This window comes from Alexandromys fortis, unplaced genomic scaffold (assembly GCF_014885135.2).
Source record: "Alexandromys fortis isolate MF-2015 unplaced genomic scaffold, M_Fortis_MF-2015_v1.1 scaffold_423, whole genome shotgun sequence".
Lineage (NCBI taxonomy): Eukaryota > Metazoa > Chordata > Mammalia > Rodentia > Cricetidae > Alexandromys > Alexandromys fortis.
The window spans coordinates 155803-225414 of NW_026068293.1; the positions used below are offsets into that span (position 1 = coordinate 155803).

The 69612-nt window shown below is 48.6% G+C and overlaps 3 protein-coding genes across 7 annotated transcripts in view; 1 reads left to right on the plus strand and 2 right to left on the minus strand.

The window, feature by feature from the left end:
• Window positions 1-4539: 4539 nt before the first annotated feature.
• On the plus strand, window positions 4540-13924 carry Mcrs1 (microspherule protein 1). Of its 5 annotated transcripts, XM_050132424.1 has the most exons (16): window positions 4540-4690; window positions 6161-6280; window positions 6448-6631; window positions 6810-6948; window positions 7320-7458; window positions 8009-8167; window positions 8322-8431; window positions 9579-9687; window positions 9948-10086; window positions 12041-12116; window positions 12390-12418; window positions 12508-12600; window positions 12759-12841; window positions 12996-13083; window positions 13302-13429; window positions 13521-13924. In XM_050132424.1, exons 3-16 carry the CDS (start codon window positions 6583-6585, stop codon window positions 13605-13607), a joined length of 1428 nt encoding a protein of 475 aa, XP_049988381.1. In that variant the 5' UTR covers window positions 4540-4690; window positions 6161-6280; window positions 6448-6582; the 3' UTR covers window positions 13608-13924. The 5 variants fall into 5 exon arrangements, with proteins under 5 accessions (XP_049988381.1, XP_049988382.1, XP_049988384.1 ...); XM_050132425.1 differs by lacking the exon at window positions 6448-6631; XM_050132427.1 differs by lacking the exons at window positions 6161-6280; window positions 6448-6631 and having other exon boundaries at window positions 4597-4690.
• A 162-nt stretch (window positions 13925-14086) lies between these two features.
• On the minus strand, window positions 14087-30243 carry Kcnh3 (potassium voltage-gated channel subfamily H member 3). Its single transcript, XM_050132423.1, has 15 exons — window positions 29819-30243; window positions 28360-28593; window positions 27847-27981; window positions 26918-27051; window positions 26268-26511; window positions 25740-25897; window positions 25445-25652; window positions 22206-22490; window positions 21872-22071; window positions 21224-21473; window positions 17814-18031; window positions 16169-16500; window positions 15722-15828; window positions 14951-15027; window positions 14087-14863 (listed from the first exon to the last, which is right to left on the minus strand). Exons 1-15 carry the CDS (start codon window positions 29892-29894, stop codon window positions 14264-14266), a joined length of 3258 nt encoding a protein of 1085 aa, XP_049988380.1. The 5' UTR covers window positions 29895-30243; the 3' UTR covers window positions 14087-14263.
• Window positions 30244-38792: 8549 nt separating this feature from the next.
• The window catches only part of Spats2 (spermatogenesis associated serine rich 2), a 78398-nt gene continuing 47578 nt past the window's right edge, over window positions 38793-69612 (minus strand). Inside the window, exons 7-13 of the mRNA XM_050132434.1 lie at window positions 69596-69612; window positions 66037-66172; window positions 52314-52372; window positions 46959-47068; window positions 44648-44750; window positions 41896-42104; window positions 38793-39986 (exon numbers count right to left, since the gene is read on the minus strand). The exon at window positions 69596-69612 is cut by the window's right edge and continues 163 nt beyond it. Coding sequence (XP_049988391.1) covers window positions 39675-39986; window positions 41896-42104; window positions 44648-44750; window positions 46959-47068; window positions 52314-52372; window positions 66037-66172; window positions 69596-69612 — 946 coding nt within the window. The 3' untranslated portion in view covers window positions 38793-39674. The remainder of the gene's footprint in view (window positions 39987-41895; window positions 42105-44647; window positions 44751-46958; window positions 47069-52313; window positions 52373-66036; window positions 66173-69595) is intronic.

Below are 69612 nucleotides of genomic sequence, written 5' to 3' on the forward strand. Positions count from 1 at the left end.
CTCAGGCATTATACTGGCCCACCCTTGGGGTCTTCAACTGTAGCCACTAAGAGGACTCCTTGTGTACTTGTGTTGGTTAGTAATCAGGCACCTACACTGGCCAGCCCTAAGGGTCCTGACAGAATATGTCATCAAGTCACGTGCATATCTACCATACCCCCTTATAAAAAGCAGGACCCTCCCGTGTCTCCCTCTCTTTCCTGCTGCTCCCATCCCAGAGGGTTCTTCTGCCACCCTGCCCCTTCCCTTCCCCTCAATGAACCTCCCACATGAGTTGTGTTGTATAGTGTTACATTCCTTCTCACCGCTGCACCACACTGCAAAACAACAGAGATAGAATTGGCTCTGTTAGAAAACAGATTACAGGATGTACATGTAGATCACTTGATCCAAAGTTTTATTGTACTTTATTTATTTTACCTTCTACGCATAGGGATTCTTATGCAGAGAGAAGATAATATGTTAGAATGGATATTTTTAGCACACAAACAGAGTAAAAAATAGAGAAATGTAGAATAGGTTTCTGAATTGATTCTGAATGGAAAAAAATGAGACTTCACCAATTAGCAGGAACAGACAGCAGAAATTGTGGTACCATCTACTAATGCTGAAATTGCCTATTATGGGCAGAAATGAACATTGGCAAAGAGCTTGCATTAATTTTTTGGGAGAGATTAACAAATATGGCAAAAGCAAGAGACTTCCACTTATTAAAAGAATTAATTGGATTCTCCCTCATATAATAAAAGAGACACCGATTTCTGGAGCCCCTACTTTCTACAGTGATGCAAATAAATCAGGAAAGGCAGGTTGTAAGCCAGGAAAAATAAGCAAAGAGGCTCAAAGTCCTTATGATTCTGCTCAAATACTAGAGCAGTATCCCATTTTATGATATTATTAGATTTTTCTGAATCTATATTGTTACTCTCAATATACAGTAAGAGTTGTTTTACATATTGAAACTGCTGAACTTGTTTTAGATAATTCAGAGTTAACTTTGCTATTTATCCAACTACATCAAATAATCAGAAATAGAAACCATCTATTATATATAATGCATATTAGATCCCATATGTATCTACCTATGGCTATGACAAACAAAGCTGCTATGAACATAGTTGAGCACATGTCCTTGTGGCATGATTGAGCATCCTTTGGATACATACCCAAAAGTGGTATTATTGGGTCTTGAGGAAGGTTGTTTCCTGATTTTCTGAGAAATCGCCACACTGAATCCAAAGGGGGTTGTACCAGCTTGCATTCCCACCAGCAATGTAGAAGTGTTCGCTTTTTCCGCACAACCTCTCCAGCATAAGTTGTCATCAGTGTCTTTATCTTGGCCATTCTTCAGATGTAAGATGGAATCTCAGAGTTGTTTTGATTTGCATTTCTCTGATGACTAAGGATGTTGAACATTTCCTTAAGTGTCTTTCAGCCATTTTAGATTCCTCTGTTGAGAGTTCTCTGTTTAGGTCTTTACTCCATTTTTTTTTATTGGATTATGTGTAATTTTGTAATGTGTAATTGGTGTCCAATTTCTTGAGTTCTTTGTATATGTTGGAGATCAGACCTCTGTCTGATGTAAGGTTAGTGAAAATCTTTTCCCATTCTGTAGGCTGTCATTTTGTCTTGTTGACTGTATCCTTTGCTTTACAGAAGCTTTTCAGTTTCAGGAAGTCCCATTTATTAATTGTTCCTCTCAGTGTCTGTGCTGCTGGGGTTCTATTTAGGAAGTGGTTCCCTGTGCCAGTGAGTTCAAGTGTACTTCCCACTTTCTCTTCTATGAGGTTCAGTGTGGCTGGCTTTACGTTGAGGTCTTTGGACTTGAGTTTTCTGCATGGTGATAGATATGGGTCTATTTTCATTCTTCTACATGTTGATATCCATTTATGTCAGCACCACTTGTTAAATATGCTTTCTTTTTTCCATGTGATATTTTTTGCTTCCTTGTCAAAGATCAGGTGTTCAAAGATGTGTGGATTGATATCCAGGTCTTCTGTTCAGTTCCATTGGTCCTTCTGTCTGTTCTTATGCCAATACCAGGCTGTTTTCAGTACTGTAGCTCTGTAGTAGAGTTTGAAGTCAAGGATTGTGATGCCTCCAGAAGTTCTTTTATTGTACAGGATTATTTTGGCTATCCTGGATTTTTTACTTTTCCATATGAAGTTGAGTACCGTTCTTTGCAGGTCTTTGAAGAATTTTGCTGGGATTAGGATGGGCATTGCGTTGAATCTGTGGCTTTACCAAGTTTAATGCAGATGAATTTGAAGACATAATAGTTGAGAACCAGCTATTCCTAATGGTTATGGGATCAAATAACTCCCCAATTACAATCCCCTGGGCAAGTGGCAGACCATGCAGTCCTGATGACTTCCACTGTGCTCTCATATACCCACCCCCAATCACGTTCAGTAATAAATCTCACAGCCAGTAAAAAAAAAAAAAAATCATGAGACTTTAGGGAATGTTATATTATTTTTTTAATTTTTATTTATTTTTGTGTGTGGGGTGGTAATCAAAACAGGATTTTTCTGTGTAACAGATCAGGCTGTCCTAGAACTCACTCTGTAAACCAGGCTGACCTGGAACACAGATTCCCCCTGCCTCTGCATCTTGGTTTTTGTTGTTGTTGTTGTTGTTTTTTGTTTTTCGAGACAGGGTTTCTCTGTAGCTTTGGTGCCTGTCCTGGAACTAGCTCTTGTAGACTAGGCTGGCCTCGAACTCCCAGAGATCTGCCTGCCTCTGCCTCCCGAGTGCTGGGATTAAAGTGCACCACCACCGCCCAGCCTTCAACTTGTCATTTTTGCCTTATTTAGAGACACCTAGAAAACAACACTCTGGATGTGTCTGTGAGGCTGTTTTCTGGAGGTTGAACTGATATGGGAAGCCCTCCCCTAAATGCAGGAGACACCATTCTCTGGGCTAGGGCACCCATACTTCATCTCTCTGCACCTCGGAACTGTGGACACAACAGGGAGCAGACACCCCATGCATCTGCCACCGTGCCTTTCCTGCCAGGATGTTTTGAACCCTGCCCCCAAAGTGTAAGCTAAAATAACCCCTCCTGCCCTAAATTGCTTTTGTTAGGCATTTTGTCACAGCCTGGAGAAAACAACTAACAGACACTGGATCATACCAATCCAGCTCTTCGCCAGATCGATGCCTGGTTAGGGTAGGTGACATGGCTTGGTGGTACAACACTTGCCTGGCATACACCAAACGTTCAATTCCTAGTTTTTTTTTATGAGCCCCTTAGAGAAGAGCACCCAATTAATTCTCATCCAGCATAGATACTAAACTACACTCTATTTAGCACCCCCCACCAGACTGGGTCCTAGTTTACTTCCTATTGCCGAGACCAAAGCACCACTACTAAAAGCAACGTGGGAAGGAAAGGGTTTATTCCATTCCAAGTCACACTCTGTTACCAAGGAAAGCAGGGCAGGAACTGAAGCAGAAGCTCTGGAGGAAAACTCTGCACGGCTTGTGAACCATGCTTTCATTTACAAAACAGGACCCTGGCCCAGGGGCAGTACTTCCCACAGGAGGCTGAGCCCTCTCACATCTATCCCAACCAAGAAAATGTCCCACAGACCAGCCCGCTGGTCAATCTGATGGAGGCTTTTTCTCAATTGAAGTTCCCTCTCCTTAGATGACTCTAGCTAATGTCAAGATGACAAAAATCTAACCTGCATACCGTGTACCCGAAAACTTAAATGTTTCGGGGGAGATAAAGCAGGTACATACTCATTAAATAAATTCGTATTTAGAATCCCAGTAAATTAAATGGAGACTTGAAGCTAAGAGTTAATCGTAGAACTGTCAAGGTCAAGACAGGCAAGTCGTCCATTTGACTCTTGAATTCAGGACGTCAGACACGTTAGGCAAAAGCTCTTCCAAGGAGCTACGCCTGCCACAGCTCCTTTTTGTGCCCCTCAAAGGGAGCATGAAACAGACAGAACTACTAAAGTCCGGTTTCCCTAGCTTTCTCGGGCATCTCTCACAGCCCGAACTCCCAGCGTTTTCTGTTCTCTGGGAGCCAGTTCTTCCCAATATTCTCTCAGGGGACACTGAAAGTGATCCGGCTGGTTTCCCGGCACCCACGACGACCCTCAGCCAAGGCAGAGTCCACGTGATGTAACCGACTGGCACCGCTCTTTCTTAGACATGAAACTTGCTGACCATACTGTACGCCAATTCTCCCTGCCTGACCAAGTCTTGTGCTCCCCAAAGGGCCTGACAGAATACTTTATCTAAAAACACTGGCCGATAAAACAATACAAAATTCGGTCCTGGGAGACTCTCCAAGCTTAGTGCTAATCACGAAGCTCAAATTTATACTGCGGTCCCGCCCTTCCAGCGTCGCCTAGGCTGTGTCTCACACAACAAGCCCGCCCTCCCCGCTATTCTTTGAACAGGGAAACTTCTCGAGCTCTTACAATTAATGCCCGGCGCCTCCCTAGGTGCCTTTTCCAATTGGGAAAGCTTCACTTCCGGCTTCCGGCAAAATGGTTTATTCTAAGCCACCTAGCCACGCCCCTTTCACTCTCGTTTCCAGAACGAACCGGAAAAGGTCGCGCAACCCCGCGTTCACAACCCGGAAGTAGATGCTTCTCACGGAAGCCGGCTTTGGCCCTGCGGCTCCTGCAGTCGCCGCGGAGAAATTGTTGGAGCTGGCAGCCTAGGAATGGTGAGACCTCGCGGTTCGTCTCCTAGTGTTCTCAGTAGAGTTGGGGGCAAAACGGAGTTTCACAATGTGCCGCGGGGCACAACCCCCCCAAAATTCGGGGCCCCGCCCCGGTATCGGCCCGAAAAATCTGCGCATGCGTGAGTCTGATCGAGCTAGAATCGGGCCTGCGGCGTTGCACGCATGCGCAAAGGTGGCATGTTTGAGGTGGGGTGAGACCTGGCCGGGAGTTGGTCCTGGTTCGCTGTCACCAGCCGGTGGGGCTCAGAGCCAGACTGCGAGCGCATCGCGGTTTATCGGTGCAGTACTGTGTGCTGCAGCGCTGACTAAATTTCCACTTCTCCCCAGAGTCCCTGAAACAGCCCCGGACTGACCCCTCACCTCGGGTGGGCTCCCGCGGGAAGGGCGCGGAGGGACGGGAAGGAAGGGCAAAGACCGCTTCAGTTGCGTGTGGGACTGGGCACCTTCCCCCTCTCCGGCGGTGCCCGCGTTCCCCGGCCGTGACCTGCGGAGCAGGGCGAGGGGCAGAACTCGGAACTTTGCCCCGGGAGGCACCGGAGTCCGGAGGGGCGGGGCCTGCAGACAGCCCTCCGGGAAGTCTGTCTCTTGAGTTTTCCTGGGGCTAGAGGCGGGTCTGCCAAGGCAGTGGGGATTCACCCAGTTCCCAAACCAATTTTTAATCTTCAGCACCCACTTATGTAAAAGCCGCAAAAGGAAGGGGAAGAAAGGTGTAGTGAGACACCGGGATTCTGTCTATCCTCCCCGGCTGCGGCCTAGGAGAGGGGTTGGGGCTGCTGCTGTGAGCGGGCCATTGAAGAAAAAAAGCGAGCCAGGAATCCCTTGACTCTTTTTGACAGTCAAGATGTTTCATTTGGGACTTGCTGGTAAAATTAGAGGGGTCTCTGAACCGAGTGTGTCTTTTTTTTTTTTTTTCTCGAGACAGGGTTTCTCTGTGGTTTTGGAGCCTGTCCTGGAACTAGCTCTTGTAGACCAGGCTGGTCTTGGAACTCACAGAGATCCGCCTGCCTCTGCCTCCCGAGTGCTGGGATTAAAGGTGTGGCGCCACCACTACACAGCTCGCGAGTGTGTCTTTTGTCTTCAGCTTTTATCACGCTCCCCAAGGGCTCAGTGACTTCCACATAGCTACTTAGATTTTTGTTTCTGTTTTTTGAAGCAGTTTTTGAAGTTTTATATAGCTCTGGCTTGCTGGGTAGGCCAGGCTGGCCTCAAACTCGACAGGGATCCACCTGCCTCTGCTTTCTGGTACAGGGATTAAAGGCAGGAGCCAGCACACCAGGTAATAGCTACTGAGGGTTAACTGTAATCGGGAGTGGCGCTTCATGCCTCTTCCCACTACATATGCCCTCCCTACCTCATGAGACAGGAAACACGAGCAAGTTCAGGAAGTGGGAAGTAGGTAGGTTTGGCCCCTTAGAAACCTGAGCCTGAGGGAGCTTTATTTCTCCTTTGCAGACTCTCTACTCGACTTCTAAGCTCTCTTGGTCAGAATCCTTGGATGAGCGTGCGGGACCCTTCCTCCTAGCCCTGTGGTTTGGAGCCAGTGGCTTTGGGACTGTGAGAGGATGGACAAAGGTAGTATGAGGCCAGGCCAGCTCCCCAGATGCTCGGGCACCAAGCATCTGCTGATTTTAACCCCCCCCCCCCCCCCCCCCCCCCCCGGGCCTTGCACAAGTGTCTCAGTTCTGGCTGGGCCTTGCCACCTCCCCCTGGGCCAGCACCACCCATGCACCTCTTGGCAGAGCCACAATTGACTGACCTGCTGCTGAGCTGCTGCTCTTTGGCACGCTGCATTTTGATGGCAGAGGGAGCAGTTATGCCCAGAGCCCGGTGTGTCGGCATCACCAGTCTGACCTGAGCACCATGTGCTGCGCGACATGACAGGTGGCACCGGGAGAACTGCCCAGCATGGAAGGTCTGGGCCAGGTCTGAGCCCAGACGGGATCTGGATGGCCGAAAACCCTACCTTAGAAGCTTCGAGCCTCAAGGAGGCAGGGAAAGGGCTGAAGGGACTAGCAAGGGGTGGGGGTGGGGCGCTGAAAAAAGGGGTCCCATGTGCAGAGGGTGCCTGGGAAGCCTGAGTTCACCATTTCTATTTTTCTAGATCCCCAGGGGCTGCTAGATTCATCCCTGATGGCATCAGGCACTGCCAGCCGTTCAGAGGATGAAGAGTCACTGGCAGGACAGAAGCGAGCCTCCTCCCAGGCCCTGGGTACTATCCCTAAACGGAGAAGCTCCTCCAGGTAGCCGGGTTCCGAGAGACTGGGAAGGGGAGGGCTTGTGGGGTTAGCTACCACATGCTTTAACCTTTGCTGGGAATGGCCCTCTGACCCTGCCTTGGGTCCAGACAGAGCCGGTGCTTTTCCTTTCCGAATTCCCCTGCTGTTCCCTCCCGGTAGCATTCAGGACAGGCAGAGGGGTTACCAGCCTCTGTGGCGTTTGCAGTCTCTAACCTGTAGCCTCTCATCTCAGGACTCGCTTATAGCCATTCCCTATGCACTGAGCCAGGCACTGGTGGAAATGAAGGCAGCGGGGCAGTTAGCGCCCACTGGAAGCCTGCTCTTTAGAGGCTGGATGGGCTGACCAGTGGCTAACAGTGCAGGGCTTCCTACAGGTTCATCAAGAGGAAGAAATTTGATGACGAGCTGGTGGAGAGCAGCCTGGCCAAGTCTTCCACCCGGGTGAAGGGGGCCAGTGGAGGAGAGTCGGGCCGCTGCTCAGGGAGCGAGCCCTCCTCTAGTGAGAAGAAGAAGGTAAGGAACTGGTACAGCAAGGAGCCAGGTGTGCTGGAGTCTGTTTCCCCAGATAGATGAGGCTGTGAGGGGACCAAGCTGCCCCGCCCCCACTCTAGGCCCCTCCCTTCTGTCTTTCCCTACTCCCTTTCTTGCTGCACTCCTCACTCTGCCAGTGCATCCTGTATCACATTCGGTGTGGGAGGCAGGGAGCATGTATCTATTCTGGGAGCAGACAGCTTGTTCCCAGCATTGCAGGGTGTAAAAATAACCCCCAGGTGGCATTGCTCTGGCCCCAGACAGTGTACCAGCAAGAGTAGTTCCCTGGTATCCTCCCCACCCACCCTCCATTCTCAACCCAAGGGTACCACGAGCAGAAAGAAGACCCCATCTGGTAAAGAATTATGCAGAAGTAATTTGGTGGGGGTGGGTATTGGAAAGCTGAGCTCTCAGCTTGGCTCCCTGGTGTTCCCTGAGCCTGCAGCTGTCACAGTTTGTGAAGCAGTAGGTCGGAAGCCCTAGCTTTTCTGCTACCAGCTTTGAGTTTATTGTGGTCCTGCCCTGTACCCAGGTATCCAAGGCCCCCAGCACACCTGTGCCACCCAGCCCTGCCCCAACCCCTGGACTCACTAAGCGTGTGAAGAAAAGCAAACAGCCACTTCAGGTAACGAAGGATCTGGGCCGCTGGAAGCCTGCAGACGACCTCCTACTCATCAATGCTGTGCTGCAGGTAGTTCACCCCCCAACCCCACCATGGGACTGGGGCTCCCTTCCCCTACCCTCCAAATCCCGAACCCCACACTAGCTCAGTAGGACCCTATGGCTTCCAAGGGAAGGATTCTTCCCAGTGCTGAGACTGGAGCAAACCAGTCTGGGTCTTGCAGACCAATGACCTGACATCCGTCCACCTGGGTGTGAAGTTCAGCTGTCGTTTCACCCTTCGGGAAGTTCAAGAGCGTTGGTACGCGCTGCTCTACGACCCTGTCATCTCCAAGTAAGTGGGCTAGCTCCAGTAGAGGGGAGGTACTGGGGGTACCCAAATTTGGAACTAGATATAGGAAAGCCAGATTCTACCAGGGCCCAAAGGAAGGGCTTGGGAGGCAGGTCTGGGACCTTGTGTCCCCTGGGATAATTGGGGACCTGCCAGGTTCACAGAGCAGCTCCTTCCTCTAGCTCCTTATAGTCCCAGGTGGAGAGAAGCGGCAGTCTGGCGGTAGAGAAGGTGGCATAGGAAACAAATGGCCACAAGTGCCAGGAGCCCCAGGTCCACCAGGGTCACCTCTGAACTTTTCCACACTGGCCTCTCATAGATCCTTATATGAAGAGGGAACTGAGCCCCTTGCACTCAGGAGGCAAAGGCAGGTGGGTCTCTGAGTTCAAGGCCAGCCTGGTTTACACAGAGTGAGTTCCTGAATGTCGATGGCTACACAGTGAAACCCTGCCTTGAAAACAAACAAACAAACAAAAAAGAGAACTGAAACAAAAGAGTCCCTAGACCTGCTAGGTTCAGAATTCCCACTAAGCTCACGCACATAGGCAGCGTGCTCCTCAGTCACTTAGTGCTGTGTCCTCAGAGCTCGGGCTGATGCTGAGCATCCATCCTCTCCTCCACAGCCCTGCCACCCATCGTAGCTGTAGCCCTAGCCCAGAGACGCCAGAATACAGGCTGGCCTCAGCATGGGAAGAAGGGGACAGTAGCAGTGGTTAATGAGTGCAGCGTTAGCCGTGTACTGGGGAAGGGCTAGAAGGAGTTACAGCTTGTCCCATCCCAGCTCTTTCCTGTATGCTGTTTTGAGCCCAGGTTTTACTTTGTACACCTGCCTGATTTCGAGCTTCTCTGTAGCCTAGACTGGCCTTGAACGTTGAACTGTCCTCCTGCCTCCATCTTCTGCAGGCTGGAATTACAAGCGTGTGCCACCACACTGGGTTTTTAGAGAATGTGACTTCCATTTAATGAGTTGCCTCTTCATTCACTGGACCATGCCCCGGTGCTGTGCTAAGCCTCAGGTTATTTCTACCAAGGACTTCTAGGCTTGGGATCTCTTAAGTCCCAAAGGTTTATAGGTTTGGGGGGGAGTAGGAACCCCAGAATACTTGACTCCCTCCGTTCAGCTCTGTCCTTCATCTCTTTCCATGCTCAGGCTGGCTTGCCAGGCCATGAGGCAATTGCACCCAGAAGCCATAGCAGCCATTCAGAGCAAGGCCCTGTTCAGCAAGGCTGAAGAGCAGTTGCTGAGCAAAGTAGGATCGGTAAGGTTGAGGACTGGGACAGAGTACAAGCTGGGCCACCTGGAAAACCACCAGAGTGGGGAGCCCTGTCTGCCCTGTCTGTGGTCTGCACACGTGCAGATGGGCACGTCTGCTGGGACCTTTGTGATGGGTCTTGGGAGAAACCATTCCTGACCCCCTGGTTGACTGTTGCTTCTTCCAGTTCCTTGGGAGGGCTTGGGGACAAGGACAGGGCGGGAATGAGGAAACCCTGGCATGAAAAGCTTATTTGTTGTTTCCAGACCAGCCAGCCCACCTTGGAAACCTTCCAGGACTTGCTACACAGACACCCTGATGCCTTCTACCTGGCTCGTACTGCCAAGGCTCTGCAGGCCCACTGGCAGCTCATGAAACAGTATTATCTACTTGAGGACCAGACAGGTAACACCCCAGGAACTGCAGTGTGAGCGGCCAGGTGTTCAGGTGGGAGAGCTTGTGTGAAGTGCTCTGGGCACAGCTGCCTGCCGGTGTCAGAAGCCCCTAGTATCCTCTTCACCTCGGTTTGGAAAAAAAAAAAAAAAACCAGCAACAAAACTTGCTTCCTTGTAGAGCTGGTAAGGCCTTTGGCCTCCTGGAAAGGGAGACCAGCTTGCCTAGTATCTTGTGCTTAAAGTCCAAATAGCAGTTATTACTGCTTCTTGTTTTTGGGTCTTGTTTTTTTCTTGACCTATCTTGCCATCACAAACGATACATTAGTATATTATTTATAGGTAGCATTAAAACTGGAGCAGCCTGGGAGTGTCCGTCTTTATTCCCTCTTCCTCATGTCCTCAGAGATAATGGCTGCCTTTACAGTTACCCTGTCAGCATACTGCACCCCCTCCCCCATTGCCTTGTTGTGGACCAGGGAGTGTGTGTTGTCAGGTGGTTTAAGCCTAGGACTCTCCAGTGGGACTTGGTAGCTAGGCCCGCATCTACTTCTTCCCCGAGGGCTGGAGCGCTTTCTGCCACCCTCTTACCATTGAACTCCCTTCTCCAGAGAAGAAGTACTGGGAAAGCCATCTGGTTAGGCTGCAGAAAGCCTGTAGGGGGACTGGTGACCCAGGTCCTGGTGTCTGTGGCTTGGGCACACTCTTCTTGCCCGAATCCACTGCCTGCTGTGTAGTGCACCACACCATCATAGTTCCCTGTACTAGGAAAGTGAAGCCCTTCACTATGGATTCTCCTGCAGCTCTGCTTCCAAAAGATGGTCTCCTGCATGAGGCCCGAAGAAAATACAGCCACAGGTTTTAGTGCTCCAGGAGCTTTCTGTCTTACCTGTCACTGAATCTTCACAGAGACCATTTGCTAGGTGATATTTATTTCTATGGCTTTAAAGCCAGCTTGTCTTTGTTTTTATTGTTTTTTGGTTTTTCGAGACAGGATTTCTCCGTGTAGCCTTGGCTGTCCTAGAATTTACAGAGATCCGGAAGTCACTCTGTTGACTGAAAGCCTTATCTAAAGGTTATAGAATTTTTTTCCTTCGAGAGTCTTTGTGTGGGAATTAGTTTCTCATTGCTTAGATCCCAGGGTCCCAAGGATCAGACGGTTTCCTTGGCTTAACCAGCAGGTTGGTCACACATCAGTCATGGATTTTAGGTGGACCTGATGGAAGGCAGCTTGGTGGCAGTGACCAGAGAGCCTACTCCTCTGTCACCACAGTCTCTGGCCTCCTGTGTAGCCCTCCAACCCCCAAACTGGCTGCTGGCTGCCCTGCTGTAGAGCGCCACTGCCGTCTTGGCACAGCTGGCCAGAAGTCGCAAGTTCTTATATTCTGGGCTCCTCAGTTTCTTCTGTTCTCACCAGAAACTTGAAAACTTTCATGAAACAATATTTTTTCAGAACATAACCGTTCGGTTCTAATATTAATTCTCCTGCTCCGTTTCATCTCTTAACAGCAATAAAACTAACTTCATGGCTTCATGGCCCATAAGGAGTCACCCCCACAGGTTGAAGTGGAAGCAGTGCTGCACGCCTCTTAGGGCCGCCAGAAGGCTGTGCCGAGCATCTGCGCTCTGCTGCCCCTCATATACAGGGGAGCTGAGCAGTCCTCCCCTGGTCTCTGACCCCTCACGTGTACAGGGAGCTGAGCAGTCCTCTCGTGCTTAGTATGAGATGTCACGGGTGAGCGTGTCATGCACCACAAGCCCATGCAGGTCAGCTGTAGATCCCTCATCTTGAACCACCTCTGTCCCAAGTTCAGTGGCAGTATGCATTGTGTCAAGTCAGAGTGTCGCTGACTTGGGACAGTGCTCCCTCTGGCTCTGGTACCCTGGCTACCCGGCTCGCCTGGCTGTTGGCAGCCGGGGCTGGAGAAGGAACCTCGACATTTACACTTCCTCTGTTGTTTGTTCAGTGCAGCCACTGCCTAAGGGGGACCAAGTGCTAAACTTCTCTGATGCAGAGGACCTGATTGACGACAGTAAGCTCAAGTGAGTTCCTGGAGAGGGTTGACTCCAATTTGTTGGGCACACCAGGCTGCCCAGCAGACGTAGCTTCAGTTGCAGCTGCTGGGCCTAGCCACCCTGTTGCACCCTCTCCTATGGGGGCCGCTTAAGCTCACTGCCTTCCCTTTCCCTGCCTGGTCCCAGGGCTAGGCCAGGCCTTAACTTCCTGAGCCCCAAGGCTGAAGAGCCTGGGGTGCCCTAGTGGGCCAGGTACCGGGGCCTAATAGTGGGCCTGATTCACCCTTTTCACCACCCCAGGGACATGCGAGACGAAGTCCTGGAGCATGGTAAGCCTGCCCTCCTGGGGACAGTGGGGGTGGAGGGGACCAGTTCAAGGTGCTGGTGGCATCAGTGTTCCTTCTTAACCTCACCTCAGAGCTGACAGTGGCTGACCGGCGGCAGAAACGAGAGATCCGGCAGCTGGAGCAGGAACTGCATAAGTGGCAGGTGCTTGTGGACAGCATCACAGGTGAGGCTGGGGACCAGAGAGCATTATCTGTGGTATCTGTCCCGTCGAGCCCCTTTGCTTGCCCTATCTGGGTATGCTGTTTGCCAGCCCAGTCCCTGTCTTCCCCACCCTGGTGCAGGGCTGGGAATTTCCTACTTGCTTACTCTGCTCTTCCTCAGGCATGAGCTCTCCAGACTTCGACAACCAGACCCTGGCCGTGTTGCGGGGCCGCATGGTGCGATATCTAATGCGTTCTCGTGAGGTAAGACAGGTTGTCACTGTTCCCACCCTGCCTAGGCACCCGTCCTTGTTGTCCCTTACTCTGCCCAGTCCTTGTTTTCTCATTGTTCCCTGGCCTATGTGGGGCTCCTTTACCTCATTCCCTGACCCAGCCCTCACCTCCACCATTTTCCCAGATCACCCTGGGCAGAGCAACCAAGGACAACCAGATCGATGTGGACCTGTCTCTAGAAGGTCCAGCCTGGAAGATCTCCCGCAAGCAAGGTATACCATCCTGCCACTCCAGCGGCCTCTCACTGGACTTTCCAGCCATGGGCCGTGGGCCTCAAGAGCCCTCATGGGCCCAAGAGGAATTGGTGCCCTGAGGTCTCTTGAGGGGGTCTGAAGCGCCTTCAAACCCTCTTCCCCAGGAAGCGGAAAGGCACTTGGCTTTATCTCTGGGCTGTCTCCCTTGTCATTCGTTTTCCTTTCTGCCTCCACAGGTGTCATCAAGCTGAAAAACAATGGTGACTTCTTCATTGCCAATGAGGGCCGGCGGCCTATCTATATCGATGGCCGGCCTGTGCTGTGTGGTTCCAAGTGGAGGCTTAGCAACAACTCTGTGGTGGAGGTGAGTTGGAGATGGAGCATGCCAGGTGCATGACAGTCTAGCCCATGGATGTCCTGTTCCACCTCTGTACTGAGCCGTCTTTCCTGCCCAGATCGCCAGCCTGAGATTTGTCTTCCTCATCAACCAGGACCTCATTGCCCTCATCCGGGCCGAGGCTGCCAAGATCACACCACAGTGAGGCGGGTAGCAGAAACCAGGGCATCCTCTAGCCTCAGTTTCCCCTGTCATTCCAGCTCCCTTGAGCTGGGAACTCAGGCTCCTGGAAAACCCTTCTACCCAGAGTGGGTAGTGGAGACCCAACTTCTGGCCCATTGATTTGAGCCTTTGAGGCAAGGTGGGAATCACCATGGGGAAGCAAGAGAGGCTGGGACCCCTGAGCCTCCCCAGAGCCAGAGCCCCCATCATTGCCACATCACTCCTGTGTCTCCAGTGGGTCAGCTTTAGACTCTTCTTTTTTGTTTTTCTTTTTGTAAATAAAAAGCACTGAGTTCCAAAGTAGTTTCTTTTATTTGTGTGTGTGTGTGTGTGTGTGTGTGTGTGTGTGTGTGTGTGTGTGTAATATAAAAAACATGAGGACAGGTGGAGATGGGCACATGCAAGGAATGGCAGAACCCCTCCTTGAACTCAGGCCTCTGCCTCCATCTGGTGGCGGGTCAGTGGAGTAGAACCTGTGGACCCCTAGTCTGGGGCCTGCCTGAGGCTCCAGCTCACCCTCCGAGGCTAGGCTAAGCCGCTTCCTTTCTCGGGCTCCCTGCCCTGAGCCAGCGGGCAGCGCACAGCTGTGAGGCTCAGAGAGCAGCAGTGACAGGTGTTGGTAGTGCTGACCTCCAGCGGTCAGACCCCTGTGCCTTCTTCCTGGGTCCACTGGACTGTGCCAGGACCGTGGCAGCCAATGAGCACCATCTCCAGGCTGTGGGGATCCCAGGGCAAGGCCCGGCTCCCTGACCCAGGAGGGGGCTCTCCAGTACTGGTAGCCTCAGCCTGGCTCACAGGTGCTGGGGTCCCAGTCCTAGCCTCTTCCTCAGGAGGGGGTGATGCTGGGGTGCTTGGCTCTGAGCAGAGGTCTCCAGAGCCAGGGGGCTCCGAGTCTGAGGTGGAGGTCCATAAAGCTGTGGCTCGAGGCCAAGGGGAGCTCTGAGATGCTGGGGGGCCCCAGGGCCAGGGTGCCATGAGGGGAGGGGGGTACCCTGGACGAGGGTGAGGCCAGGTCCCACTCAAGACAGAGCCTGCTGGGGGCTGCAGGCAATAGGAGGATGCCCCAGTGTCCACACGCAGGGGCTGTAGCAGCCCAGAGGCAGTGGCTGGGCACGGCCCCTCCCCTGATACCTGGGGACACTGGCCTTCCCCTTGGGGCACCAGGATGAGATGCACGGCCTGGCGAAGTGACTGCAGTCCCTCTCGCATCTGCAGCACCTGTTCTGACAGCTCCATCACCTTGGGGGGAAGAGGTCACAAGGTCAGCAGGCCAGCTATCTCAGCAGAGCCTGGTGGTCCCTCCCTGCTCCCGTCTCATCCACCCACCGCCTGCCGCAGCTTGTCCAGTGTGTCTGTGCTCCTTGCCTCACTGGGCCCCAAGGGGACGGTGAGCAGGCCACTCTCTGTGGAAAGGATGGGGTTATCAGCCAGAGCTGCTAAAAGATAGACAGTTTAGGATCCAGGCCCGGCCTTCTTAGACCACTGACCTGGCTCACCCAGCTCCCTGCTGGGCTTAGTCAAGTTGTTAAGTTTTGCCTCAATTATCAGCAGCATGAAAACCCCTCCCAGCAGCCCTGAGTAACACTGTCCAGTGTCCTCCTCCCTGCAGGATGAGATAGTCTCATAGCCCATGGTACTCTTAGATCTCCTGAATAGCCAAGGCTTGTCTTGAACTCTGTCTGCTTCCACCTCCATGGCATTATGCTGGCATTATGGGCATATGCCACCATGTCTAGCTGGGAGTTGCTCTTTGCATCTGTCCCTCATTCTCCTAGAGGATGCGCTGTCACTCTCTCCTTTCAGGCTGCCTCTTTCCAGCCCTCTCTCCATGAGGGCATTAGGAAGGTTCTCTGATTAACATGCACAACAACCCATCGTATAGACGGGAAGCCGGATCAAGATGCTGAGTTTATACTGTTAGAAAGCCGACAGGGCAGGCATCCAAGTCTGCATCCCAGTCCTCACCAGCAGCCTGCAGGGGCGTCCAGGCAGGCTGCCCAGCCAGTTCCTCTAACACCAGGCTCAGACACCACAGTGTTTGACATCCATGAGGAAAATGGGGTGCCCACCCACACTCTCTGTCCCCCAGCCCAGTACCTGTTCCTGGAGAGGGGCTGCTGCTACATTCTGGGCCAGACTGACCCACTCGGAAAGAGAACTTGTGCTGGTCCGAGCCACAGCCATCCTCAATGCCATCTACGACCCTGTGGGTACAACAGATCAAAACAACAAATCAGACAATAGGCAGCCACCGTGGTTCTAGGACGGCCAGGACTGTTGAAACAGAGAAACCCTGTCTCAAAAAACCAAAATAAATAGATAACAAATAAAATATTTTCTTAAATGTGAAAATATGAAACCAGGCATGGTGCACATATGTAATCCCAGCACTCAGGAGACAGAAGCAGGAGGGTCACTCGGTGGAGAACAACCTGGGTCACATAGTCTCAAAAATAAAAATGGCTAACACTCAGGGCAGGGTATGCTTAACTGTACCTCCATCCTATTACCACAATCTTGCCATGAAGTCCAGGACCTGCTCACCTGGGACTCAGGTCTGGGGGTACATTCCATGGCACAGAGGGCAACCTCAGCCCGTCTAGGGTCCTTGGATGAGCAGAGGGGCCAGCCTCGGGCTTCAAAACCCCTGGCCTACTTGGCCGCCCTCTGCCTCCTAGACGTGGTCGGGGTGCAGTTCGACGTGGGGATAGGAGTTTGGCAGCTGAGGAGGAGGAGGTGCAGCCAGGTGACAGCAGAGGACTGGAAGGCTCATCCGCTGGGGCCGGTGAGACCGTGTGTCCCTGCTCCCCGTCCGTCTCCTTCTCCTCCAGGGTGGACATGAGGGTATTGTCACCACTCAGGGAGCTGGTATCCACCTGGGGACAGAGGGGATGGGGTTCAAGACGGGTGGCCACTGCTGTGCTTCTCCCCCTCCTCCCAAGGCACAGGAAAGACCCCCACAAAGAGGAAAAGGCCCTGGCAGAAGTAACCTGCACCACTGTTGGTGATGAAATCGCCAAGCCCTGGAGGAAATCTTCCGCCAGGTTCCACCCAAATGTGGATATAACACCCCTCTATTTAGTCCTTCTGACTGACTGTGCTGACTGACTGACTAGTATGTGCTAGTGAAAATCCAGGGGACCCCAAGACCTCTGTGCTGGGTCAAAGGAGAGATGCCCCCCATAGTCTCAGGCATTTCAACACTTGGTCTCCAGTTGAGGGCACCTTTGATGAGGGTTAAGAGGCGTGGCTTTGCTGGATGACGGTAAGAGGGCTTTGAGAGAAAAGCAGTCTCTACCCCTTCCGCTTCGCTCTCTCAACTCCTGCTCCCACCGCCATGCCAGCTGTCCAGCCTTTGGACCCGTGAGCCCAGATAAACCCTTCCTTCTGTAAGACGCTGGTCATGTTTTATCAGCAGGAAAGTAACTAATCCACCTCAGAACGTGCTCTTGGATGACGAAGAGGCAAGGGCCTCCACAGGGCTCTGTTCAGAAGCAACCCCCAGGGCTGCTGCCAGTCTGACCACCCCTTCATCTGCAGCTCACAGGGTTCTGCAGGTTAGCAACTGAGCGTGGCTTCCTTCCCAGTAGAGTTTGTTCTGGTCAGAGCCCAGTATGTCTGGCTTGTTTTTCTGAGACAAGTAGCCCGGGCTGTCCTGACCTACATTGACCAGGTTGGCTCTGCCTCCTCAGTGCTGGAATTAAAGAAATGTGCTACCATGCCCTGGCTTGGACTGACTTCTTTTTTTTTTTTTTTTTCGAGACAGGGTTTCTCTGTGGCTTTGGAGCCTGTCCTGGAACTAGCTCTATAGACCAGGCTGGTCTCGAACTCACAGAGATCCGCCTGCCTCTGCCTCCTGAGTACTGGGATTAAAGGCGTGCGCCACCATCGCCTGGCTTGGACTGACTTCTAAAACTGTTGTTAGCTGTGGTAGTGGTGGCAGCGCGTGCCTTTAATCCCAGCTCTTGGGAGCTCTGTGAGTTCAAGGCCAGAGGGAGTTCCAGGCTACACAGAGAAACCCTATGTCTGGAAACAGAAAAAGAAAGGGCTGAGTGTGGATTTCTGCCCTGAGGTGTGTGTGTGTGTCTATCACACAACCCCACACCTCCCTCTTTACTCTCCCAACTTGGTTCACTTCACCTGCTCCCTGGCACCCCAGCCCCTCCATACACATACCCAGCACCCTTACCTCGGCAGAGACACCTCCAGCCCCCAGGTTGTAGCTGAGCTCCCCGCGGAGGCCACGGCTAAAGCGTGGGGCGAACTCAGGGTACAGGGCCAGGCTTTCATGCAGCCCAGCCAGCTGCAGACACTGCAGGACACAGTATGTCAGCCCCTTCACATCCGCATTGGCCTTCACTACCTGCTCCCGCCGGGGTAGTTCACAGCCAATCAGATCACCCTTCCCTGAGGAGAGGAAGTCAAGGGTAGCAAGTCATTAGGAGAGGGGAGATTAGAGCTGTCGACTGAGCACAAGGGCCTGGCTGGGGTGGGATGCCCAGGTCGCGCTGGTCACACACACGAACAGACACACACACACATGCACACAGAGTGAAGAACAGTGGGACCCTGGCTCAAGCACAAGGGCCTGGCTGTGGTGAGATGCCACGCTGGTCACACACACACACACACACACACACACATGCGCGCGCTCGCAGTGAGGAACAGTGGGACCCAGGCTCTCAAGCACTTCCAACGGTTGAAACCTCTGCATCTAAGTAGGATGTCATCAATTCCTGTGGTTCACAGACAGGCAATTAATTAGACTCCCCTGGGGAAATTAAACCAATCAGACTCCCAGGCCCTGGCCCAACTTTTACTTTTACAATCTGATTTTCTTAAAGGCCCACAGGTGATTTGGATGTGGCTCGTATCTGTTTAGCTCCGTGTGGTATGATGAAGATGTCAGGTGGCTGTGCTGTCTTCGTCCCTGGTCTAGGCCGCCTCCTCCACACTCGGGATGGGGACGGGAGCGCCTTCATATCCCCACCAAGGGTTTTCCAATGCTAAACTGAGACTACCACCTGGCTGACAGCAACTATCACATGACGTAATGTCCTACAGCCTCAGGGATGTTGGATGGGGAGGGTTTTAGAATCACACCCGTCTGTGGTCCTGATGGAGAACACGGAGTGAGTCAGTGCTGGCCCCAGACAGAGCCAACCAGAGAACGAATTTTGTTGTTTTCCTCTCTCTTGTTCCCTTTTGGTTGTCCCCAGCCTGGACACGGGCATAGGCAGCTCAGCCCTGTCAGAGCAGCCAGGAGATTAGAAAGAGCAGTCAAGGCCTTAGGACAAGGCAGGTGGCTGCCAGTCAGCCCACGCACAGCCCAGAGGCCTCTAAATGTCCGTGCAACTAATTTAAGTTCTCCGTTCTTGGTTTGAGGCTCCCTGGATCCTTCGAGAACTGTTTGGATTACAGAGATACTTTGTGGAGGAGCTGTCTTTTGTATCATCTGAGATAAGATAGGTGTCATCTGTTCTCATCAAAGAAATGACACAAAAGGAGAAAAGAGGGACTAAGGACAAAGTCAACAGCAGCCAGAGACCTGCCACTGCACCTGGGCCACAGCCTCCAGGCCCAGCTCATCCAGTTGCCACCTCTACCAGAGGTCTTGGAACACTTGGCTGAATCAGTTCACAAACAGGCTGGGACCAGAATCACTACTGTTGACTACAGGGCCAGACTCACCTGCCAGGAGTCAGCTGGGTGCACCTGAGTACCCAGCTGAGAGGCAGGTGGGAGGCCGGGACGAAAGCAAAGTGGAAACCAGGTCACAGCTGGGCACACGTACTCCCAGCCCTCAGAGGCTAAAATAGGAGACTGGGCCACACCGCACACACAGAACAAAACACTCAGTTCTCAGGCAGGATCGGAGCCTGGCACTCGCTACCAAGTGACCACCGTATAATCCTGCCAGTCTGGCCGTCACCCTTTGTCTTTCCGGCCTCCTAATTTCTTTAGCTCAGTTCCTCGGAGGTTTGCAGCCACAAGTGCCCCTCAGTTCCTCAAGGGTTACCAGCCATACCCGTGCGGCCCAACTCTACCTTCCTTAGTTATTTTCTCTCTTTTGCTTTTTGAAACAGGGTTGAATTTATCCCAGGTCGGCCTCCAGCTCCCTATGTAGTCTAGGGTGGCCTAAACTTCTCATCCTCCTGCCTCCACCTCCCGAGTGCTGGGATTACAGTGTGTGCCTCTGTACCTGGTTTTATGTAACATCAGGGCTAAACTTGCACTCACTGAGCTTCATAGCAGGGCTTGCCCCTGCGTTCCTCTCTCCCTCCCTCCGTCCTCCCCTCTCTTTGCTTTTCCTTTCCCTTTCTCCTCCTCTCTCAGATGGTCTCACTATGTTGCCTAGGCTGACTTACAACTACTGGGTTCAAGCGAATCTCTTGCGTGAGTAGTCCACCTGGCTTGGACTCCAAGCATGTGCCAATACCTGGCCGTAACTCCATTTCCTCAGTCCTAGTATACACTGCATCTAGGCTCATGAAAGACGAACAAAATGCATGCTTTAACAATCTGTCACCTTGCTCGGGCTCTGAGCCCTCATGTGGCATTTCCTCCTTCTAATGACGTTGGAGGGAGTGAGAGTGAAGCCCCTGTAGCTGCTGGGGTGTCCAGCATCACGCCACGCCACCACCTTCCATATTCCTATGTGTTCTAGTCTCCTTTGTGGACCACGCCTCTGGGTTCTAGCTGTTCCGTGACTTGGTCATTACCTCCCTTCCACCTGCCTGCATTATCTAGGCTGGTCTCAGTCCCTTGCCCTCTAGGGTTACCTCTGTGAGCCCCACAGCTGCACAGCATAGCTCCTCTACTGGCTTCTCCTAAGTGAGGCCTGTGCTTCCCAGAGCACTTGGACATGCTTTCCTGGTGCCTGTGTGCACACCGGGCCCTCCTGAAATGCCTCCCTTTTGGGGCCACGGCTTTCTCAAGGCACCTGGTAGACCGTGTAAGACTCATGAGATTTACTCAGACAGCTGTGTTCCTGCCCACCTGGCCAACGCCTGGCTGTTTCTCTCTTCTGTGCTTACTTCCCTTCTGTGTGAAATAGGAACGATGGTGATTTCTGTGAGTTTCCAGAGTCTCGGCATAGAAGGCCTGGGCAGACAGGCTCTGGGAGCCTCTTGTGCTTCCTCTGCAGAGGTGACCCCTGGTCCTCATCCAGGAAACTGATGTCTCCCTTCCCCTCTTTCTTCTGCCAAAGGAAGGGTTTGCTCTTCTCTCAGTGAATCTACCCTGTCACGCAGAGGCATCTGGGCTTCAGGCCTGCTGCCGTCCTCCCTCTCTCCACCCAACTAGAGTACTGTCCTCTGCGCTTTCCTCCCTGGCTTCTCCATCCCATCAGGCACTGTATCTCCTTAAAAGCCAGCCTCCTCCCTGGCCTCATCCCGGGAAGGCCCCAGGTTGCCATTTCCTCCTGTGTGGTCACTAACTCATCTTTGTCTCTCTGAAGGGCTCTGGTTGTTTCTGACTCCGTCCTGTCTGTCTCTCCCCTCGGTGGCTTTGTGTGCACCCCCCCTTCTCTTCTGCAGGATGGCCCTGCATCCCATAGACACATGAGCCCCCAAGCACCCTCTCTCCCCTCACACAAACCTAGAATGGCGAGCACGGTGCCACCTTTGAGGACCTCCATGGAACCCGAGCAGACAAAGTAGAGGGCCTGGAGAGCATCACCTTGGTGAATGAGGTACTCGCCGGGTGTGCAGAAGGCGGGTCTCAGTGCCAGGGACAGCGCCCGCAGGCAGCCGCGGCTCGCTGCCTCAAACAGCGGCAGCTGCAGGACCTCCTTGTGCAGGTGCATGGCAATGTCTGCTCGAAGCTCGTCAGGGAGGCTCTGCAGCAGCTGGAGGCAGGCAGTAGGGCAGAGTTAGGGTGGCAGGGGAGGAGGCCCCTTCCAACCAGCTCCTCTCCACCATTTCCAACCTCAGGAGCAAAGGGGGGAATGGAAGGATGCCTGAGCCTCCTGAACAGCATTGGTCAATGGAAGAAAGCTCTTTGCAGTCCCCACCCTGCCCCTTTCCTCCTCCTGGCCTCGGACTGACATCAGTGAACACAGGACCCACAGCCCCAGCTAGGATTCTGCTCTGCCTCGTGGGAGGGGCTGTCCCTGCAAGAGAACCAGGAAAACCAAACTTCTGCATCTCCCACCTACCCACACCCCCAGTCCTGATCATTGAGACCAAGCACAAACCCCTTGAGGAAGCAAAAGTCTAGAAGGAGCAGCCTAGGAGGCCACCACACCTCAGTGGTGTCGATGCCATTGTTCACAGCCCAGGTGGCTTGGAAGTACTCAAGCATACGCTGCTTGAGGGGCTTGGGGATACGATGGATGCGGATGTAGTCTCGCAGGTCACGGGTGCGGCTGTGGTACAGAAAGCGGCGAGCATACATGCGCTGGATGATGGCCGTCACATTCCCAAACACCACTGCATGCATAAGAGCTGGGGAAGAGTGGAGTGGAAGGGTCACCTCCAGGCCTGGCTAGCAAACATGTCCTCTGCTCCCTGCCTATCCCTCTGGGGACCCTGAGAGAGGTGGGCAGGGAGGGGCCCAGAAAACCACAGCCCAGCCTCACCTCCAATGAGCATGGTGCAGATAGAGAATATCTTCTCAGTGTCCGTGTTAGCGGACACATTGCCGAAGCCCACGCTGGTGAGGCTGCTGAGTGCAAAGTACAGGGAGGTGATGTAGGCGCTGCGTAGGGAGGGGCCGCCCAGAAGCTCCAGCCCGGTGCCATTGGCTTCGCCGCTGCTCCTGCTGCTACAGTTTGCATTCTGACCTGAGCTGTTCCCTTCATCAGCAGTCCGGCTCACCAGATAGTAGGGGGTCTCCAGCCTGCGTGCCAGCTCCTGCAGCCAGCCTGGGGAGGAGGAGGGGGAGGGGGGACTCAGAGAGCAGGACAATTCTACTGCTCCCTGGAAGTGAGGAACCAGCAAACGTAGGCTCACCCCTGTGGCTCTGTCACCCTTTCTCTTCTCTGCTAACACAGCACATCCTTAGCTATCCCTTCAACGCTCAGCAAGACAGCACAGGAGAAAAGCTGCCAGGCTCCACAGCCGGATTCTGTTGGCGCCTCCGGTAGAGTAAGGAGAAGCACACCCATTTCTCCAAGGCTGCTGTCAACCTCACGGAAGGTAGCCAGGCATAGGCGCTGGGTCAGGGGTGGCATCTCACAGCACTTAGCTTCAGCCTGGTCCCCTAGTTTGGATGGCTGAGGGCACCCCCTCTACCTTGTCCACTCACACATTTTTTTTTTTTTTTTTGGTTTTTCGAGACAGGGTTTCTCTGTAGCTTTGGAGCCTGTCCTGGAACTCACTGACCTAGAACTCACAGAGATCTTCCTGACTCTGCCTCCGAAGTGCTGGGAATAAAGGCGTGCGCCACCACCCGCAAGCAAACAATTTTCTTTTGTCCAAGCTATCTGCTACTGAAAACCCTGTCCCTGCCCATCCAGCCATTCCCTGTCCCTCAACCTCACAGCCAGTCTCATACATGCTGTCACCAACAAGTCCACATGGATGTGTGCACTATGCCACTGAGGTGACCATAGGCACCACACAGTGGGAAGGCAAGGGCAAATGTGCAAACACTATACCCATGTCCGGCCACAACCATGCCCCCGCACTGAAAAAGATTGTGTATGCTTGAACACCTAATGGCCACAGGTGACTGCACACTGACACATAGGCAGAGGTGGGGACACACTTGCACACAAATGAATCTACATATACTTGCATAGTCACACAGGCGAGTGCGCTCACACCCATATGCCTTCCCAAACAAACAGACTTCCCTGCGTGTACATGGGAACTACTGGGTGGAGGCTGAACTTACCTGGTCTTCTCTGGACACGGGAGAAGACAGCAAGTTCACAAGGTCAACAAACAGACCCTGTGCCACACGTCCCCAAATTATTTTTGCACATGGCCTTGGAGGTCCTCATAGCTCTCTGCCCATCCACACCCATCCCCTCAGTAGCTGAACGCACCCAGTGGAACTAGCAGAGAGGAGCAGCAAGAGGGGAGCTAAACCTTAGGGTTACCGGGCAGGGGCTCAGCAGCTCCCTAGAATAGGAGATATGTGTGCTTAACCTTAAAAGATAGGGAGGGATTTTTTATTTAAAGCCTGCCTGCCTTCTTTCTCCCTCCTTCCCTTCCTTTCTCCCTCCCTCCCTTCCTCCCTCCCTCCCTCCCTCCCTCCCTCCCTCCCTCCATTTTTCTCCCTTCCATGGGTACACCTGCCACATTAAGCATGTGGAAGTCAGGGACAACTTGTGGAAGTCAGTTTTCTCCTACCATGTTGGCCCAGGGGAGCAAACGCAGGTTCACCAGGCTTAGCAGCGAGTGTCCTTACTCACTGAACCATCTTGTATGGACTCAAGACCAAGGGTATCTGGATAAGTTGCAAAGAATGGGGTTCACTTGGGAACTTAGTGATTCAGGGCCACTTGGAGGTGAGCTGGAGGCAGGGTTGGAGTGGATGCTGAGCCCAGAGCAGCCTGGACTATAGACTCCCCCTGGGAAAGGCAGGTGCCAGCAAGCTGGAGCATCCCTGCTTCCACATGCTCAGCAACTAGAGGGCTCAGGGGAGCCGCCAAGTGGGCCCTCGGGGCACACACCGTCTCCATGTGCCCGGCAAGGAGAAGGTTCACAGGAGCCTCAGCATCTCTTGGGGGAAGCAATCAGAGCAAGTTCTAAGACTGACTGGTGACCCTACTGAGGTCACTGGACACAAGAGGTCCCCCAGGCAGCTGGAAACTTGACAAATGTCAGTTACTGAGACGCTGACAGAGGGTTGGAGGTGTGGAAGAAAGGTGTGCTCAGTTTGGGATGCACCAGACATTGGCACTGGCTGGAATGGGATTGTTAACTGGGAAAATGAAAAGTGTGTTCTTGCGGCCACACCATGGGCTGGCAAAGGAGGAGGAGAGGTGCTAATAAAACCTGTCTGTAGGCTGGGGACTTGGAGGGGAAGTGTGTGGCTGCAGTGAAGGCTATAGCCTTACTGGGGTTCAGGCAGTGACAGGCTATAGCCTTACTGGGGTTCAGGCGGTGAAGGGCTATAGCCTTACTGGGGTTTAGGCAATGAAGGGCTATAGCCTTACTGGGGTTCAGGCAGTGACGGGCTATAGCCTTACTGGGGTTCAGGCGGTGAAGGGCCATAGCCTTACTGGGGTTCAGGTGGCGAAGGCTATAGCTTTGCTGGGGTTCAGGTGGTGAAGGCTATAGCGTTACTGGGGTTCAGGCGGTGAAGGGCTATAGCCTTACTGGGGTTCAGGCGGTAAAGGGTATAGCCTTACTGGGGTTCAGCCCTAGAAAGCCCCACAACCTTGTGAGTGACATGGAGAGGTGAGAGAGGAAATGACTGAGTGGGTGGTGAGTGGAGGGAGGAGCCCAGCAGTGGAGGTGAAGTGAAGGAGGGGATGCTGGGATAAAAAGGCTGCAGTTTAGACCCAGGGAAAACGTAGACTCAGAAACATATGAAAAAACATATGAACTGGAGATGATAAAAGCGGGGCAATGGCTTGAAGAACCCGTGTGGACAAGCTTCAAAGAAGGTGACATAAAAGGAAGCCACGAGGCCAGCAGATCCCTTACCTGGCCTTCCACGGCTGAGCAAGAGCTTGAGAAATGTAATCTAGGTCTGGGCATTAGGAGGCTCCTACAGGTGACTAAGACTCCCCAGGTAGTCACCGGGCTGTTCCCACATGGCGGTGGCCATCACATACATGCACACCGTTTCTCTGACATTCCCGCATGCAGACGGTCACATCCTGGCACCTGCCATGCACACCCTCCTCTCAGTCCGCCGTACCGATCTCAGGCAGCTCAGATTCGCTGCTCTCAATCTCCTGTTGGCCGATGTAGAACCAGACACAGGCCACCCAATGGGCGAGCAGCGCGAAGACAGCCATGAGCAAGGTGAGCACAACCGCGCTGTACTGTGAGTACCGGTCCAGTCTCGGCAGCAGGCGCAGCAAGCGCAGCAGCCTCACCGTCTTCAGCAGGTGAGCCCCAACATACTAAGATTGGGGAAGGGAGGTCATGCCGGGCCAACTCTAGCCCGCTGCTATCACCCAAAGCTCACCACCCAACCCAGCCACACTGACCACGTTGACCTTGAAGGCGTGCAGTAAGTCAAAGGGCAGCGCCGCTATGACATCCAGCAGGAACCAGGTGGTGACGTAATGGAGGCAAATGGACTTTGGGGCAAATACCACCTGGCCTGACTTGGACACAAATGTGGTACGAAAATTCAGCACAATATCTGTCGGAAGATAGGCAGGCATCAGTCAGATACAGCTCTTCACCACTGGGCACCGCCCTGTCCAGTGCGTGGTCCTGCCCCAAGCCCTTCACACTGTCGTCAGACTAAGCTCTGTAGCTCTAGCATGCGCACATTGTTAGACCCATTTTACAAAGGGAGATACCAAGGCTTCCCCAGGCTAGTCTCGGCTCAGGGTTCTAGACCACTGTATTGGCAAAGACACCTTTGTGTGAATTCAAAACTCCTGGATGAGAAAGGAGGGAAGGCAAGGGAGATGCTGTGGGGACTGCAGACCATGCAAGGAATGATCCCTACAGAAGCCCAAGGCGGGCTGGCCCCGAGGGAAGCAGCAGGCAGACATTACACGTACCAAGGATGAAGAGAACCTCCACGGCCAGGTCACAGACACTAGGCGGACCACGGGCAGCACTGGGCTCCCGCGCTGTGCTCACACACACGCTGTAGGGCACAGTGACAGCCACGTAGAGTGTGGCAAGAAGGATGAAGCCATCCCAGGTGGCTCTCAGAGCCCCACAGTGCAGCAGGATGAAGGGTGACTTCCGGATGGCAGCGACTTTATATTCAGGCAAATTTGGCTTCTCTCCAAACACTCCCTGAGTGAGGAGGGGCGGGTCCAGAGAGGAGAAAGGCTAATTCAGGAGCGTGACTAGGTGGGCATTCATCTCCTTTCCCTCCCTGCACTCTCAAAGTGGCCCTGCCAGGGGCCTTATTTGCAGACCAGAAAGCTGAGGATGGGAAAGAGCCAACGACTTAGCCGAGGCCAAACAATTGCTTAGGAGTGGAGCCAGGGTTGAACCCAGGCCCATACGACTCCAAAGCTGAAGAGTTCTTTTAGGCCTCTGATGGGTCAGATAGGACTTATTCTCTCTTTCATTTCCACCCACAAAGGGCTGGTGGGACCCGAGTAACTTCTGGGCAATCTCTCTGAGGTGGTTTAGCTCTCCTCAGCCTGCCCTACCCTGCCCCCAACCCAAACACACACCCAGGTGCTCAGTCCACCTTATTGAGCTTGTGCTTGCCCTTAGGCTGCTTCTGCAGGTGGCCAGAGAGGTGGTAGAGAACGGCTCGGCTTCGCCGCCGATTGGCATTAAAGCCTTTGCTTCCTGACCGGCCATATCGGCGCCGGCCACCACCTGCAAAACAGAAGGTCCTGTGATGTTAAGCTATAGGATAGGGGTATAGGACACTAGCTGCTAGTCTGTGGACTGATCTGGCTTGTTTTGACCCTCTTGTCTCTTCAGAGTGAGGGGTTAGGCATTCCTCATTGCACTAGGTGACTTGTCAGAGCTGTGCAGTCCTGGGGTACTCAGTACACCAGTTCCAGGATCAGCTGCCGGTCTGGATCCAGCAAGACAAGAAAAGGAGAAAGGCCTGAGAGAGCAAGTTTCTACAAGGGTCTCAAGATGCAGAGGCCAGCAAAGGTGCCCGAGCTCCGTGGAGCCCATACCGAAGATTGACACCAAGCAGAGGCAAAGCCAAGGCAGAGTGAGGACAGAGCAGTGGGAATGGACCGAACTCCCAGCTTCCCAGATGGCACGGAGGCCTTGGACCAGTGTCTAACGACAGCTCTGTGACCTGGACAGCCTTGCCCAGTCCTTGGAGGGGGCTTTGCCCTGGGCTCCCCATCAGGGATGCTGTGCAGAAAGGAGACAGGTGAGCATTGCACAGCCTCATTGGTGGGAAAGGGGAGCTTCCTAGACATGGGCGGAGTTTGTTTGCTTGGTGACCCTGGTTTGACAACTTCAACTTTGACAAGATCCCATCCCAGGACATCAAACACCGAGCAGCGCCGGCCACTCTGTCAGATGGAGTGGGACTCAGTGAGCACAGGAGAGGCTGGGAGGGGGCACGTGTCCCAGCCGCGCCTGGGCTGAAGGTCCGAGTGTCCCAGCCTCAGTGGCGTCTAAATCAACATCGCAAGCACCCACCTCTTTCCTTCCAGTTGTCGGGGCCTCCGCGGGTCTTGGTATCGCTGATGTCCTTGTGAGAGACCAGGAAGAGGGCCACCTCCCCCTTTTCATTTTTTATAGGAATCACATCCAGGAGACACCAGAATGGAAGTCCTAGGCAAAGAGACAGACTCAGACCTTCCATTCTGAGCCCAGCCTAAGGTCGGAACAGAAGCAAGCTGATACAACTTCCCGGGGAAGAGCAGCCGTGTGGGTTCATCTAGGACAGGACAGGGCTTGGGAGAGGGGGCAAAGGAGAGCAGACATGACTGCCAGACACTGAGATGGGGTGCTCTGTCCCCCTTCTGAATACAAGAAACTCAAGACTAGAGCAAGGGTGATAGCTGGGGGGGAGGGGGCAGGACAGCGGTAGGGCAGAGAATGGGATTGAAGAGTGGATGGGTACATGGGAAGATGGGAAAGGAAGAGTGGCCATGAATGGGGTGGGTGCCCAGCCCACCAGGGTGGCGAATTGGTACCATGGTGCCTCACCGCTCTTCCGGTACAGGATCAGTTCAGCTTTGAATTCCTTGTGTTCATCCAGGGCCTTGCGGATCTGTTGACGGACCAGCTCACTGGTGTCTGGCCCATAGAGGAAGGAGCAGGCACAGCCCCGTTGCATGACCTCAGCCCTGGAGAAGCCCGTGAGGTCACAGAAGCCATCCGAGCAGTAGACCACAGGGAAGAGCCCTGCCACCTGGGCGTTGCCCAGCACGAAGTTACTGTCTGCAAGAGAACACCCCTCAGAAGAGAGCACAGATTGAAGGGCACCTTCAGCTACCAGCCCTGCTTTGCAAAATACCCCAGGGCTCTGTGTACTGGCCAAGACCTGTTTATGAATGAGACTTAAGTATGTCATCTGTGAGTCAATATCCCCAAGGGTCAGCTGCCGGCTGCATGTGTCGTGGTGTGTGTGTGTGTGTTTGAGGGTCAGCCCATGCCAATGCAGATTGCCAAGTGCAGTCCAGTGTGGGCACTGTGCCCTGGCAGAGTATGTCCTGAGCAGTTTGAATAAGGAGTGGGGTTAGGGGTTTCCCAAAACTGAACCTGCTCTAGGCCCACCTCTGCCTCTGCCAGGCTCACCCACCAACTGGATAAAAAGGTTGGCTGGATGGCTCCTTCAGTGAGACCCACTTGTTCCCGGAAAGCAGCCCAGGCCACTGTCCATCCTGTGCCGTGTTTGCACCTTCACTGCATGGGCATGCCCTGGCTCTGGAACTAGTGAATGCGATCAGGAATGGGGGTGTATGGATAGTGACTGAGCAGAGCCCGGAGCCAAGCATGTATTGGGGAATGAGGGGTGCTGAATCAGCAGGCTTCAAGCCTGAAGCAGATGGAGAAGTCTGGGTGCGGGGAGGGAGAGTCAGTGATGAGTTCCTAGGCTGTCTACAACAGGAGGAAGGGATGCTACTTAGAACCGGGAAGCCCCGCTGGGAGTGAGAGGGGGAGGGACCCTGTTTTTATGTTTCCCTATGTTCAGAGCCCAGGAACCCGGAATCTGGGAGCTCAAGTTGCCGTTTCCAAACTTCCCCGGTCCCGATAGGAGTCCCCAAGCTCATCTTTGGGCTGGGTGGGCATTCCGAGCAAAGTGTTTAGGCTGTGCGATGGTTTGCACACACAGTATCTGCTGAATCCCGCCTACTCTATCTTCCTTTGCAAATCTTATTTCTAAATCTGGATTTTGAGCCCTGTGTGCTGTCCACAGCCTTCACCCTATTCGGCCCTTGCAACAGCGCCGGGTCCGAGGTGGGGATGGGTTATTGACTCATCCCGGCCCCGCACCTAAGACCCTAGCAGTGTTGACCCTGAAAACCTCCGGGAAACCTTCAGTGACTGGAATGAGAGGATGGCTTCAGCTTCAAGAGGGTGAGGAAGAGGGGAAACCCGTGGGCGCCAAGCAGCAGGAGGCAGTGGACTACTCCCCAAGCTAGGGGGCTAGGGCCTGACTCACGCGTCCCGTCGAAGCGCGTGGCGATGGTGTCCAGGAAGGTGTTCTGTGGCGCCAGGAGCCCCCGCATGGCCGGCATCTTAGGCGGCGGTGGCCGCCCGCCCCATCCCTCCGGGGCGCGGGGACTCAGCGCCGGGGGAGGGCGCCTGGCTGGGCCGCCCTCCGCCGGGCCCCGCGCCCCCTAGAGTAGCCGTCGGGGGGCAATGCCCGGCCCAGGCTCGCAGGCCCCACCAGCGGCCGGCGCGCGAGGGGGCGTCCGCGCCGTCGGGGCTGGGCGCATGGCGCGCGACCGACCCCTCGCCGCCCACGGATTCCGGGCTGCCGGACCCGCGGCCACCGCGCACTCTGCACCTTTCGTCTACCCGCGGCTCCCGTTTCGGCTGGTGGGGTGGCTCCCGCTCTGGCTGGGCTCGGCGCCGGGTCCCCGCAGCTCCCTCCGTCTGTCGGGGAGAAGCGGCAGCCTACCTCCCGCACCGCCGCCTGCACCGGGGTAACCATGGAGACGGGGCACACCCAGTCAGGGCCGCCTCCTTAAAGAGACATGCCTCCCGCGGAGGGATCCCCCTCCCCTAGGGACCTTGGTGGGGGCAGGGAAGGCTGCCGCCCCCTAGCGCTGCCACGCTCCCGGAGGCGAGAACCACTGCCGGGTGGGCTCAGACTGACAGCCTGGGGCGCAGCCCGGGGCTTCTCTTCTCCACCAGAGGGACCAGAGGACTTGGGGACGTGTGCGTGTATGTGTGCGTTGTAGATGTGCTTCGGAACGAGAAAATTATCATGAGAAAGGGAACTGGCGACCAGGTGGTGGGAAAGGTCCAGTAGTTGGATGTTTGGGTCCCTTGAGGCAGAGTGCTAACTGTGCCGAGTACTCCGAAAGGAGGTGCTTCTGAACCCGGCTTCGAGCAGCCAAGCTCCCCCCCACCCCGCCGACTCTTCTTGACCCCTGAAAAGTGCGGGCAGGTGCTGAGGACATTCGATGGTGGAGCGCTCCAGGAGTGAAGTCCAGACACCTTGGGCGAGACCCTGGAGCGCAGAAGGCGCACTGGGCAGGCGGACCCCAATCCTCCGTCTTGCCCCCTCGCACTCTCTCGTTTCTGCCTCCAGTTCCCAGGCTACTTGAGAGTCGGAGACTGCTCGAGGTCGGAGACTAAGGAAAACTTCCCACCCCTGTGTGTTCTCGCCTGCCCCCCCCCCTCAATCCCAGAACTCGGTTCTCCCGGGAGTCCGCACTTCCAGCGAGGGGGCGGAGAGCAGGGGCGGACGGCCGTCTCCTGTCCCCGCGCGCGCCGCGACCGTCCTCGCGGCCTCTCCTGCCAGCGCCGCTCCTCCTCCCTCCTACGATTTGCCAGTGAGTGCGGCTGCCGCCCGCGCCCAGAGGAGCCACCGGGGCCAAAACTGCAATTTGCTCTCCAATGGGTGAAGCCGGAGCTCAGCATTGCTCCTATGGAGGAGACACACCCACTGTCACCAGCGTTGGAAAGAGGAGTATACCCTGCTCCAACCACCCGTCTGCAGCTAGCAAAGGCTAAGCCCAAGACACCTGTATTTAAATGAGCGGGCGCTTTGGGAAGAAGGGGAGGAAACGGTCCCCTCCCCCAATCCGCTACACCCTGGAATCCAGCTCACAGGAGGGGGGGCGAGCCTTAGAAAAGTCCGCAGATTGTGTCCCGCCACTCCTGATGGGTCCAGGGCTGAAGAATAACCAAGGGCTAGCAGCATTCCGCTAACCATTTTTAGAGGGACATTTTTTAGCTGTGGTTAGAAGCACCCCATCTGGGGAAACAGGCTAGCCGGCTTTAAGTACGGCTCTGCTTCTTGCTATCTACGAGAACTTTTAAAGGCAGGCTTTGTTAACATTTCTGTGGTTCTGTTCTCTTCCCTGTGAAATGGAAAGGGCAGTAACTACCTCTGGGGGATCTGAGGAAGAAATAAGGGGGCATGGATAAAAGACCCAGGACAACGTGTGATACTGCTTTATGCAAATGTTTATTGTTTGATTTCGAGTCTCAGAGGAACCCTGAGCACAGCCAGGGTAGTCACTTCACAAAGGGAGAAGAGAGAGGAAAGAAGGGAAGGAGAGAAAGGAAGAAGAGGGACAAGGCCAGGGTCCTACCCCTGACAATCTCTCCCCACCCCAAGCCTAGATCCTGTCCTCAGAATAGCTGAGGCTGTCTATACTTATAGCACTGATCATCAGGGGTCCTCAGGTCCTTCTGGTCCAAGTCATTCCGGTGCCATCAAAAGGTGTCCAGACTCTCAGGCTCGCCAACATGGACTGCCATGGGTTGGCTTGGGGCCATCAGTGAAGCCAACATAGGATTAGAATGAGCAGGGAGATGGGGGAATTACTGAGGGTCATATTTACTGAGGCAAGCACTGTGCTAAATTGGTTATTTGGAGTCCCCTGTTAATTCTAATACTTAGAAGTGGTTCCTATTTGCAGCTGCCAGTGTGCAGATGAGAACATTAAAACGAGGCTGCAGACCTTGTCTAAGACGCATTGCCTACGTTAACTCGCTGCCTGGGGTAAGCCTGGTCCTATTTCCAGGAGATATGTACTGGATGCTGTTATTATGATCTATGATCACTTTTTTTAAAAAGGTTTTTTGAGACAGGGTTTCTCTGTGTAATAGTCCTGGCTGTCCTCACTCTGTAGACCAGGCTGTCCTCGAACTCACAGAGATCCTTCTGCCTCTGTCTCCTGAGGGAGTGTTGGGATCAAGGGTGTGCACCACCGCCGCCCTGATGACTACTCTTGAGCCTTTCATCCCATCAACCCCGCCCTCAACATGTCTACGTACACTTAAGGGGGCAGGTCTTGCCCTGTAGCCTGGGCTTTCTGTTTGAAGGATGCACTTGGACAGGGCAGAGGCTCTTCCTTCCACCTCTACCAGCTCTCAGATCTGCTTGGGTCTGGCATGTGTTTGTTTAGGCTTCCAGCTCTGGGTGATTAATCCTACCCTCTCCTTCCACCATCACACATGAAGGCACAGGCACCTGTGGCCAGGAGCCAGCGAGGAGGAGGCTGCGGTGCTGAAGATGGAAGAGCATCAGGGCAACACTATTTTCTCCCTGAGCTTTCCCCCTTTGGTCCCCAACCCCGGACTCATTCCGGGCCCTGCTCCCTGCTCTGACGGATTGGGGAGGGGCTAGGCTGAGGGGGAGCCCTACTCAGAGACAGCTCAAAACCTTTGTCAACAAGAAGAAACTCAGGAGGCTGCATTTTGGAGCAGCTGTGGGAGGCCTGTGGGAGTATTATCTACAAAAAGGAACAAGGAGAGAGAGCAAGGAAAAAGCTGCTCAAGACACAAAAGATGGAGAAAGCCCTCCTCCCAATCTCAGGGCGAAGGCGGAGTCAGACGCTGTGTGCAGGGGTGGGAACAGGTGGCTGTCGAGGAATGGGGCCCAGGACTCCCTCCTGTCTTCCTGCTCTTTTTAGGAGGTCCCAGACCTGATGGCTCCTGGTTCCCAGCTAATGCATCCAAGCTTTACTCTGGATCCTGAGGGAGCACAGTGGGAAGATCTGGGATAAAACTCTAGTTTTGCCATGAACCAGCAGGACCTGGGGTGAGATGTGCAAGCGAGGGTGTGTGTGTGTGTGTGTGTGTGTGTGTGTGAGTGTGAGAGAGAGAGAGAGAGAGAGAGAGAGAGAGAGAGAGAGAGAGAAAGAGAGAGAGTCATCGCAGTGTGGGGGATGTCCTTGTAACATGATACTTATAAAGAATATTGTAAGGGCAGGGGAGGTAACTAAGTTGTACTTTGCCTTGCACACATGAAGCCTGGATTTCATCCCCAGTACCTCATATACTAGATATGATGGCTCATGTCTATAATCCCAGCACTTGTGGAGGCAGGAGGACCAAAAGTTCAAGGTCACCCTCCCATACCTAGAGAATTGAGGCCAACCTGGGCTATATTAGACCCTGTCTCAAAAAAAGGAAGTCTAGTTGTACAGATCCTTTACATGTGGACATGAACTCAGGCTAAGGCCGGGTGGAAGGATCCTTATTCAAGCAGATACTGGAAGTCCTTGAGACCTTCAGTTACTTTTAGAGCGAGCATTCCTTCTCTTAAATGGAGGATCTAGCTGGAGTACAGCATTGTCAACAAGGAATCCTAGAAGGTCCACCCATGGTTAGAGAAACCTAATACAGACCACAGGCTTCTATGTAAAGGAGTCAGATCGGAATCGCGGTCAGGCAGGCTGGCAGCAGTGGGCTCCTGTGCCCTGCGAGCTCCCAGCGTCTTTCAGTGAACAGCCTATGGGAAGGGAGGGGCGTGACCATTTTGATGGGTAGTGTGCTGCTAACCTTGAGTGCCCCAGGAAGACAGCCTTGACTGCAGCTCCCCAGGGAGGAGAACCCCATTTCCCCAAACCCTATGTTCTGGAAGCATCAGTCTGTTTAAAATCTGGTTAGAGAGAAAGTCTAAGTCGGGTTAAACTGGAGAGACATAGAAGAGACCTGAAGCTTGCTTGGAGTTGGGAGTGGGTGGCATTTGTTTCTGCTGTTTTGACAGCAGCAAAGGGGCGGGTGGGCAGAGTCGGTGGGCTGACGATGGTGGGCGAGTTTCCCCATCCAGAAACATCTTCGGATAGGCTTTCCTCATTACCATAAAATTTCCTCGTTACCCTTATAGAAGTATGGAAACAACGTTCCTTGTCAAGTTCTGAACCGAGAGTCACTTCTGCAGGCTGTGGTGACTGTCCCCTGGGCTCACCTCTGCGTCTGGCCTGACCCATCACACAGCCCTGAAGATGGGCCAGGGGATGCTGTCCTGGCAAGCAGGGCAGGGCCCTCACAATGGACAGTGATAGTTCTGACGTCCTCCTTTTGACTAAGGGCGCTGAAGAGATGGGAAGCCCCTTTCACAGGCCTGTTAGTAGAGCAGCGGAGGCAGACGTTGAGGGTGGGTAACGGGGCCTTCTGTTCATCACAGTCCAGCTGAGACCAGGCGCTGTTCTGCAGCTCCTGACTCAGTATGCCTAAAGTACTCACAACTGTGTCCATACCGCAACTCCAGGACAGATTTGGAGATGCTTTGCTATGGTGTCCCAAGGGCATCTATCAAGCTATGAAACAGGGACCCAAGTCCAGGGTCTCTCTACTTGACCCTACTGGATGCCAGGCAGGGTTTTGCTGGTTGGGGGAAAAGTGACGCCATTTCCCTTGCCGTCAGAACGCACCAAGTGGCTTCAGCCAGAACCTTGGTATTGTACAGCACTCTTCTGGCTACCGACATCATCAGCTCCTTGCACTTACTGGCTAAACGGCTGCAGAACAGTGGCCTCCCAACAGGCCCCGTTTTGGATACCCCTTCCTTTCAGGCTTGCTGCCACACAGTCACACTGATCCCGAGGCTGCCTCTGCACACCAGACAGATCAAGCCCTCACGTTGGATAGGCCAGGCAAGTTTCCACAATCACTACTCTGCTTCTTCCAGGGATATGCAGGTCAGCCAGCACGTCGATGGTCACACATCTCGGATACTCTAGGCCGCGTCTAAGCTCTAAATGGTTTGCCCTATTCCCTTCCGTATTTATAAGACCGTCTCCTTACCCGAGGTCACCTACAGGTCTAGTTCCAGCCTAGGTGGGACCCAGTGCTTCTGGCAATATTTCCTCACCCTACTTACGTACAGTGATGTCACGGCCTTCATCCAACCATCATCTGCTCTGCATTGCATCTGCAATTGTCTTGGCTGCCTCTCATCCTCCTCTCTCGCACTGAACCTCAACTCCAGCCCCTGGACCAATCAGTTTCTCAGCTATTAGGGAGCCTTGGAATATGCTTTTGTGTGTTGTTTTGGAAACAACGTGGACATACATGTGGTCTCTCACTGGCCTGGAACTTGCCAAGGTTTGGCTGGTTGGCCAGTGAGCCCCAGGGGTCTGCTTATGTGTCTGCCTCAACTCTACCACACCTGGCATGGGAGTTAAACTCAAGCAAGCACTTCACTGATAGAGCTACAGCATCAGCCCTGCTCGTATTTGTATTGTTTAAAGAAAAGTCTAAACAATTCAGAAATTCTGCATTGCTGGTCCCATCCACAGAGGCATTCTGAGGTTTCTAGTAAACTTTACAGATCTCTGCTAGAGCAGGGATGTCCTAAGAGCGCAAGCCTGGAGACCACACCAGCATTTCTGAGCCACCTCAACACCCTGCTCACCGTATGAATCCCATGATACGAGGCTAGCCACTGCGGCGAGTTTTCAGGTTTGTGTAGGTTGCTTGTTTTCTATTGATAAGCATCGCTACAATGAACAGGTGCTACCGCAGGATCAGTTCTCACTTGTGAGGAGACACCCGAAGGACACGTGACTAGAAACCACTGCTGGAGCTCGCAGCTGACAGACTTCTCTAGAGACGACTTACTGTTCCATAGCCCGTGACATCAAACTCGCAATCCTCCTGCTCCTGTGCCCAGCTGATCTTTCTACTAGTGACAGCGGTCCAGGTGCATGCCCTCACCACTAACGTGTGAGCACTTGCTCAGTGCTGAACTGTAAACTATGGAGAAAGAACTAAACAGGCTGTGTGGAGGCTCACACTTTACTCCCAACACTCAGGAGGCAGAGGCAGTCAGAGTTCTGTGAATTCAAAGTCACTGGGTTTAACATAGTGAGCTCAGAGTTCAGTTACACTGAGAGACCTTGTCTCAAAAACTGAGGAAGGCCCAAGGCTGACCTCTGGCCTCTACATGTAGGTGTACACGTGAGCACACACAAATCTACCCCTCCAAAAAAACCCCTAAACAACTGTATGCTTTAATTTTTTATTTTAAATTTTGTTGTTTCTGAGACAGGTCTCATTATAACACCCAGCTAATCATGTGATGGTCTTTTGGGGGAGGGGTGGAAGCTATAAGGTCTTAGACCCAGAACCTACTAGGTAGCTGAGAACCTTGAACTTTTGACCTTCCTTTACCGCCTAAGTACTGGCATTACAGCAATATGCTATCAGGCCTGATTTAATGCCTTTTTCCCTTTTTTTCTTTCCACCCCCTCTGTCCCTGGCTTTGGTTTTCTGAGACTGGGTCTCACTAAGTAGATCCTGCTATCCTGGACCTCACTATTGCCTCGACTCCCAGTTGTGGGATTAAAGGATACATCAATGTGCCAAGCTTTTATGCTTTTTCTTAAAAACACAGTTAATAGTTAAAAGGCAAAGACAATAAAAAACAAGTTGTGTAAAGGTATGCATAATATTATTACCAGTTATATAACAGGAATAATAATATTTATTCCCAAGTTCTAGAGTGGCTTAGGAGACAGCTTGGTCATTAACCACAAGGACCTGAGTTTGATCCCCAGAACTCAAGAGAAAAATCCAGATGTAGTTGCTCATATCTGAAATACCAGAGGGGGAAAAAAAAAAGAAAAAAGAAAATCAGAGTCAGGCCGGGCAGTGGTGGCGCATGAATTTAATCCCAGCACTCAGGAGGCATAGGCAGGCGGATCTCTATGAGTTTGAGGCCAACCTGGTCTACAAGCTCCAGGAAGGTTCCAAAGCTCCAGAAAGAGAAAGAAAAGAAAAGAAAAAAGGGAGAAAAGAAAGAAGGAAAGAAGGAAGGAAGGAAGGAAGGAAGGAAGGAAGGAAGGAAGGAAGAAAGAAAGAAAGAAAGAAAGAAAGAAAGAAAGAAAGGAAGGAAGGAAGGAAGGAAGACCAAAGCAGAGCAATCCCTGGGTCTCACTGGGTGGCGGTCCTAGCCTAACAGCTCCAGGCCAGTGAGAGACCCTTTTTCAAAACAATAAGGTGAGGGCTGGGGATTGCAAAGATGACTCAGAAGTCAAGAGTGCTTGCTGATCTTTTCCCCGTTTTCCAGACAGGGTTTCTCTGTGTTACAGTGCTGCCTGTCCTGGAACTCGCTCTGTAGACCAGGCTGGCCTCGAACTCACAGAGATCCGCCGGCCTCTGCCTCCCAGTGCTGGGATTAAAGGCGTGCGCTTCTAATTTAAAAACAAGGGCTGGAGAGATGGCTCAGCAGTTTAGAGCACTGGGTTCCAGAGAACTTGAGTTCAACTCCCAGCAACCACATGGTGGCTCACAACTATCTGGTGCCCTCTTCAGGTGTGCAGGCATAAATGCAGGCAGAACACTGTATACATAATAAATAATCTTTTCTTAAATTTATTTTTATTTTATGTGCATTGGTGTGCATGTATGTCTGTGTGAGGGTGTCCGATCTTGGAGTTACAGACAGTTGTGAGCTGCCACGTGGGTGCTGGGAATTGAACTCAGGTCCTCCAGGAGAACAGCCAGCTCTCCCAACTGCTGAGCCATCTCTCCAGCCCCAATAAATAAATCTTAAAACAAAAACAAAAAGGTAGAAGCCCAAACAGATAATATGATCTCTTTTCATGAAAAATAAAACAGAATTAGGGAAGGAAGCTCTCTTGGCCCTCCGGGGTCATGTTAGTCTCTGGGTTCCTGGAAAGTATAAAGCAGTTTAATCAGAAAAGGAGGCTTTCTCCGGAGCCCCAGTGGACATGGCAGTCAGTCCCTTGGAAAATGACTTCCATGGTACTTGTGGCTGCTATTTTCCTGACTACAAGTCAATCTCATTCTTGTATCTCCCTCTCCTTCCTCCTCCTTCTTCACTCTCTCCCTTTCTAGCCATTCTGAACTCTTGGCAGCTCAGTTCCACTGAGAGCCAGGGGAGGCCTGAGGCAGCAGAATTCCCGGCTAGGGAGAAAACTTGCTGGAGGAAGGACAGTGGGGCGGGAGGTGCCACCTGCTACACGCACGAGCTCAGTTATATAGTTCCATTCACTCCTCCTGTCAAGGCACGGGGAAGAGCAGCTCATCCGCTAAGTCCGCATTTGCTCATCCTGGCTTGCACATTTTAACCTGGCTCTAAAACCAGGCGACATCAAACCAATGACTTGGGAATCAGATACCTTAGCTGAAGCACAGAACAAGCTGTCCAAGTGACTTCTACCCGCTAGGCCCAAAGAGAAAGAGATACTGAAGTCACTTGCTGCTGTGAAACATGGAACATTGATGCAGTTGCTTTTATTTATTCACCTATAAAGATGACCGCAACGATTGTGCTGAGTAACCCTCAGATTAACACTAATTATATTACTAGAGATGGGTTCCTAACCAGATCAGGGAAGGGCGAGAACAACAAAAATCTCCAAAACACTGAAACAAAGAAAAAACTTTTTTTTTTTCCTTTTAAAAACTTAAAATGCTACTTCCCCATAGACTTCTTTAAACTGGGTTGCAGCCTGAGGTAAGAGGAAACAAGGCTTTGGGCATTTTGAAGAAACTGAAGGTTAAGGTCAGTGCCAAGCATGGGACTGAAACCCTGATTTGAGCGTCTGATCTCAGGCACATTCCAAAGAGAGGCAGGTTCCCAAATGATTCCTAGTGTTCGCACCTCTTCACACATTAACGCTGAGTTCCCTTTTCTGGCTGATTGGCTACTGTATGAAGTCCCCTCACTGCTGCCCCCCTTTAACCGACACTGAGTGGGAACCTGGCAGACCTGTGGCGTCTGCTCCAAATGGAAAGGTGACAGACTAGCACCGTCACCCTTCCTCTAAGACAGCCTCTGCGGGCAGCTGGAAGACAGGCGCACTGGGCGAAAGGCTGCTTACCATTGGGAAAACCAACCATAGCTGTCCTCATTCCTGGTGAAAATGACCAACCGGGTCAGTCCATATCACTAGGAAAGGCCAAGGAAAAAAGGCTTTCTCTCAAAAAATAACAAGAGGAGAAAGCAAATAATATTTAGTATGGCCCAATGTGATATGCATAAATTTCTTTTTGTTATTATATCTAAGTATACATTTCCTAAAGCCCAGTTACTAGATTGAACTGAATGGGAAGAAGAGAGAAGCCAACTGGAATTTCCCTCAAGAGTTCACAGCTTCAGCCTGAGAGGTCCTCGGTTTGCGCTGTGGAAGCCCCTTTCTGAATGAAGGCTTGGGTGGGCTAGGCGTCATGCTGGCTCCAACTCCATTGGTCCCTGAAGAATAAGCCAGGCTCCATTCACTAGCATTTCCTGAGGCCTGAGGTGGAGTACTCTGGTAGCGGGACCCAGATGAATACCACGAGTTGTTTCTGTAGCGACTCGCACTGTCATGCCGCCCTTGGCTTGTGGGGTCAGTGGTCTTCTGGATTTGTGGTCTGTAGCTTTGGCCTCCTCGCCGGTTTCCTGGAAATACCTACAGATAAAAAAGCACAATGTTCACGGTGCTCTGTCATTATGATGCCTGATTTGTTGCACTGTTTTAAAAGCGTAATCAATCATGACTGGGATTCCTACCAGCCAATCCAACTTATTCACTCCTTCGGAATACACCTTCCACGATTCTCCCTGCCTCTCGTACTTAGGTCTTCCCTACTGAGGAGTCCCATCTCGTTAAGACATGCACAGGAAGGAAATAAACACAGAAGAGTCACAAGCTCTGAATCAGACACATAGATCCCATGCCTCCTGTAAAGACACGAGCACGTGTGTAGTATTTTGAATGCAATTGTCCCCATTATGCTTATAGGGAGTGACACTATTAGGAGGTGTGACTTCAATGGAGTAGGTGTGGCCTTGTTGGAGGAAGTATGTCACTGTGGAGGCAGGCTTTGAGGTCTCATATGCTCAAGCAACGCCCAGTGCCTCAGACCATTTCTTGTTGCCTTGTGGGTTGAGGGGTGTAAAACTCGCAGCTCCTTCTTCAGCACCACGTCTGTCTACACATCCATGATGATAATGAACTGAACCTCTGAAACTGTAAGCAAGCCACCCCAATGAAACGTTTTTCCTTTATAAGAGCTGCCATGTGAGGCTGGAGAGATGGCTCAGAGGTTATGGCTGCTCTTCCACAGCTCCTGAATTCAATTCCCAGCAACCACATGGTGGCTCACAACCATCTCTAATGAGATCTGGTGCCCTCTTCTGGCCTGCAGGGATACATGCAGACAGAACACTGTATATATAATAAATAAAATAAATCTAAAAAAAGTTGCCATGGTCTCTTCACAGCAATAGAAACTCTAAGACAGAAGTTGGTACCAGGGACCAGGATATTTGTGTGATAGGCCTGACCATGCTTTTGTTTGAAGGAATATGGACCATGAGACTGTGGATTAGAAAAGCAGTCAAGTCAGGCAATGGTGGCACACGCCTTTAATCCCAGCACTTGGGAGGGAAAAGCAGGTGGATCTCTGTGAGTTTGAGCCAGCCTGGTCTACAGAGCAAGTTCCAGGACAGCCAGGGCTACACAGAGAAACCTTGTCTTAAAAAAAAGATCAAATAAACAAAAAAAAGCAGTTGAATGCTTTAAGTGCTGCTCAATGGACCACTCCTGTAGGAGCACGGAGGGTTTGGACTGTGGGGCCTGGGTCCAGAGGTGTCAGAGGGGAAGAATTTAGTACGTTACCTAGAGACAGTCTTACGATATTTTGGTGAAGAAGGTGGATGCTTTTTGCCCTTGTCCAAAGAGGCTGCCTGAGGCTAAAGTGAAGAGTTTGGGACTAATTCTGTGGCCAGAGGAAACCGTAACTAAGATACACGCAGCATAAGAAAAGTAAGCAGAGGAAGTCTGCTTTGCTGTGTCCTACAAGCCATGGACCAACCAGGAGCCGTGAAAGTCAGCATGCCTTTCACGTCACAGCCCAGGAAGCTAGTCCTAGGACTGCCTTTTTTACCTTCAAACCAAGGAAACGAGACCATGGGTTACTCTGCCGCTTTCTAGAGTTTGCTCCAACCCTACGAGGTTCACTTGTTCTGCCCTGATCTACTCTTACTGGGCTCCTGAGTCCTGAGGCTTTCAGCTGCATGGTGGTGAACTTGACACTTGAACTACTTGTCTACCCACTTGAGATGGGTGCACAACTCCCAGTGTGACTAATTATCAGACAACACAACCTACAACAGACTGCCAACAAATCTAAGTCAGCTGCTGGGGCAACAGGAAGTCTCAATTGGCTGGTGGTGTGGAATACTGTCTCAGATGATTTCCCCGGAACTAATGGATGGATGGGAACAGAGAGGAAGGTAACACAATGAGCTATCAGCACTGAAACACAACAACTGGGGGTCATTTCCCGATGCACTCAGTGTGAAAGCTGTATTACCTCCCGATGAGCCTGGCTGGGTCCGTCACTGGAGCCTGTCATGGCTGCTGAAGTCTCTCCTGGGGCACAGTGTCTCTTGTTAGCACCTGGAAGGCTGGGAGCACAGGGGGAAGAGGAAGCAGCAGACCCATCACCCGGGCCGTTCAAGGACACAGATACCACAGAGCTGCATCGAGATCTGGTCGAATAGCTGTTCTTTGGATGGGACACTGAAACAGGAACATGAGGAATATGCTGTGGTCATATGATGCATTTCACGGTGAGCAATTTAAGGAAAAGAACATTTGAGGGCTGGCGTGCTGGCGCAGTGCATAAAAGCACGTGCTGCACAAGCCTGAGCAGCGGTTTGATGCCTAGAGCCCATGGAGCGGTGGGCAGAGAGAAACTACTTCACAAAGTTGACTTTCATGTCTTCCCATTAACAATAAACGCGTTTTCGGACTGTCCATGGGACAGTCATAGGGAAATCTACAAAATGGCAAACCTACTGCCCTGTGAAGGATTCCAAGACAGGAGGACAGCCTCAGACCAAACCACACCAGCCTCCACTGATGCCTCTCGGCATCTCCTCTACCTAAACTCCTGGCTGTACTTCCAGCAGTCTGGGAACAACAGGACAGGCCTATGTTTTGTTTCCTATGCAAGTGGGCCCTGCAGAACAGATGGAAGGAAGGAAGGAAGGAAGGAAGGAAGGGAGGGAGGGAGGGAGGGAGGGAGGGAGGGAGGGAGGGAGGAAGGGAGTAAGGAAGGAAGGAAGGAAGGAGTAAACAATCAAAATCTCTGCTAAAGCCTTTTTTTAATTGAATGATGTAAGGTAAAGATAATCAAGATCAGTTAAATAAATAGATCTTGTCTTTACAACAAACACACATCTCACTGCATTTCTTACTACAAAATGACCCCAAATTCAATAACCCATATAACTGAAAAATACTATTTTCAATTCAAATGTTCTCAGATATCACCGTTTGAAGCAATCCCCGGATGTCTTCTTGGTTCTAAGCCTGAGCTATGATGGGGCCAGCATGTCATTGTTTTGTTCTGTAGAGCTAGAGAGTAGACCCACAGTCCTTGACACAGAGTAGGCAAGTGCTCCCAGCCCCCATCCCGTACTGACAAGAAGAAAAAGGGGAGTAAGCTCAGAAGCCTGATCTTTATGAGACAGGGTTTCTCCATGTAACTTTGGAGCCAGTCCTGGAACTCACTCTGTAGACCAGGCTGGCCTCAAATTCACAGAGATTCACCTGCCTCTGTGGTGTGGGACAACTGTCTATATTCTGTCAATTATGTTTTAAATAAATACTGATTGGCCAGTAGCCAGGAAGGAACTATAGGTGGGACAACCAGACAGGAAGTAGAGGCAGGTCAATGAGAATAGGAGAATTCTGGGAAGAGGGAAGCTCTCTCTTGGCAGTCCTGCCCAGACACTGAAGGAGGAAGATGTGACCTGCCCCACTGAAAAAGGTACCAAGCAAGCCATGTGGCTAACATATACTAGAATAATGGGTTAATATAAGTTATAAGAATTGGGGGCTGGAGAGATGGATCAGTGGTTAAGAGCATTGCCTGCTCTTCCAAAGGTCCTGAGTTCAATTCCCAGCAACCACATGGTGGCTCACAACCATCTGTAATGAGGTCTGGTGCCCTCTTCTTGCCTGCAGGCATACATGTATACAGGTTATTGTATACATAATAAATAAATATTTAAAAAAAAGAGTTAATAAGAAGCCTGAACTAATGGGTCAATTAGTTTATAACTAATGTAGACTCTCTGTGTGATTTTCTTTGAGACTAAGCGGCTGCAAGAACCGGGCAGGACAGAAAGCTCAGCCAACACCTCTGCCTCCCAAGTGCTGGGATTAAAGGCATAGGCCACCACCGCCTGGCACCTGATCTATTACTACAAACTCTGATTTTGGGGCCCTGTTTTTATTTTGTGTGTCAGTGTTTAGTTTGAATGTATGTATGTGCACCATATGCATGTCTAGTGCCCATGAAGGTCAAAGGAAGACACTGAATCCCTTGGAACAGGAGTTAAGGATGGTTGTGTATTATTCCATGGGTACCAGGAACCGAACCCAGGTCCTTTATAAGAGCAACAAGTAATCTTAACTAGAGTCGTCTCCCCAGCCCCAGAGAGATTCATTTTATTATTTATGTTTGTGTATATGTGTCTGTATGTGTGCAAATGCCTACAGAGCCAGAGTTACTGGGGCTAGAGATATGGGTGGCTATGAGGCATCCTATGTGCGTTCTAGGAATTAAACTCTGGTCCTTTGGAAGGGCAGTGGTCCTTTCAACCCCCGAGCTATCTTTCCAGCTCCAGCTTGTTCCCATTTTTATGCTATTATTTAAAGGCCTAGTATGTGCCTAGCAAGGCAGGAATTATCACTGTTTGAAGAGTAAAATGATGTTCAGGATGTCAATGCTGGAGAAGGATTCAACCTGGTCTGAGTTCTGAGACCCTGCTCTTCACACTCTCATACAGCTCCCGACTCAGAGAAGGAAGACTTCTGGGTGCTGGGGAAGCGATCTACAGCCCCTGGAAGTTTAAGGCCAGTCTGAGCTCCAAAGAACAAAATGTATTCCATACTTCAGGACTGTCAAATACTAGACTAGTCTCTAGAGTTCAAAGTACCTGCAGCCCCGGACTCTTATGTATCCCGGTGATTTGAGGAGTGCGCAGTGGAAGGTCAGCCAGCACACATGCCCACCAGAGGACAGTCTCTTTAGCATTCTAGAGTCCTCTCACCTTGTCCAAATGAATCGATACTCTGTTTCAGAGTCTCCACATCACAGGTGAACCGGGCCACCCTTCCCAGGTCTTCATCGTACTTCCGCTCACTGACAAAGTGCTGGAGAAAAGAGAGAAAAGCTTCCAGGTAAGAAACATTGTACAAAGAACCTAAAGCACACACAAGTGAACGGAATCACATTCAATCTTCTCAGTTTTACTGCTTTAAAGTTTGCTGTGCCCATTACATTAGCAACAGTGAGTACTCAGACGGTCACTCATTTTCAGGAGCCCGGCTAAGCCTGACAGCTCCATGACATGTTAGAAAAGGCCGACACCGCTGGTATAACCCGAAGGCAAGGTAAGGAAGAAAAAAGAATTGATGGCAAAGGATCGTCTTCCTCCAAGCTATTCTTCACAGTTCCACTTTGCACAGAAGCAGAGGCAGCCAATGTAATCGTAAGCTCCAATTCTGCTTAAGTAGACGCTGTTCTCCTTTGGTAGGATCCACCTTCAGAAAAGGCACTGCGTCTCCTTTAAAACAGGGTTTCAGAGTCTTTGAAAGAGAAGCGATTTCTTGAGATAGAAAGTCATTCATGTGGAAAGGCAACTCTGCAAACGAGACATTTACGCTGCAAGTGATTTAATCCTTTTAAAAGCGGACTGAGCTGAGAAGTAACAGCCCCCTGGGTCAAAGGCTGACTACACTACGGGAACTGTGGGGCGAGGAGTCAGTCAGGAAAGAAGCAGTTCTGGGGATCTGTTAAACAAACAATGTCACCCCCCACCACACACACACACCAGATGAGTAGAGGAAAAAGAAAAGTCAAGAGCTCTGAGAGAATTTGTAACTGAACTCCTTACTGGGGGTAGTGTACTCCCACTTCAAATGCACCAGAATTCTTGGAATGCATCCAGAAACACCAACAGAGAAAGAGAAAAATTGCCCTTGAGACGACATCCTAAAAATTCTGAGTGCACTGCAGCTTAGGGAAGTGTATAGACCTCCTGTAATGGCGCTTCCAGATACAGAGGATCTGTCTGATATTAATTCTGAAACAAATTTTAGGGTTTGTTGAGCCAAAGACATAATAGAGATGACAGAAGTACAATGATCTGGAAATAAGACATTTAAATTGCACAGCACCCACTCCAGTACATCAGAAACGCGGAAAGAAACAGATCCTTAGTCAGCCTGCAGAAATATTTCTAGAAACCTTTCAGCCTCGTAGGAAGAGGAACAGATGAAGCCTATGGGAGCCAGAATTCTCATCTAATTACGAAGGGATTTCTGGTTTCTCCTAGACAGCTGAATGAGACTGACTGGCATCAGTGTGAGGGAAATGTTCTCCACAATCCCGTAATGTGTTATTAGTTAATAGGAAATAGGAATTTTAAACTTACATTTTTTGGCTTTTTTACCACAATCAATTCTCAGGGGCAGGAGTGAGGGATAAGAGACACTCAACAGGTTTGTACGAGCGCTGGTTCAAATGGTGCCCAGAGGCCCTCGGTCACCTTACACCTGTGTCTGTGCTTTCTCCAGGCCGGTGTCGGCTCCACAGGAATCATTCCTCTCAAAGAAGTCAATAAAGTTCATGTGTTCATAGAGCAGAGGCGAAAGCTTAGGAGTAGAAAAGGTCACCCCCCACTCCTTGCTTGAAAAGCTTTCTGTTCATAAACAGTGATTCAGAACACGGTGTCCATGGGTATCTACAAATAACCCAACCTCTCTCAGGGTCACACATTTAGTCTCAGAAATACAATTTTAAAAATTTATTTTTACTTTATGTGCAACGAATACTTGCTTGCACATATGCATGTGCACTGCATGTGTGCCTGGCGCCCAGGGAGGCCAGAAAGAGCACTGGAGCTCCTGGAGCTGGAGTCACAGAGAGCTGTGAGCAGCCATGGAGTGTGGGGAACTGAACCCGGGTCCACCCGGATTTAAGGATTACAGAATTGAAGCAGGCTACTCAAGTATGAGAATCAGATATGGGGTGGGGAGAGCAGAAAGACTTCTGAGAGCCCACTGCAGAAGGCCGAGCAGCCTGACCGCTGTGGTAGAAATGGAGATGAAAGACAAGCTCACTCTGAGGTTCAGCACTAAGTCAAGGGCTGGCAGGGCTCCCTGACAGATTAAATTCGAGGGTGAACAAGTTTCCCAAGATTTCCTGCCTAGACAACTGGAGAGACGACAGAACCATGTAAAGAAAAACAAAGTCTGGAAAGAGGCCACGCTTGGAAGGGAAGTTCATGGTTTAGTGTCCTCTGTACAGCCATGACTTCTAGAGAGTCAGTGCAAGGCAGAAAGGAGAAGGAAGTTCACCTTGATATCAGCCCTGAGTTCAACCAGCTGCTCCTCTGACATCCGTACAGCCACGTCCGTCATCTTCTTCAGAACTTCTGCTTTCTTCTGCCGGCTGAGCAAAATTTCCACTGTGGAAGAAAAAGAAGCATGAAGTCTATATGCTGAGGCTAAATGAGACACGGAATGGGAGCGCACGCCTTGAGAGTGCATCAAGACAGCCAAGGGCCTAGCTGCCCCCTCATCCCGACAGTGAACATACCAAAGGTCTAGTTTCTGGCTTAGGAGTCTCTGAAGGCAGTTAAAATACAAACACTGATGAATAACAAAGACTTATAAATCACTTGCCATTTCTCTCTCCTCTTCCTACCTCATTTTTTTTCTCAAGAAGCATATAAATTAAGACAGAAATATACATATAAAACATTTGACACAAATTCCATGTAGAACCAGCGGGTACAGAATTCTCTCTACTTCTGACTTTGCTGTCCCTACTCAGAGCCACTAGCAGCTTTTTTGTTTTTTGTTTTTTTTTTTTTTTTTGTTTTTTGGAGACAGGGTTTCTCTGTGGCTTTGGAGCCTGCCCTGGAACTCTAGCTCTTGTAGACCAGGCTGGCCTCTGCCTCCCAAGTGCTGGGATTACAGGTGTGCGCCACCACTGAGCAGCTCTCACTAGCTTCTTATGTATACTCCAAATGCTGTCTATGTATGGACAGCACAGACCTCTCCCTCCCTCATGTGGTGTCTGTAAAATAGTCTTCTCTTTATCAGAGCCGGTCATCTAATCTACAGATATACCCCAATACTGAGCACATCTACTAATGATGGATATTCAAGGCCTTACACTCTTTTTATAAAAGCACCTGTTCCCATGGCTATGGTAAATAACAGACCAAAACAAAAAAGGTAGGGAATCACTATTCCTCCCTAGCACTTGTTTTGTTTTGTTTTGTGACAGCATCCAGGCTTGTCTGGAACTCACTATGCAGACCAAGATGGCATGGTAGTCCTCCACCACAAGTCTATAAGCACTGAGACTCTACACATAAGCCCTCACGCCCTGCTCTGTCCTTCAAGGTTATATCATTGGGTTTTTTTCTTTTCTTTTTAAATTTACTCATTTTGCCAGGCGGTGGTGGAACACGCCTTTAATCCCAGCACTCAGGAGGTAGGGGCAGGCGGAGCTCTGTACCAGTACAGGTTCCAAAGCTACAGAGAAACATTGTCTCAAAAAAAAAAAAAAAACCCAAAAACAAACAAACAAATAAATAAACAAATTTACTTATTTTTTATTTTATGTGCACTGGCGTTTTGCCTGCATGTATGTGTGAACATGTTGGGTTCCCTAGAACTGGAATTACAGACAATTGTGAGCTGTCATATGGGTGTTGGGAATTGAACCCAGGTCCTCTGGAAGAGCAGCCAGTGCTTTTAGCCACTGAGCCATCTCTCCAGTCCCTGGTCATTGTTTTTCTAAGTCCAACATTTACTTTCATTCATTCTTTCAGTCTAGATTTGTTTGTATGCATGAGTGTTTGCCCACATGTATGTATGTGGACCACATGTGTGCCTAGTGCCTATGGAGATCATATTCCCCCTGGACCTAGAGTTAAGTCAGCTGTGAGCATCATGTGGATGCTGAGAATTGAGCCTTGGTTTCTGTCAAGATCAAGAGCTCCTAAGTGCTGAGCCAGTTCTCCAGCCCAACACTTGACTTTTTTTTTTTTAAAGATTTATTTATTTATTATATATACTGTATTCTGCACCAGATCTCATTACAGATGGTTGTGAGCCACCATGTGGTTGCTGGGAATTGAACTCAGGACTTTCGGAAGAACAGGCAGTGCTCCTAACCTCTGAGCCATCTCTCCAGCCCCCAACACTTGACTTTCTTAAGAGCTACAAAAGATCTATTGACTTAGCTCCCAAGATAAAACCCACCTGCCGTTCACATCAACCTCAGTTCTCAGCCTCCAACACTCTGGGATTTTAATGCAAAATTATAGATTTCAAGGTAGACAAATATATTTAGTAATAATTTCAATTTTTTATTTAGTTTTATATGTGGGAGTATGTTGCCTGCATGTATGCCTGTACACCACATGCATGCAATGCCTGAAGAAGTCAAAAAGGGGCATGGGACCCTTTGGAACCAAAGTTACAGGTGACTGACAGACACCATACATGTCAGTGTTGGGAACTGAACCCAGGTCCTCTCCAAACCCTCAATAAAGACTTCTACAACACATCACAAGACTTGGAAAACCAAATTAGGGTTGGAAAAATGGCTCAGTGTTTGAGTCTCATCACCCACACGATGGCTCTCAACTCTGTAACTCTAGTTCCAGGACTGATGCCCTCCTCTGGCCTCCCTGCACACATGTCATGGTACACACACACACACACACACACACACACACACACACACACACACACACCACATACAGGTTGGTATCTGAGTTTGAGGCTAGTCTACTTTACATATAGAGATGCAGGCCAGCTAGGACTACACAGTGAGAACCTGTCTCAAACAAACAAAGAACAAGAAAATAATTTTATTTTGAGGGGGCTGGAGGGATGGCTCATCAGTTATGAGCACTGACTGCTCTTCCAGATGACTCAGGTTCAACTTCTAGTACCCACACACAGCTCACAACTGCCTGTAACTCCAAGACCTGACACTCTCACACAGACATACATGCAGGCAAAACACCAGTGCACAGAAAATAAAAATAAATCATAAAAAATTATTTTGAGGAAAAAAAAGAAAATCAAATATGATACTGGACAAGTCATATTTTTCCCATACAAGTTTCTTCACTTATTAAATAAGAAGATTAAACAAAATAAGAAAACCTACCTACTTCAAAGTATTGGAACAAAGGATATATATGAGTATGTATAAAGAAATTCTGAACTGTGAAATAGTATAAATAAAGTATTCAATAAACTAAAACATGCTTTTTTGACAGTACTGGTAACACAATTATTACATCATATCCCTGAGAACCAGCAATTTCAGAGAGAACAAAGATAAAGACATAAAACTGATGAAGTTAGGTAAATTTTTGTAGCTTTTAATTTGATAAATGGTTTAAACTGGGTGATGGGACTCCCTTCACCTCTCTATTGAAATTTTCTATAGATGATTTGTGTATCCATAGTCACATGTGTGAACACACGTGGAGAACTTGGGTATCTCCCTCAATTTAAGGGTCTCTTGCTAGCCTGAAGCCCATGTTTTGGCTCAAGTGTCCAGGACAGTAAGTCCTTGAGATCTCCTTGTCTCTGTACCCAGCTCTGAGGTCACAGACTCAGGCTACCACACTCAGCTGTCCTGTGGGTGCCAAAATTTGAACTCAGGGCCTCCTGCTTGAGTAGCGAGCACTTCCTTTACCCCAGGTTCATCTTTCCAGTCATGCTCCGCTCTGTTGTCTGAGACAGGGTCTCTCGCTGGGATCTAAGCCTTACCAACTGGCTAGACTGGCTGGCCAAAAAGTTCCAGGTAATCTATTTCTTCTTCTCCAGAGCTAGGGTTACAGGTGTGCGCCACCACACCCAGCTTTTAAGGTGGGCACTGGGGATGCTAATGCAAGAACTTTATTGACTAAGCCATCTTCCTAGCTCCCTCAGACAGACAGACAGACAGACAGACACACACACACACACACACACACACACACGCACGCACGCACGCACGCACGCACACACGCACGCACGCACACAAGCGCATGCGTATGAATGTTTTGCTTCAGGCTGGCGAGATGGCTCAACAGTTAAGAGCACTGCTGCTCTTCCAGAGGTCCTGAGTTCCCAGCAGTCACACGGAGGCTCAAGACCACCTATAGTGCATTCTGATGTCCTCTGAATAAAGGTGTACATGCAGATAGAGCACTCATACATAAAGTAGATAAATAAATAAATCTTAAAAAGGTTTGTCTGTTCACCCTGTGCATGCCTGGTGCCCATGGAGGTCAGAAGAGGGCATCAGATCACTTGGAACTGGAGCTTACAGGCAGTTTTTAGCTACTATGTGGGTGCTGGGAATAGAGCTCAGGTCTCCCACAAGAGCAGCCAGTGTTCTTAACTGCTAACCCATGCTCTCACCCTTAAATGATTTATTTTTAAAAAGTACCTTCTCCTCTAAAGTAAGTGCCTTTTCACTAGTGTTAGTTTATCTGAACCTTTATCTTGTGAAAGAATCAAAGAAGAAGAATAGGCTACAGATGTGAAATTTATACTATTTAGTGCATATGCAATCTTATTTCTGAGAAACAGGAGATAGAATGCCTGCTTCATTCTCAACACTTCCCTTAAAATGGACCGAACTAAATTCTGCTCAGTATATTCAAGGTGTCTCTTCTATGGCTGTGTTCACAGGCACAATGATAACCTAATAAAGTAATTCTATTCTTACTAGTTTGAGGGTAGCTTAAAAGAAACAACCTTCCTCAATAAGATGGCATTCAATGCATGAAGACAACCACCACCAGACCAACGAGATGGCTCAAAGGGGGAAGCACCTGCCATGCAAGCCTGACAGCCTGAATCCCATCCATAAATCCCAGGGCGGAAGGAAAGGACCAATTCCGTAAAGTCGTCTCCTGGCCTCCACACCTATGCTGCACACCTGCACTCAGAACCACAACCAGGTTTCTGGTTCCTCCATCAAACGCCACACAAATTATCCAAGCTAGACTTCATTCCCCCAGAGTCTACTTTAATAAGCATCCGTGGATGTTGAATTCTCGGCTCACCACCCTTCCCCAACTCCCTGATTACAGACACTGAATAAGGATCATCCTAAAATGGAAAAATAAAAGAAATTCTGTGACAGCAAATGACAAGAACATACACTCAACTGTAGGAGGCATGGTGAAGCATCCTCTGATTAGCCTAATATTTTAGCCTTATCAAAATAAACAAAACCCAGTGGAACCGCTTAATCACTAGAAAGAAAAGCATAACAGGAAAGCCCAGGCACCTGCAGGGCGCTTTATTTCCTAAGGGCGATGCTATGGCAGCAACACCGTGATACAATAATTTGAGACTAAATTCTACATTGAGAATGCTAAAAATTTGGGGAAAAATGTAAAAGACTCTTATGAAGAATTAAAAGCAGAGTATAATTGCTCAAGACTGACTAACTGAATTCATAAACTTGTTTGTTTTACTGATAGTATTTAATACATGAACATTAAACTCTGACTGAGAGGCAGCTGCCTACTCTTTGCATTAGTAATAGTTTTTTCCAAGTTACTATGTAGACCAGGCTGGCCTCAAACTCACTGTCTCTGCCTTCCAAGTGCTAGGATTAAAGGTGTGCACCACGCCCCTGGCTCAGGAATAGCTTTAGTTAACTATCAGTCATCTTACTTGCTTCAGCTTTCACTTTGTCCATTTCTGCAAGCAACGCCACTTCTCGGTCCATTAAACTAGGGGGAAATGACAAAGAAAAAGGGGTTAGATAAGAAACTCAAATACCAAAATAGTATATAATTAACAATGGAGAAAAACTAAATTTGTTCACTAAAAACATATGGTTAAGAAACAATGAATGGACACATGAAAGTCTAGTATTGTATTCACAACAAAGAATATTTAAAGATCCTCAAGAAAATAATAGACCCATGGGGCTAGAGAGATGGTTCAGCGGTAACCCACATGGCAGCTCACAACTGTCTGCAACTCTAAGATCCGACACCCTCACACAGACATACATGCTGGCAAGACACCAATGCACATAAAATAACAACAAAATAATAGTAATAATAAAATGAACCCACTCCCTTTTGTTCTATGTTCTAGCAGCAATTCAAACTACTAGAAATCCAGGTTAGAACCAGCAGATGGCAGTAGCAAGCCACAAAAATTTTTTAGTTATGCTAATGTAAGAATTTATGGAAATTATTTATTTCCACAATTTCTATATTTTGATTTATCTCTTCATAAAAAAATATGGTCTCACTTTGTATCCCTAGCTGACCTGGAACTGTATGTAGACCAGGCTAGCCTTGAGCTTACAGAGATTCACTTGCCTCAGCCTCTCAAATGCTGGGATTAAGGTGAGCACTGAGCTGGGCTTAAACAATTTGAAAGTTGTTTTTAATTTTACCAGGTAGTATCGCTTTCTGCGAGAGTCATAGAAAGTTGTCCAAGATTAGGATCTACGTATTCAACATGTATTATTGCAGCAAGATCAATGGCACTACAATCCCTAGGGTACAGAATAGTCCAAGCTGGTTTCTGATACAAAACTTAGCAGTAATTAGAAAAGATGGAATTAAAAGATTCTTACAGATTTTTCCCTTCCTCCAGGTTGGGGACCAGACCAAGGGCCTTGTATAAGTGGTGCAGTGCGCACTCTGCTTCTGGTTTCCTTTCCTCCTCTGCAGACTGGAGATGGAACACGGCCTTGTGTGCTAGGCTAGCATTCTGCGATTGGAGCTATTCTTCCAGCTCTTGTTTTTGTAAAAAACACTCTCACTGACCCTGAACTCGTTATTCTTCTGCTCAAGCATCCCAAATACTGGGATTATAGGTGTGTGTTACTATTCCTGAAATTACTAATCCTCAATTTAGTTATTTATTCTTTATTACATATTTATTTATATGTGTACGTAGACGTTGGAATCAGGAGTTCACTCTCTTTTGTCACCATGTGGGTCCGAGCTAGAACTCAGTGTGTCAGGCACGGCGGCAGGCACCTTCACTCTGAGCCATTCCATCAATTTGAGATTTCTCTTTAATAAAGTACGGCAGCCAGGCAATCCGGCACCCGGAGGCAGAAGCAGGCAGATCCCTTAGTTCAAGGCCAGCCTGGCCTACAGAGTGAGTTCCAGGACAGCCAGGGCTATACAGAGAAACCCTGTTTTAAACAGCCCCTCCCCGCAGAAGTATACAGCTCTAATGTTAGTAGAAATCTTACTCTTTCTGTTGTAAAGGCAATCACAGACACATACACGGCCATTCAATTTATCTCACTATTCAATTACGTTAGCACAGTTAACACAGAGACTACACTTGTGAGAAATACATAATGTACAGAGCAGGACTGTTTCCTCAAGGAACAAATCCTTCACAGAAAACTGTCAGAGAAGGCCAGTCTGATGATTATCCATGTTAATAAACAGACTTGTAACTAAAAAAAAAAAAAAACCTGGGTGGCAAATTAATCCAACAACCCCAGACTGAGGAGAAAAAGACAACGATCCTGAGGTGGCCACTCTCTGCTGGAAACACTTCCCACTTGGGCAGTTTGCTTAAGAACCCCAGCCGCCTCTGGAATACCCAAAAGGCACAACCAGGCCAGGAACACCAGTCTGGTGCTGCCAGTTCGTCTTACGATGCACACACTGTGCCCACTAGATGACAAATTCTTTGTGTTTGACAAAACTTATAAAATATTTATTAAAGACTTCAAAAAACAAGCGTTTCACATCTCATGGTCCTCACTGAGAAAAGAAGAGCTGTGTAGAATGTTTCCAGCAAAACCAGTTCTACAATGGCACGGTACCAGACCGTTCTTGTGGGAATATGAGGGGGAAAAGTGATTGACATTCTTTCCACTGTAACAACCAATGGTGTTCACTGGTTTCTTGACTGATTCACTGGTCACAAAAAAATTCATAGCACACTGACTAGCAATGCAATGTTATGGAAATACCAGTTACATTCTAAGAGACTATAACTTTTGCTGGACTTCACAGCCAGATTAATAATACACCTTTGGGTTACTTAGACTTTAGACTGAGAGCTTGCTATGTACCTAGACTGTTTGTTTAACCTGCCTTTAGAACAGCGTGACACCCAACTTACTTGCCTTGGATTTCCCAGTCGTCAGCTTTTACAAGTGGAGCTAACGTGTCACTGTAATCCTGAACTACTCACTCTTTCATGCACCCAACCTAGAGTAATGCATGTGCACCACTGCTGAGAGCAGCAAGTGGAGTGGTTGAAGCAATCTTATAAAATGAATATCCACCGCTGAACGCATTCACGGATAATGTTGAACTTAACTACTTGATTATAAACAAATGATATTTGCAATATTGTCTGTCATTTGGGTGAGCAAAAAAAATTTCTCTATAAAGTACTCCTCATTTCTTCTTATGTAATATTTTCTGTGCTGTTTAACTGAAGAGAGCAAAGCCACATTTAGAAACAGACATACATATACACATTTGTTGTAAGAAGGCTTCTTGGTCGTTCTGGCCACTCAGCAGTTCAGACCCGAAATAATCACACAGAAACTATGTTATTTGAATCACTGCTTGGCCAATAGCTTAAACATATTGCTAGCTAGCTCTTACATCTAGAATTAACCCATTTCCATTATTTTATATTTTACTACGAGGCTCATGGCCTACTGGCAATGTTCCACCTGGCAGCTCGCACACCTTTCCCCTCTGGTGGCTACATGGCATCTCCCAACTCTGCCTTCTTTCTCTCAGCATTCAGTTTAGTTTTCCCCACCTACCTGTACCCTGTGCAGGCCCAAGACAGCTTCTTTATTAACCAATGGTATTCACAGCATACAGAGGGGAATACCACATCAGGCTTTTTAAGAGAGGGCTCGTGTTATTAGTTGCATGAATTAAACATTAGTGAATCCTACTAATTGGTGTCACATTAAGGAAAGAGATCAAAACACTTGCCCTTGGTGTCACTTAATAAAGAGTGAGCCCTAGGATAAAATGAGAAAAGAAAAAAGAAAAAAAAATAAAGAGTGAGAGATGGATCCCTGGTTCTTGGAGAAGACCCAGGTTTGATTTCCAGTGCCCTCACATCTGGCTCACATCTGCCTCTAATTCCTGTTCAGAGGATCTGATGACCTCTTCTGACCTCCACAAGCATCAGGCATGATGTGGCAAACAGACACACATATAAGGAAAACCATTCAAGTAATAAAAGTATAAAAAAAAAAGAATGTGTGACGTGGGATTCCCCTCTGTATGCTGTGATTACCATTCATGAGTAAAGAAACCACTTTGGACCTATAGCTAGGCAGAATTTAGCCAGAATGTCAGGAGTCTGGGCAGCCAGGGAACGAACAAGTGGCTTCCCACAACAGATTGGCGCTCCAATGTGTGCTAGCTAAATCCATATAAAACCTGATAGGGCTTTGAAAGGAACTGAAGAAACTAAAAAGCAAAGTTTCAAAATGGCAGCTTCCTGGGCTGTGCTGCTAGCAGGAACTCTGGCTCTTTCAGGATGTTCTCCACTGAGCATTACAGACCACAAATGGGGTCTGTAGCAGAGTGCTACAACTTGCTTAGTGGCAACACAGACCTGTTGTGGCCCGACCCTGGATCTGGCTCTCAGAGGCAGAAAACATGCTTCCATCATGTTGGACTGGGCGGAGAAAACAGGCAGGGCCGTGTTGGCCCTAGCCACGTCCACTTAATATAAAAAAAGGATGCTTCTGGTCAGAAAATAATGACAGATACTCATGCAATAAAGACCAATCCAGATGGAAAAGACCTCTAAATGGGTTACAGTGTTGGATAAATGTACATAGATAGGCTTGGGAGAAAAAAAATAGTTGTAAAAAAAGTAAATGGTTTAAAAAAATAAAACAAAGTCTTTAAAGAGACAGATTAAACTTGAAGAAAAAGTAATAGGAATAAAGAAAAATAAGACAAATAGAGATGGAAAATACACAGTCTAGATTATGTATATTGTGGGTTTTTTTTTAAATAATTTTTTGACTGTGAAGAACTAAGTACAGAGAGACATTTCATTGTATGGGCTGCTAAACTAAGCCAACATATATATTTTAAAGGTATCGTAACTTCAAAATTTGGGTCTAAGGATTTGTTTCTTTGGAAAAGAGGTTTCCAGAGGATGAGAACCTATGGAATCCTTCCAGACTAACATGGTTTGATGGACTAAAACCCCCCCCTCCCAAAAGGTCGCTGTGAACCCCCCTCCAAATTACTTTGCCCAACAAAAAGCAGGAAGCAGTTTGGAGAGAACTACACCCAAATTCCCTAAATGATTGTTTATATATGCTTGTTTACATTTAAAGGGAGATATGATATAAAGATGGATACTTTACATTGGAATGGATTTTGGTTTCTTGATACAAATTTAAGGTCAATTTTGTTATATTTCTGTTCTTGATTAAGGTATTGTGTTTATGCAGCTCATTTAAAATGTAATATATAGGGCTGGAGAGATGGATCAGTGGTTAAGAACACTGGCCGTTCTTCCAGAGGTCCTGAGTTCAATTCCCAGCAACCACATGGTGGCTCACAACCATTTGTAATGAGATCTGGTGCCCTCCTCTGGTGTGCAGGCATACATGGAGGCAGAATGTTGTATACAAAATAAATAAATAAATCAAAAAAATGAAATGTAATGTATAATTAAGAAACATAGGTTAATAGATGATCATCTATAATAGTCAAGTATGTAGTCATGTTAGTTAGATTTTCTAGATATATATAGTTCAGTTACATAGGTATTCTTCAAATCTTTCAGAGACCTTCAGAATACGGCATTTAAAATATTTTAAGAACTTAGGACTTTGCATGACTGTGAGACACATCTTCTCCTGGCAGCACCAATAATTTCAAAAGGAAGATGGGCACCGAAAAGGCTCCTTATGGAGTTTGGGCAAGAAATCACTCTTGCCTGGACTGCTTGATGTTATGCTGTATGAACTGGACATGCAGTACCCACAGAAAAATGACTGATCAAGCTGCCTAAAGAAGGTGAGATGGTCCTTCAGGGTTCCTGCTTCATAAAAGAACAAAACAAAAAGAGTCTGCTAGATATTCTGCAAGACACAGAAGAAAGTGACTGACAAACTGACAATATAGGTGGAACTGTCTTTGAAATTTCCTGCTTCATCGGAAAGTCTGCTGGATTATTAGGGGTCTGAAGGCTGAAGATGGATGCCCCAATGGTACAGAAGAACTTTGGGTGACTGTCCAGGGAGAGAGATGTCTCTGTCAATTCTAGAGTTGGAAGTAGCTTACAATGCACTTCCTGTTTTCTTAGGTAAGATTATATCTTCTGGAGTCTTTGATAAAATTGAAGAATAGAAGGCTATAATTATAGTTTTCCTTAGTTATGATAAAAAAGTAGATATAAATATTGTAACTGTAATTCTTGCTTGATACCTGATTTTGTTATATGTAATTTTACTATATTAAAGTTAAAACCTTTCTTTTTATTTAGACAGAAAAGGGGAGGTGATGTGGGATTCCCCTCTGTATGCTGTGAATACCATTGGTTAATAAAGAAGCTATCTTGGGCCTGCACAGGGCAAAATAGAGGTAGGTGGAGAAAACCAAACTGAATGCTGAAAGAAGGCAGAGTCAGGAGATGCCATGTAGCCGCCGGAGGGAAAGGTGCGAGCTGCCAGCTGGAACCTTGCCAGTAGGCCATGAGCCTCATGGTAAATATAAAATAGAAATGGGTTAATTCTAGATGTAAGAGCTATCTAGCAATACACCTAAGCTATTGGACAAGTAGTGATTCAAATAATATAGTTTTTAATGTAATTATTTCAGTAGTCTGGGTAGCCAGGAAACAAACAAATTGCCTCCAATAACAAAAGTCCTTTTACATTTCCATACCAAAGACCAATAAAAACTTAGTAAGGACTTGTCTTGAAAGTCTGAAGACCTGCTGTAGTAATAAGAGTGGCGGGGCTGCGTCCCCAGCACCCCGGCCGCCTGCTAGCTTATGCCCCGAAATAACAAAACACAAACTGTATTCATTTAAACACTGCTTAGCCCATTTCTATCTAGCCTCTTCTAGGCTAACTCTCGCACCTGGACTAGCCCATTTCTAATAATTGTTTGTAAGCACCCCAAGGTGCGCTTACCAGGAAGATTCTAGCCTACGTCCATCCTGGGTCGGAGCTGCCTGGGAGAGCAGAGCCTGGCGTCTCTGCTCCAGAGAGCAGAGCTGTCGAGTCTGAGCTCACTTCCTCTTCCTCCCAGCATCCTATTCTGTTTACTCCTCCCACCTATGTTTTAACCTATCAGGGCCAAGGAGTTTCTTTATTGCTTAACCAATGACCTTCCTCCATCAACCTGCATTCAATCCAGGTAAAAATTCTGGGCATGGTGACATATACTTGTAACTCCAGGCTGGGGAGGGAAGCACTAGTAGACGCTTGTTGGCTAATCTAGCTTAATTATTGAGCTCTATGCCAGTGAGAAATCCTGCCTCAAAAAGAGGGGGAATAAAGCTGGATGAGGTGGCATACACCTTTAATCTAATCCTAGTACCATGGAGGCAGAGGCAAGCAGATTTCTATAAGTTCAAGGCCAGCGTGGTCTACAGAGCAAGTACCAGGCTAGCCAAGATTACATATCAAGACCCTATCCCAAAAACAAAACAAAACAACCCCCCAAATCAAAACATACAGACATACAAAAGGAAGTGTGTGACAGCTGGAAAGATCACTCACAGGATAAGAGCACTGGTTCCTTTCCTGAGGATCCAGGTTCAATTCCCAGTACCCACATGATGGCTCATAACTGTTCCAGGGGATCCAATGCCCTCTTCTGATCTTCACATGCAACAGACACACATGTGGGCAAAACATCCATACACATAAAATAAATCTAAAAAAATTTTAAAAGAGATAAACGGGATTCCTGAGGATGAATCTTGAGTTTGCTCCCTGGCTTCCACAGGTTTGTGCACACATGCACTCCCCCCACCACAAACATATAAATGCATTTAAAGGCTAATGAAAAGTAGCAATTACTTCTGTTTGTCATGTTGCCATGGTAACATCTACTGAAATATCTTGGCGATGGTTCACAGTACATGGGAATGGAAAACAAAGCTTGATGGAGCATAATCAATATTTGTAACTTTCCATTCAAGATTTTACAATGCTTTAAAATATGAAAATAAACATTAAAATTAGTAACACCTCTTATTAAAAGTTCCCAACATGATGGCTTTATGGTTGTAAAGAGTGTGCTTTTCTTAGATCATTCATTTTAAGGAAAGAACTCAGGGCAGAGTGTTATGACATCTGGATTTCCAATAGTCATCCCAACACATACACACAGCCAACACAGACCACCGTTAAACACTCCTCCCAACACATACATAGAGCCAATACAGACCACTGTTTTATCTTTTTAAATTTTCTGTACTTTTGAAAGTTTTCATCGGCAGAAAGTTGGAGGCTGTGTTTACTATGACATGAAGTTAAATCAGAACGTCAGAAAGGTTAGGTATCAAATAATAGAAGAGGCTCTTTTCTTTACAATTAAAAACAATAATTTTTTTTGTAATTCAACTTCCTAAAACAGAAACTTAACTAGAGTTTCCTATTTGTTGCTGAGATAAACAGTGGTCCCGGCATGTCATGGTGCCCATGGTGTGAAGTACTAGTTCTTAGATATCATAGATGTATTTGCTATCAGAATGAGCTCTCACAGGATGAGGAAAGGCTCGCTCAGGCTGTCAGACTTTCCATGACCTTGCTCACTCCAACACCTCAGGCATAGCTTTCCTCAAGGTTCTCTTCAATGGCAGTAAGCCACGATGGCATTGGATAGGCTATGAAATGGATAACGCAGTTTGCTCAACATTGCTGGGACCCTGCTTGGAAAGATACTAGGTTTTATGAAGCCTGAGCCCTTACGTAGTGTATTTAAAAACAAAACAAAACAAAACAACAGTATTTCTCCCCGGTCAGTAGTGCCGTCTGCCTTCAATCCTAGCACTTGGGAGGCAGAGAGAAGAGGATCTCTGTGAGTTTGAGGCCAGCCAGGTCTATAAGAACAAGTTCCAGGATAGGCTTCAAAGCTACAGAGAAAACCTGTCTCAAAAACAAACAAACAAACAAAAAAAAAAACCAACCAACTAACCAAATAAACAAACAAAAACAAACAAACCAGGATTTCTCTCTATAGCTCTGGCTGTCCTGAAACTCGCTTTATAGACCTCAAATTTAAAGATCTACCTGTCTCTGCCTTGGCCTCCCAAGTGCTAGGATTAAGGAATGCATCACCACCTGGCTTGGTGTAGATAATTTCTGTACCTTTAATCATTAAATGGTCACTTTACTAGAGAACACTGGCCACTGAATGGTCTCTATCTTCCCTTCCCTCTCAGGACTTGTTCCAGAACTGCAACTGCTTACCTTATTTTAGAGCCTCTGCACAATTTAATGCTCAGTAGCTGCTACCACAGCAGCACCACAAACATCTGAGATATTTTCTGTGCCTGTCATTTCAAGCAAAATCTTTGATTAATAGTCCTAACATGAAACTATTCATTTTGAGACTAGTCTTGCGTTCAGTAGTTCCTACGTACCAAAAATAATTATCACTTGTTTATGGTTATTGCATTAGAAAAAACACAGTATTTTAAATACAACTGTAATTCTATAGCAAATTATGTAACAGGATAACACTCTGTCTATTATTAAATAATAATAACAAACCACTTAGTAGGAATCTCAGGTAATAATTTTTTACTTGATTTTGTTTTGCTCAAAACTTAAAACATATTTATCCCAATATATTTGCAAATCAAAGCCGAAATTGAAGCAAAGCCAATGGATCTTTTTTCCTTTTAAGACTTTATTCTTTCCATTTAAAGCAAATGGGAATTAAAAGAATTATCAATAGTTTCTGTTTTTGAAACAGGGTTTCTCTACATCCTGGCTGTCCTAGAACTCCCTGTGTAGAGCAGGCTGACCTCAGACTGATAAGATTCACCTGCCTCTGATGTCCAAGAGCTAGAACATGCCTGGCAACAGTTAAGTGCATGGCTGTTTTGCCTGCGTCCAAGTCTGTGGTTCACTAGTGGCTGGTGCCCTTGGAGGCCACAAGAGGGCTTAGAGTCCCCTGGGATGGAATCACAGATGATTCATGGATGAATCCAGTATAGCATCATCTGATGGGTGCTGTGAACTGACCCTGGATCCTCTGGGAAAGCAACAAGTGCTCTTAGCTGCTGAGTTGTCTTTCTAGCCCCCAACAGTTTTATAGCAGAGAATAAATGACATTTCCTGTGTTCTTTAAACCTCCACACCCCTAGCACTGACCTTCCTGGAGTTTATTCATTCTCCTGTGCTCAGAACAAAAAGTCCTTTTTTTACTATAAAAAAGAAAACTACTTAGTAGGAAAGAAGTTGGGATAAATATATCAGGCAATCTATCCAAGCACGTTTAGTAAGATATTTGTGCTAGTTAGTGTTGTCAGTGTGCTACCCAGAAGGAAGGAATCTCAGCTGAGCAACTGCCCCTCTCCAACTGCTGTAGATACAGCTGAAGCATTTTCTTGGTTGCTGATTATGGGGAGGTTGAGCCCACTGCGGACTGTATGCCCCGGGCAGGTGGTCCAGGGTTGTATAAGAAGGGTGGTACTTCAGTTCATGCGCTGACTTCTCTCGGAGAATTATGAATCGGGGCAAATAAAGCACACAGACTTTCTCTCATCTTGGTTTTGGTCAGTGTTTGTTACAGCGACAGGAGACGAGGCCAGCACCCTAGCAGTAATTTTCACAGATAGTTAAGAGAGCTTTTTAATGTGGGTGTTTCGTAAAACTAAAACACTATTTTTATTCAAATAGAAACGCTAGCATATTTTCTGTTGGCTTTTTGCAGCCACACCTTGAATGACAATCTTCTACTACACACCACCTTTCAGGATGCATTTACTTCAAATCCTGATTCGTTAATAGTCTTCAACTTAAGCCAAGTAACTAATCTCACACTGTAAGTTTTATAGATCAACAAGAAAAGTAAACCTGGGTCTAGAAATTGTTATTACTAAGTCATCTTAAATAAGGAAATATTTTAAGTTTAAATACCTGGCTGTCCTGGAACTCACTCCATAGGCCACGCTGGCCCTGAACTCACAGAGATCTGCTTGTCTCTGCCTCCTGAGTGCTGGCATTAAAGGCGTGTGCCACCATCACCTTTTATAATCAATCTTATTGTTGCAAATCTATTAAAACTTCTTTGTTGTTGTTGTTTTTTTTTTAAAAAGCCAAGTGGTGGCGGTGCACACCCTTAATCCTAGCACCAGGGAGGTAGAGACAGGTGGATCTCCGTGAGTTCAGAACCAGCCTGGTCTACAAGAGCTAGTTCCAGGATAAGTTCTAAAGCTATAAGAGAAACCCTGTCTTGAAAAACAAAATCTTTGTTTTTCTTTGCTATTATAACAAACACAAACACGACTTTCAGCATTAATTCCAAGCTGTTTGGTGCCAAATGAAGTTAGCTTGCTTGTCCATTACGTCTTATAGTAATAACTACAAGATGCACGGAAGAAGGCAGCTTTTAAAGCCCCAACAGCCTGAGAAGGCACCAGCAGAAAAGGGCAGGAAGTTTCTGACCTTCAAGCTCAACTGACCTGGTTGTTAGCCTGCTGATCTATTGATCACACAGTTCCCAGGGAAGAAACCATTTCACCTGTCCTCACTCAAAGAGGTCCCTCCTGGCTGGGCTCCAAGACAGCAGGAACTCACAAATCTCTCTCAGAAGTGTGTTTCCTGAATGGAATTGGGTCCTGTAGCTGAGTAAGCAGTAAATTGAATGATCTTAAGAGACTAGAGACCTACCAAAGCAAAGCTGCTTTTCCAAATATGCCAATCAAATGTTAGTTAAGAATCTCTACAGAAGACATGGCATGTCACCCTTGTACGTGTTCAGAACAAGGGCACTTCACTACAGACAGCCACAGAAGAATGCATCGAATGGGGAAGGTGGCACTAACTCGGAGGAAAGAGGAAATCTAAGTTTGCAATGAGTAATTTGGCAGGAGCAAAGATGTACATCAAGAAAGAGATGACATCATGTTATAGCTACAAAACTGAAAGGTAGAAATGAGGGCTCCAGGGCAAGGTCAGACTACGAGGTGAACAAGCTGTCTTAAACAGTACTTTTTTGGAGCTGGGCAAGTGGCACAGGTTCAAAGCCAGCCTGGACTACATTAAAAAAAAAAAAAACTCTCTTAAAACACCCCTCACACAAACACGCAAGTACGTCTTGGTTGTAAGGTTGGAAGTGTCATTTCCTTTTTATTACCCCACCCTCTTTTTTTCAATCCCAGACAAGGAGGACTGAGGGGACCCACAATCACAATCCTCTCTGCCCTGCTCCTTCCATCTGCTGTGGCACACAGGGACCAAAGAGATACGGTCAGGCATAAGCTCAGGGAAGAGCACGGCTCATCAGTAAGGAAGGGAACGCACAGGGCTCTCTGCACCACTCACTATAAATGTAGGTAGTTCTTACACAAGCAGAATGCACAGTCCTACATCTAAGTGACCCTTGGCTGTCTTCCTGACATTTTCCTTTTTAAAATGATATTTACTAATTTATCTTTATATCTGTGGGGCAGGGGAGGAGGGAGGTACACACCATGGCATGCCTGCAGAGTCAGGGAACAGCATTAGAAAGATAATTCTCTTCTGCCACGTGAGCCCTGGGGATCACACTCCAGTAGTCAAGCTTGGAGGCAAGCACCTGTTGAGCCATCCTGCCTGCCTTTTCTTGACGTTTTTTGGAAAGTTTGTTCAAAACATTTTTTAAAAAGCATCCTTTAAAAATACAGTTCCTAGCTGAGCAGTGATGGTGTACACATTTATTCCCAGCACGTGGGAGGCAGAGGCAAGAGAATCTCTGAGTTCAAGGCCAGCCTGGTCTACAGGGCAAGCTCCAGGGCAGCCAGGGCTACACAGACAAACCCTATCTCAAAAATAGCAGGGCGGTGGTGGCGCAATCCCAGCACTCGGGAGGCAGAGGCAGGTGGATCTCTGTGAGTTCTGGCCAGCCTGGTCTACAGAGTAAGTTCCAGGACAGGCTCCAAAGCCACACAGAGAAACCCTGTCCTGAAAAACAAATAAATAAATAAATATCAGGAAACACTGTGGTTCAGGGTTAAACATTTTTTAAGAAGTGTTTACTGGAGTCTGGGAAGATGGATCAATGGGCAAGAGTGCTTTCTCTGCAACACTGGGACCTGAGTTTGAATCTCAGCATCCACACAAGAGACTCATCATGGCTCAACATGTGTGTAACTGCATTTAGGTGCAGGACTGAAGAAGGTGAATGCTGAGAGCTGGCTGCCCAGACACCTAGTAGAAAATGAAAACTCGCAGAACAGTGAGAGTCACAGAGGATGACACAATGCCCTGTTCTGGACACTGGAGCACATATATACCCGTGGGTCCACACAGTCACATGTGTGCACCACACTCTCCCTCCACACACACACATGAACTATTCTCAAGACTTGAGAGATGGCTCAGGGAGTAGTCCAGACAAAGTCAGGCACATGGTAGCAGCTTTCTATAATCCCAGTGTTGCTATGGTAACATGGGAGGCAGAGACAAGACAATTCCTGAAGGCTCCCGGAACAACTGCAGGTATATTGCAGGGGCAAACAGGAGACCAGTTTTGCTAAGGTGGAAGAGACCACCAACTCTCTGACCTCCATCCATGCATGCATACAAAGTATTTTCAAATCTTTACCAAACCTGCTTTTTTTTCCCAACAGAATACAAACTGGTGCATTTTAAGAAATGAGTACAGAACACAACTGGAAAAACACAAGACCAAAAGTAAATAAATGGTTAAAAGGGCACTGAAGAGATTATCAGGGTGAGAGAGATAAGAAAGGTGAAAAATTCAAAAAACAGATATTCTCTACCTTACGCGTTCTGGTTTGTTTTTTGTTTCAAAATAAGGTCATGCTTGTAGCCAGGCTGGCTTGAAAACTGGTGATCCTCTTGCCTCAGCCTCCCAAGTGCTATGATTACAGAATGGCTAAACATACCTGGCTTTCTACTTTACAGTCTTAATCTAGCAGTATGTCATTTATCATATTGTTGGCTCAACAGACTGGCCCTACTCCATAATTATTTGCCTCTTCCAAAAAAAAATTGATTCCCATTAAGCCCATTTCTAGAGCACTGTGAGTTCTACCACTCAATCCCATACTATGGCCAAAAGAAACTGAACAAAGCAGAAAGTTACACTATAGGACTTTTAGGCTATCCCCACATGGAGCTAGAAGGGAATTAAAGAAGCTCGTGAATGGCTGGCCATATTTATAAATGAACACCGTGCTAATGATGTGTAAATGCAACTCCTCTTACCAGCTCTGCAACTCAGCAAACGCTTGCTTCATTTTCTTGATGGATGCATCCATCTCTTCTTTAACTACGACTCGGTACCGCGCAAGAGACACGGTGCAGCGCTGGAGGTCTTTCACAGATTTCTCAATGTTAGAACCTTGGAGGGGAAAAACAAGCCATTACTTTAAAAAGAAACATGCAAATTAAAAGTTGGATCTGAATGTGTTAAGTCAAACATCATCATATGGACTAAGACCCAAATGACCACCTTTTCCAATTCCAACAAAAGAAACTCTTTTTTTTTTTTTTTTTTTTGGTTTTTTCAAGACAAGGTTTCTCTGTGTGGCTTTGGGAGCCTGTCCTGGAACTCGCTCTATAGACCAGGCTGGCCCCGAACTCACAGAGATCTGCCTGCTTCTGCTTCCTGAGTGCTGAGATTAAAGGCATGCGCCACCACTACCCAACAAAGATGCACATTTTTGTTTTCCCTGTCTCTCATTTCTGTTTTCTAAGATCAAGTCTCTGTAATCATGGTTGGCACTGGAACTCATATGTGTATACCAGGTCAGCCTTGAACTTGACATGATCCTCCCGCTTCTTCCACCTGAGAGCTGGGATTAGACAGCAACTATCAATAGTTGTGTATGTATGTGTACAATTATGGGCCTACACACACTTTTAATTTTACATGTATGTGCATGAAGGGGTATGTGCCAGAGATCAACCACGAGTTTCATTTCTCAGGAGTCACCCACCTTTTTTATTTTTATGTTTTAAGATTTACTTTTTTATTTTATGTATGAGTTTTCAGCCTGCATATATATGTGCTTACCCAACTTATAATAAACAGTGGGATGGAAGCTATGAAAAAAAAATGTGTTTACCATGTGTGAGCTATAATGTGGGTCATGTGGGTTCTGGAAACTGAACTCTGATCCTCTGCTAAAGCAACTTAATTGCTGAGCCATCTCTCTAGCCCCCTACCTTGCTTTTTGAGAGAGAATCTCTCACTGGGACCTAGGGCTCACCAACAGGGAAGGCTGGTTGGTCCAGAGACTCTTCTGTCTCCACAGCACAGGGCTTTTCATGCACCTGGCCATGCCTGGCTTTTCTATGCTGGGCTCCACACTCACGTCCTCATTCTTGCACAGCAAACACTCTGCTGACTGAGCCATCTCCCCAGTAGCTACATTTCCAATTGCATCAATTTTTTGATGGACTCTTAGTATACTACCCAAGCTAAACATAAACTCCTCAGTCTCTAGAGCAGCTAGAACTAAAGCCTTTGCCAGTGAATCCTGTTGCAGGGAGCTACTTGTTGCTTCCTGGCTGCTCAGCAGCTCAGCCCCGAAATAATCACCGGGAACTATATTATTTAAATCAATGCTTGCCCCATTAGCTCTAGCTTCTTTTTTTTTAATATTTATTTATTATGTATACAATATTCTATCTGTGTGTATGTCTGCTGACTAGAAGAGAGCACCAGACCTTATTACAGATGGTTGTGGGCCACCATGTGGTTGCTGGGAATTGAACTCAGAACCTTTGGAAGAGCAGGCAATGCTCTTAACCTCTGAGCCATCTCTCCAGCCCTCTAGCTCTAGCTTCTTATTTGCTAACTCTTACATCTCAATTTAACCCTTCTCCATTAATCTTGCATCACCACGAGGTCATGGCCCACAAGCAAAGTTTTAGCGTGTCTGTCTCTGGCAGGGGTTCCATGGCTTTTCTCTGACTCCTCCTCCTCCTTTCTTCCAGTATTTAGTTTTCCCCGCCTAGCTAAATTCTGCCCTGCTATAGGTCCAAAGCAGTTTCTTTATTCATTAATGGTAATCACAGCATACAGAGGAGAATCCCACATGAGACTCCAGTTCACTTTTCAATACAAATTCTTCCTCCTTCCAATTTGATTTCCTTTAGAATTTATCTAAGTTTTTAATCCCTGTGTATACTTTTATTTTTGCTTGGTTGGATATTCTCAGCCTGGCCATTCGGCAGCAAGCTGGGGCTACTACCAAAATGAAAAGGAAGTGCTGACCAAATGTAGGTCATGAGCTAGCAAAAAGGCTCAGAGGGCAAAGGCCCACACTGTCAAGCCTGACAATCTGAATTTGATCCCGAGATGCCATGAAAGAGAAACAAAATTGACTCCCAAAAGTTTTTCTTGGAGTATATGGTAGGCAGGCAGGAAAGCACAGACACACACACAAAAATAAATAAATAAATGAATAAACAAGTGAGTGGTGGTGGTGGCACACAACTGGGTGGTGGTAGTGGTGGCACACACCTTTTAATCCCAGCACTTAGGAGAGAGAGACAGGCAGATCTCTGTGTGTTCAAGGCCAGCCTGGCCTACAAGCAAGTTATAGAACAGCCAGGACCATTATACAGTGAAACCCTGTCTTGAAAACAAATAAATAAATAATGTAATAAATAAATAAATATAAAAATTTAAAATGTAGCTCTTATGGAAAAATATTTTTAAAAATAGCTACAACTTATGACAGCCCTCTATATTTCTATCTCATTGTTCACTTGAGAGAATCGTTACATAAATACATACAGACAGTCTGTTTAATAACTAACTGTTCCTTTAAATGATTATTATAAGTTTAGAAAAACAGGAGTTGTTGGATGGGGTGATGAATATCTTTGATCCCAGCTCTCAGGAGGTAGAGGCAAGCAGATTTCTGTAAATCTAAAGTAAGCCTGATCTACAGAGAGAATTCCAGGCAAGACAGAGCTACACAGTGGGACCCTGCTTCAAAATACACACATGCATGCAAGCACAGTGAGAGTTATTACTAGTTAGTGCTAAGTATTATCTGTTGTTGAGATAGGTCAACTGCTTTAGCCCAGGCTAGCCTAGAAGCTGTGGTCTTCCTTCCTCAGGCTCCCGAGCGCCAGGATTACAGGTATGTTCTAAGCATACAACTTTCTGCCAAAATAAATGATTATAATAGTCGTATTTTAAGAAAGAACTGGGCCGGGCGGTGGTGGCGCACACCTTTAATCCCAGCACTCGGGAGGCAGGGACAGGCGGATCTCTGTGAGTTAGAGACCAGCCTGGTCTACAAGAGCTAATTCCAGGAAAGGCTCCAAAGCCACAGAGAAACCCTGCCTCGAAAAACCAGGAAAAAAAAAAAAGAGTAAAGAACTACTACCACCAATCAATACCAAGTATTTCAGAGGACATGCTCCTGTTAGAGCATCCGTCTGCTGGACTTCAGGAAGAGCACAGAGCTGGAGAGAGCAGTGAGTGTCCTGTCAGACACAGGCTTTCACACTTTGATTCAACCAGAATAAACACGAAGGAAACAGCATAGGCATCTGCAGTGACGCAGAGGGAACAGGGCAGTGTTAGCTAGGTCATCCTGGCAGTAGGATTTGGCCACAACTCACAAAAAGGTCCCTGCTGCTATATCAAGACACCGTAACATGCAGGGATTACAGCACAGGCAAAAATGGTCACCTGAGGCCCCCTGGAACTTCAGCCACAGGAGCAACAATCACGCTGTTCTCTTTGGTCAAAACAGCTGCTTTTTTTTTTTTTTCTCTCCCAAGTGGGCCTTGGATTTACCTAGCTTTTTATTGGTA

Excerpts from the sequence above, each read along its gene's own strand:
- Mcrs1 (XM_050132424.1), top strand. The coding sequence starts at position 6,583 with ATGACAGGTGGCACCGGGAGAACTGCCCAGCATGGAAGGTCTGGGCCA. Across the intron at positions 12,419-12,507 it reads AGACGAAGTCCTGGAGCATG|AGCTGACAGTGGCTGACCGG; the intron begins GTAAGCCTGCCC and ends ACCTCACCTCAG. Across the intron at positions 13,084-13,301 it reads GAAGATCTCCCGCAAGCAAG|GTGTCATCAAGCTGAAAAAC; the intron begins GTATACCATCCT and ends CTGCCTCCACAG.
- Kcnh3 (XM_050132423.1), bottom strand. The coding sequence starts at position 29,894 with ATGCCGGCCATGCGGGGGCTCCTGGCGCCACAGAACACCTTCCTGGAC. Across the intron at positions 26,512-26,917 it reads GCAAGCACAAGCTCAATAAG|GGAGTGTTTGGAGAGAAGCC; the intron begins GTGGACTGAGCA and ends CTCCTCACTCAG. Across the intron at positions 22,072-22,205 it reads CTGCACCATGCTCATTGGAG|CTCTTATGCATGCAGTGGTG; the intron begins GTGAGGCTGGGC and ends ACTCTTCCCCAG.